At 42.8% G+C, this 68147-nt stretch overlaps 2 protein-coding genes and 1 long non-coding RNA gene across 3 annotated transcripts; 2 read left to right on the top strand and 1 right to left on the bottom strand.

Moving 5' to 3' along the window:
• Positions 1-38076: 38076 nt before the first annotated feature.
• Positions 38077-42915, top strand: LOC111841987 (uncharacterized). Its single transcript, XM_072708597.1, has 8 exons — positions 38077-38201; positions 41005-41102; positions 41284-41433; positions 41613-41731; positions 41866-42002; positions 42086-42179; positions 42309-42420; positions 42713-42915. The coding sequence occupies exons 2-8, from the start codon at positions 41006-41008 to the stop codon at positions 42913-42915; spliced, it is 912 nt and encodes a 303-aa protein (XP_072564698.1). The 5' UTR covers positions 38077-38201; position 41005.
• Positions 42916-43080: 165 nt separating this feature from the next.
• LOC140587200 (uncharacterized) lies at positions 43081-46651 on the top strand. Its single transcript, XR_011988946.1, has 3 exons — positions 43081-43245; positions 43801-43926; positions 44231-46651. It is a non-coding gene; the product is annotated as an uncharacterized lncRNA (long non-coding RNA).
• Positions 46652-48661: 2010 nt separating this feature from the next.
• LOC111840026 (L-2-hydroxyglutarate dehydrogenase, mitochondrial) lies at positions 48662-63287 on the bottom strand. The gene is made up of 10 exons (XM_072708596.1): positions 63006-63287; positions 61020-61135; positions 56034-56185; positions 55581-55712; positions 55330-55492; positions 55164-55198; positions 54894-55061; positions 54644-54801; positions 49723-49854; positions 48662-49580 (listed from the first exon to the last, which is right to left on the bottom strand). The coding sequence occupies exons 1-10, from the start codon at positions 63104-63106 to the stop codon at positions 49385-49387; spliced, it is 1353 nt and encodes a 450-aa protein (XP_072564697.1). The 5' UTR covers positions 63107-63287; the 3' UTR covers positions 48662-49384.
• Positions 63288-68147: the final 4860 nt, after the last annotated feature.

Genomic DNA, 68147 nt, shown 5'->3' with positions numbered 1-68147 from the left:
CAAATAAGCAGCAATTAAAGTGATTTTTTTGGATGTTGGATAAGTTACTAGTACTACTCTACTAGAACAAAAAGAAGTAAATTTCACTTAGACGAATTGTCTATGATCAAACAAAGCAATCTGCCAATAGGGTAAGCAAAATTAACCCAAACTAGATAATAGGCTAAACTTTCTTATCCGATGCTTTATTACAAACATTGAAAATTCAGCTATTCTAGATATTATTACTGAAAACAAGTTCACTCTTCCTTCAGTTAAGCTTAAGGGTATGTCTTGAAATGAATAAGATCTTTTGAAATGATTCTTAAAATTACAATAAAAGGTCAAATTAATGCCCAAGAATGAATATTAAACATTTCTACGAATTGAGCTCTGATTACACAATATAAAGTTTGGTGTAACAGCCAACTTTCAGAGTCCTTTTAATAATTCAAATGTCACTACCAGTATACAATAGAGAAAGAGAATCTGACACAGGCCAACCTTACATTACTCTTAAACACCAGTTGTACAAAATACAGTTACAGAAGAGCTACAAAATGAAGCTCACAAATATCACAATGTTAGTGTTCAATAATGTAAAACAAATTTTATTTTGAACATTTCAGAAAAACTGAAATGCTTTGTTAGGCAAATTAAACAACATATCCCTTTCAGATATGACATATACATACACAGACACACCTTAATCAGCTCATCAACTAATTGCCAGGTTTAGTATGTGTGTCTGAGCTGGGAAATCTGCAAACTGTGTCACAGACTAGCCCTCCAGGACTGGAATTGGGGAACCCTGCAGTGGGCTATGAGGTAGAGGTGTCCCTCAATAAACAAATCTTTTGCAAATGTTGACAGTGGTGTTTTTCCAATGAACACCAACCGGTACAACTAGACACGAAAGGACAAGTTGGTAAAGGAAAGCATCAGGATCTTCTGCAAGCTAGAAAAACAATTGAAGTTATTATTGCAGGCAGCATGACAGGTTGAACCGATGCCAGCTTGTAATTACTGTAAATAGCTTTGTGTAGTCATCGTCTATTGTGTTGTAAAATAATGTCACATATAGTGTTTAATGTTAAGTGTTGTAAATAGTGATGTGCGTGGACCCACTGTGTGTGGGGTGGGTATTTGGGGTGACCGCATGGTGTGCAGTATGAGTGAGTTGTCAGAATGAATGGTACGAGTGCAATAAACTCCACCTTGTGGTTGACTCATACTGCCTCCCACTTACCATTATGTTATCCAACATCATGGTCATTCCTGACATTACACTGGTTACAGAACTCAGGACAATTAACAAAGAGGGAGCTCCAGAGGGAAGAGGAAGAGCTCTGGAGAACCTACCAAAGGGGTGCAGCATGCCCGAGGGGACCTTCAGGAACCAAGCGCTTCGCCTTCTCGGTGTGACCCCATGGTGCTAGCACCCCCCACCTGTTCGAATGACGGCACCACGACCAGGAGCGGCACGGCATGGGGATGCAGCCAATCGCAATGAAGACCCCCCTGAAGCTGCCCCACTACCACGGAAAAGAGCCTTTGGAGCTCTAGCTGGCCCAGGTCCAACTGCTGATCCCCCAATGAAAAGGTGGCCCCCCTGTTCATGTCATTGGAAGGGGTAGTGCTGAAGGCCCTCCAAAGCCTCTCTCCAGGGAGGAGGATTACTGAGGTGCCCTGATTACCACACTGGAGTGGCAGTTCAACCAATGACACTATACAGGGAAGATGAGGGAGCACACTAGAGCAACGGCACACTGGCAAAAGTCTGGGGGCACTCACAGCTGAGCTGGAGGACTGCCCCCAGCAGGGCTACCCTCATTTTCCCTGGACAGGGCAGGATGAGTTGGCCCTTCACGCTTTCCTGTGGGTACTCTCCCTGGATCGACTGCGCCAGCATGTGCGCCTAGTGAAACCTGCTAGCAACAGCCATTGATTTACATCACCTGGAATGCAGTTTGGTACAACTTAAATGTGCTGTATAAATAAATGTACCTTTAATTTCCACCTATGACCATGAGTTTTTGTGTTTGAACTAATATTGAAGTAACTATTTGGTTGAACAGCATCCAGACATGTTAATTTCTTATATACCTGGATTATGTTCCCCCTTAGTCTCCTTTGCTCGAGGCTGAACAGATTTACCTATGCTAAACTCTCCTCATAAGACGTTCCTCTAAGACCAGGGGGGTATTCCATGAAGCAGGCTTAAGGGAAAGTCTGACTTATTTCGACAAGTCAGTCTTACTTAAGTGAGAGTTCCGTTCTATCAACGTGTCTTAAATGAATCCCCGCTGAATTACCATGGTAATTTAGGCCTGCGAACAAGCCTGGTCCGAAACAGGCTAACTGTCTGGCTTAGTTTAGCGTTGTCTCAAAAAACATCCGACGTGTGGGAACAGATTCCCAAAAGATCGTTCTGACTGACGAAATTCCGCAATCTTACTATTCATGTCATGTAATCTGTTGAATTATATGTCCTCATATGACATTATATTTTACATTATCTGATTGAATTTTTTTGTTAATCTGTAAGGTGTACCAAAATGACATGATTTTGTTTGAGTTAGCGGGAGAGTGAGTCTTGTATATACGTATATAAAAAAACGGAACCCTGTAGTCAGTGCAGTAAGCAAGACGAGAAAGCAGAGAATAAAAACCATCTTTTCGGATGTAATCCTCTGCGTGATACTTCCATAATATGGAGAACAGAGCTGAGATTGTTACATAATCAATATAATAAAGCCTATAAAATCACGTTTTAGCATGCCAATTAATTCCAAAATAATTACAGTAAAATCCCGTTATAGTGGACTCGCTTATAACGGAATATAGTCTATAATGGACGAGGTCCGCAACAGGTGTTCCGGGCAATTCGGTTTCCCTATGTTTCCCCTGTCTATCGGGAAATGATGTTTCCCCTAATATTAAAGCAAAGAGGTATAGGCCTATGTGAAATGTCTGAAAATCACTCAAGTACATTATTACATGTGAATACTGTATTGTTATTAGTACCGAGGCCCAGAGTTGCTGTATAGCCTACCTGTTTTAACAGGGGGGAACCAAATATCCTGGATGTCAGGAAATAATGTTTCTCCCAATATTTAGGCAAATATGTATGTGGGATGTCTGAAAATCACTCAGGTACATTATTACATGCGAATACAGTAGATCGTCACGCATAATATAGTCTTATAAGCAATACTATACCGTTTTCATCAAGAAATATCTCTAGGGCACTGTGTGTGTGCTCTAAGTAGGCGCTGTGTGTATGTGTGCTGTAACAGGGCACTGTGTCTGTGTGTGGGTGTGTGTGCTCTAAATGAAAGCTGTGTGTGTGTATGTGTGTACTTGTGTGTGCTGTAACAGGGCACTGTGTGTGTGCTCTAAGTAGGCGCTGTGTGTATGTGTGCTGTAACAGGGCACTGTGTCTGTGTGTGGGTGTGTGTGCTCTAAATGAACGCTGTGTGTGTGTGTATGTGTGTACTTGTATGTGCTGTAACGGCACTGTGTGTGTGCGTGTGTGCTCTAAATGAACGCTGTGTGTATGTGTGTACTTGTGTGTGCTGTAACAGGGCACTGTGTGTGTGCTCTAAGTAGGCGCTGTGTGTATGTGTGCTGTAACAGGGCACTGTGTCTGTGTGTGGGTGTGTGTGCTCTAAATGAACGCTGTGTACACGTGTGTATGTGTGTACTTGTATGTGCTGTAACAGGGCACTGTGTGTGTGCTCTAAGTAGGCGCTGTGTGTGTGTGCTGTAACAGGGCACTCTTTCTGTGCGCTATAACAGCACACAGTGTGTGTGGCTGTGTGAGGTCTAAATGGGCGCTGTGTGTGTGTGTGTATGTGTGCGCTGAAACTGGCCACTTTGTGTGAATGTGTGTGCGCTGTGACTGGGCACTGTGTGTGTGTGTGTGCTCTAAATGAACGCTGTGTGTATGTGTGTACTTGTGTGTGCTGTAACAGGGCACTGTGTCTGTGTGTGGGTGTGAATTATCCTTTTAAATTATTTTTCTATTTTCTTGCTGCCATCTCCTAAGTATTGCAATTACCAGAAAACATTATTTTAATGTTTTTTAATGGTAATACTAAATTTTGGCCACCAGACGGCAGCATAAAACGTGTGTGTGCTGTAACAGGGCACTGTGTGAGTGTGTGTGAGCTCTAACCGGGGGCTCTGTGTGTGTGTGTCTGTGTATGTGTGCTCTAAGTGGGCGCTGTGTGTTTGTGCCCTCGGCTAGAGCTCACGCACACACATACACACACAGTGCCCTGTTACAGCACACACACACAGTGCTCAGGTACAGCACGCGCACACACACACACAACCCCCGGTTAGAGCGCACACACACACGCACGCACACACACACACACACAGTGCCCTGTTACAGCACACACACATACACACAGTGCCCAGTTACAACACACACACACACAGTGCCCTGTTACAGAGCACACACACACACACAGTGCCCAGTTACAGCGCACACACACACATACATAGAGCACACACACAAACACACACACACAGTGCCCACGCAAACACACAGAGCCCCATTTAGCACACACATGCAGTGCCCAGTCACAGTGTGCACACACACACACAGTGCCCTGTTACAGTACACACAAACACACACACACACACACAGCCCACATACAGCACACATACAAACAGTGCCCAGTTACAGCGCACACACACATAGAGCACACACATAAACACACAGTGCCCTGTTACAGCGCACATACAGACACACAGAGCCCCCTTTAGCACACACATGCAGTGCCCAGTTACAGCACGCACACACACATACATAATCACACACACACACACACAGAGTGCCCTGTTACGGCGCACACACACACACACACAGTGCCTAAATAGAGCACACACACATACATACACACACACAGTGCCCAGTTTCAGCACAAACATTAACAGTTACCAGTTGCAGTACATGCACGTGCACACACACACACACACACACACAGAGCCCCCAGTTAGAGCTCACAGACACACAGCGTCCACTTAGAGTACACACACACAGACACAGTGCTCTGTTACAGCGCAAACATAGACACACACACAGCACCTAAATAGAGCACACACACATACACACACGCACGCAGTGCCCAGTCACAGCGCACACAGATACACACACACAGCGTCCATTTAGAGCACACACACCCACACATTCTGCGCTGTTACAGCCCTCAGACATAGACACAGTGCCTTGTTACAGCACACACACACACACAGTGCCCATTTAGAGTGCACACACACACACACACAGAGTGCCCACTTAGAGCACACACACATACACACACACACACACACAGTGCCCACTTAGAGCACATACACACACACACACAGTGTTCAGTTACAGCACACACAAGTACACACAACACACAGTGCCTTGTTACAGCGCACACACACACTCAGAGCCCCCAGCTAGAGCTCACGTACACACACACATACAATGCCCTGTTAAAAGAGATGAGGGATATTATTTGCCGACCCTTAACATTACTGTTTCAAAAATCCTTATCTGAAGGTGTGGTACCTTCTGATTGGAAGCATGCCAACATAACGCCCATTTTCAAAAAAGGGGATAGAAGTAATTTGTCAAACTATAGGACAATCAGTCTAACTTGTATAACTGGTAAAGTTATGGAGGCTATAATCAAAGAGAAAATGGTAGATTACCTGGACTCAAATAACATTTTGAGGGATAGCCTGCATGGATTTAGGAGAGGTAGATCCTGTTTAACAAATCTGTTGGAGTTTTTTGAGGAAGCTACTCAGGAAGTTGATGATAAGAAGGCCTATGATGTCATCTACTTAGATTTCCAAAAGGCTTTTGATGTTGTTCCCCACAAGAGGCTCTCACTTAAACTCAAAGCGACAGGTATTTTAGGAACTGTAGCGACCTGGATTGATAACTGGTTAACGGATAGGAAGCAGCGAGTAGTTATAAGAGGCTCAATGTCACAGTGGGCCTGCGTTCATAGTGGGGTACCGCAGGGTTCAATTTTAGGACCCCTTTTGTTCCTAATTTACATAAATGATATAGACACCAATATATACAGTAAACTGGTGAAATTTGCAGATGACACCAAAGTGGGTTGTGTAGCAGATACTGAACTAGCGGCTCAGCAGCTACAGCGGGATCTAAATTTAATTAGTGACTGGGCTGACACCTGGCAGATGAAATTTAACATAGACAAATGTAAGGTACTCCATGTAGGGAGCAGAAATATAAAGTACAGGTATTTTATGGGACCTACTGAAATAAAGGTAGCTGATTATGAGAAAGACCTTGGTGTGTATGTTGATGCTTCCATGTCTCATTCTCGCCAGTGCGGGGAAGCAATAAAAAAGGCCAATAGGATGTTGGGGTATATCTCCAGGTGTGTGGAGTTTAAGTCAAGGGAGGTAATGCTAAGATTATACAATTCCTTGGTGAGACCTCACCTAGAATATTGTGTACAGGTTTGGTCACCATATCTTAAAAAGGACATAGCGGCCTTAGAAAAGGTGCAGCGTAGGGCCACAAGAATGATTCCTGGTCTTAGAGGAATGTCATACGAGGAAAGGTTATTTGAGCTAAATCTGTTCAGCCTCAAGCAAAGGAGACTAAGGGGGGACATGATCCAGGTCTATAAGATTCTAACAGGTTTGGATGCTGTTCAACCGAATAGTTACTTCAGCATTAGTTCAAATACAAGAACTCGTGGCCATAGGTGGAAATTAGCGGGAGAACACTTCAAACTGGATTTAAGGAAGCACTTCTTTACACAGCGTGTAGTCAGAGTATGGAATAGTCTTCCTGATAACGTAGTGCAAGCTGAATCCTTGGGTTCCTTTAAATCAGAGCTAGATAAGATTTTAACAACTCTGAGCTATTAGGCCAAGCGAGCTCGATGGGAGCCGACACCTTATCGTGGTGGAGGGGTTTGCGTGTTCCAATGATCCCAGGAGCTAAGTTGCCTGGGGCTTTATGCCCCTGGTAGGGTCACCCAAGGCAAACAGGTCCTGGGTGAGGAACCAGACGAAGTGCGGCTCAAAAGACCCCTCATGAAGAAAAACATAATGGGTTCACGTTTTCCCTTGCCCGGACGCGGGTCACCGGGGCCCCCCCCTGGAGCCAGGCCTGGGGGTGGGGCTCGATGGCGAGCACCTGGTGGCCAGGCCTACACCCATGGGGCTTGGTCGGGCACAGCCCGAACAAGGCACGTGGGTCCCCCTTCCAATGGGCTCACCACCTGTAGGAGGGGCCATAGGGGTCGGGTGCAATGTGAGTTGGGCAGTGGCTGAAGGCGGGGACCTTGGCGATCCGATCCTCGGCTACAGAAGCTAGCTCTAGGGACATGGAATGTCACCTCTCTGGTGGGGAAGGAGCCTGAGCTGGTGCGCGAGGCTGTGAAGTTCCGACTAGATGTAGTCGGGCTCACCTCGACGCACGGCCTGGGCTCTGGAACCAGTCTCCTCGAAGGGGGCTGGACCCTCTTCCACTCTGGAGTTGCCCACGGGGAGAGGCGCCGAGCTGGGGTGGGCATACTTATTGCCCCCTGGCTGGGCGCCTGTACATTGGGGTTTACCGCGGTGGACGAGAGGGTAGCCTCCCTTCGCCTTCGGGTGGGGGGACGGGTCCTGACTGTTGTTTGCGCTTATGCGCCAAATGGCAGTTCAGAATACCCACCCTTTTTGGAGTCCTTGGAAGGGGTGTTGGAGAGCGCTCCTCCCGGGGACTCTCTCGTTCTGCTGGGGGACTTCAATGCTCACGTGGGCAATGACAGTGAGACCTGGAGGGGCGTGATTGGGAGGAACGGCCCCCCCGATCTGAACCCGAGTGGTGTTTTATTATTGGACTTCTGTGCCCGTCACGGATTGTCCATAATGAACACCATGTTCAAGCATAAGGGTGTCCATATGTGCACTTGGCACCGGGACACCCTAGGCCGCAGTTCGATGATGGACTTTGTGGTCGTGTCATCGGACTTGCGGCCGCATGTATTGGACACTCGGGTGAGGAGAGGGGTGGAGCTGTCAACCGATCACCACCTGGTGGTGGGTTGGCTCCGCTGGTGGGGGAGGAAGCCGGTCAGACCTGGCAGACCCAAGCGTATAGTGCGGGTCTGCTGGGAACGTCTGGCGGAATCCCCTGTCAGGGGGAGTTTCAACTCCTACCTCCGGCAGAACTTCGCCCATGTCCCGGGGGAGGCGGGGGACATTGAGTCCGAATGGGTCATGTTCCGCGCCTCCATTGTCGAGGCGGCTGACCGGAGCTGTGGCCGTAAGGTGGTCGGTGCTTGTCGCAGCGGCAATCCCCGAACCCGCTGGTGGACACCGGCGGTGAGGGATGCCGTCAAGCTGAAGAAGGAGTCCTATCGGGCCTTTTTGGCCTGTGGGACTCTGGAAGCAGCTGATGAGTACCGGCGGGCCAAGCGGAACGCGGCTTCGGCGGTTGCTGAGGCAAAAACTCGGGTATGGGAGGAGTTTGGCGAGGCCATGGAGAACGACTTCCGTACGGCTTCGAGGAGATTCTGGTCCACCATCCGGCGTCTCAGGGCGGGAAAGTGGTGCAGCATCAACACTATTTATGGTGGGGATGGTGCACTGCTGACCTCAGCTCGGGATGTTGTGGGTCGGTGGAAGGAATACTTCGAAGACCTCCTCAATCCCACCGACACGCCTTCCAATGAGGAAGCAGAGTCTGGGGACTTGGGGGTGGACTCGCCTATCTCTGGGGCAGAGGTCGCTGAGGTGGTTAAAAAGGTCCTCGGTGGCCGGGCCCCGGGGGTGGATGAGATCCGCCCGGAGTTCCTCAAGGCTCTGGATGTTGCGGGGCGGTCTTGGTTGACACGCATCTGCGGCATCGCGTGGACATCGGGGGCGGTGCCTCTGGATTGGCAGACCGGGGTGGTGGTCCCCCTCTTCAAGAAAGGGGACCGGAGGGTGTGTTCCAACTATAGGGGGATCACACTCCTCAGCCTCCCTGGTAAGGTCTATTCGGGGGTGCTGGAGAGGAGGGTACGTCGGATAGTCGAACCTCGGATTCAGGAGGAGCAGTGTGGTTTTCGGCCTGGCCGTGGAACAGTGGACCAGCTCTATACTCTCCGTAGAGTCCTTGAGGGTGCGTGGGAGTTTGCCCAACCAGTCTACATGTGCTTTGTGGACTTGGAGAAGGCATTCGACCGCGTCCCTCGGGGAGTCCTGTGGGGAGTTCTCCGAGAGTATGGGGTGCCGGGCTGCCTTATAAGGGCTGTTCAGTCCTTGTACAACCGGTGTCAGAGCTTGGTCCGCATTGCCGGCAGTAAGTCGGACTCGTTCCCGGTGAGGGTTGGACTCCGCCAGGGCTGCCCTTTATCACCGATTCTGTTCATAACTTTTATGGACAGAATTTCTAGGCGCAGCCGGGGCGTTGAGAGTGTCCGGTTTGGTGACCTCAGGATTGGGTCTCTGCTTTTTGCAGATGATGTGGTTCTGTTGGCTTCATCAGACCGCGACCTTCGGCTCTCACTGGAGCAGTTCGCAGCCGAGTGTGAAGCGGCTGGAATGAAAATCAGCACCTCCAAATCCGAGACCATGGTCCTCAGCCGGAAAAGGGTGGAGTGCTCTCTCCGGGTCAGGGAGGAGGTCCTTCCCCAAGTGGAGGAGTTTAAGTATTTCGGGGTCTTGTTCACGAGTGAGGGAAGGATGGAGCGGGAGATCGACAGGCGGATCGGTGCGGCGTCAGCAGTGATGCGGGCGCTGCATCGGTCTGTCGTGGTGAAGAAGGAGCTGAGCCAAAAGGCAAAGCTCTCGATTTACCAGTCGATCTACGTTCCTACCCTCACCTATGGTCACGAGCTTTGGGTAGTGACCGAAAGAACGAGATCGCGAGTGCAAGCGGCCGAAATGAGTTTTCTCCGCAGGGTGGCTGGGCTCTCCCTTAGAGATAGGGTGAGGAGCTCAGTCATTCGGGAGAGACTCAGAGTAGAGTCGCTGCTCCTCCGCATTGAGAGGAGCCAGATGAGGTGGCTCGGGCATCTGCTTAGGATGCCTCCTGGACGCCTCCCTGGTGAGGTGTTCCGGGCATGTCCCACTGGGAGGAGGCCCCGGGGAAGACCCAGGACACGCTGGAGGGACTATGTCTCTCGGCTTGCCTGGGAACGCCTCGGGATTCCCCCAGAGGAGCTGGAGGAAGTGGCTGGGGAGAGGGAAGTCTGGGTTTCCCTGCTGAGGCTACTGCCCCCGCGACCCGACCTCGGATAAGCGGAAGTTAATGGATGGATGGATGGAGCTCGATGGGCCGAATGGCATCCTCTCGTTTGTATACTTCTTATATTCTTATACAGCACACACACAAACAGTGCCCAGTTACAGCGCACGCACACATAAAGCACACATATAGACACACACACAGTGCCGAGTTACAGCCCACACATACACACACTGTGCCCCGTTACAGCGCGCACACACACAGTGCCCTGTTACAGCACACACAAGTACATAAACACACACAGCGCAAATTTAGAGCACACACACCCAAACAATCTGTGCTGTTACAGCCCACACAAATACACAGTGCCCAGTTACAGTGCACACACACACACAAACACACACAGTGCCCATTTAGAGCCCACACAGCCACACACACTGTGTGCTGTTATTGCGCACACACACAGACACAGAGCCCCCTTTAGCACACACATGCAGTGCCCAGTCACAGCGCACACACGTACACATACAGTGCCCAGTTACAGTGCACACACATACACTCACCTAAAGGATTATTAGGAACACCTGTTCAATTTCTCATTAATGCAATTATCTAATCCACCAATCACATGGCAGTTGCTTCAATGCATTTAGGGGTGTGGTCCTGGTCAAGACAATCTCCTGAACTCCAAACTGAATGTCAGAATGGGAAAGAAAGGTGATTTAAGCAATTTTGAGCGTGGCATGGTTGTTGGTGCCAGACGGGCCGGTCTGAGTATTTCACAATCTGCTCAGTTACTGGGATTTTCACGCACAACCATTTCTAGGGTTTACAAAGAATGGTGTGCAAAGGGAAAAACATCCAGTATGAGGCAGTCCTGTGGGCGAAAATGCCTTGTTGATGCTAGAGGTCAGAGGAGAATGGGCCGACTGATTCAAGCTGATAGAAGAGCAACTTTGACTGAAATAACCACTCGTTTCAACCGAGGTATACAGCAAAGCATTTGTGAAGCCATAACACGCACAACCTTGAGGCGGATGGGCTACAACAGCAGAAGACCCCACCAGGTACCACTCATCTCCACTACAAATAGGAAAAAGAGGCTACAATTTGCACGAGCTCACCAAAATTGGACAGTTGAAGACTGGAAAAATGTTGCCTGGTCTGATGAGTCTCGATTTCTGTTGAGACATTCAAATGGTAGAGTCAGAATTTGGCGTAAACAGAATGAGAACATGGATCCATCATGCCTTGTTACCACTGTGCAGGCTGGTGGTGGTGGTGTAATGGTGTGGGGGATGTTTTCTTGGCACACTTTAGGCCCCTTAGTGCCAATTGGGCATCGTTTAAATGCCACGGCCTACCTGAGCATTGTTTCTGACAATGTTTAAGCTTAAAGCTGCAGGAATTTTAGGAACTGTGGCAGCTTGGATCAAAAACTGGCTAACTGATAGGAAGCAGCGAGTAGTATTAGAGGCACTATGTCACAGTGGGCCTCCGTTTATAGTGGGGTACCGCAGGGTTCAATTTTAGGACCACTATTGTTCCTAATTTACATTAATGATATTGACACGAATACATACAGTAAACTGGTTAAAATTTGCAGACGACACTAAGGTGGGCGGGGTAGCAGATACTAATCTAGCAGCAGAGAGGCTTCAACGGGATCTGGATTTAATTAGCGAATGGGCTGATACTTGGCAGATGAAATTTAACACAGATAAATGTAAGGTAATCCATGCAGGGAGCAGAAATATACAGTACAGATATTTTATGGGTTCCACTGAAATAAAGGTAGCTGATTACGAGAAAGATCTCGGTATGTATGTTGATGCTTCCATGTCCCACTCTCGCCAATGTGGGGAAGCAATAAAAAAGGCGAACAGAATGTTGGGTTATATCTCTAGATGTGTGGAGTTTAAGTCATGGGAGGTGATGTTACACTTATATAATTCCTTGGTAAGACCCCACCTAGAATACTGTGTGCAGGTTGGTCACCACACCTCAAGAAGGACATTGCTGCCTTAGAAAAGGTGCAACGAAGAGCTACGAGAATGATTCCTGGTCTTAGAGGAATGTCTTACGAGGAGAGGTTAGCGGAACTGAATCTGTTCAGCCATGAGCAAAGGAGACTAAGGGGGGATATGATTCAGGTCTATAAGATTCTAACGGGTCTGGATGCTGTTCAGCCAAATGACTATTTCAATATTAGTCTAAATACTAGAACTCGTGGCCATAAGTGGAAATTAGCGGGAGAACATTTTAAAACAAATTTGAGGAAGCACTTCTTTACACAGCGTGTAGTCAGAGTATGGAATAGTCTTCCTGCTATTGTAGTGGAAGCTAAAACCATGGGTTCCTTTAAATCAGAGCTGGATAAGATTTTAACAACTCTGAGCTATTAGCTAAGTTCTCCCCAAACGAGCTTGATGGACCGAATGGCCTCCTCTCGTTTGTAAATTTCTTATGTTCTTATGTTCTTATGTCCATCCCTTTATGACCACCATGTACCCATCCTTTGATGGCTACTTCCAGCAGGATAATGCACCATGTCACAAAGCTCAAATCATTTCAAATTGGTTTCTTGAACATGACAATGAGTTCACTGTACTAAAATGGCCCCCATAGTCACCAGATCTCAACCCAATAGAGCATCTTTGGGATGTGGTGGAACGGGAGCTTCGTGCCCTGGATATGCATCCCACAAATCTCCATCAACTGCAAGATGCTATCCTATCAATATGGGGCAACATTTCTAAAGAATGCTTTCAGCACCTTGTTGAATCAATGCCACGTAGAATTAAGGCAGTTATGAAGGCGAAAGGGGGTCAAACACCGTATTAGTATGGTGTTCCTAATAATCCTTTAGGTGAGTGTATATAACAACTATAAATTTACATCTTTAAAATAAAATGATTGAAACCACACCTATTCACCTAGATTTCAAATGAAAATATAAATATATATAAAAACTAAAATTTAAAAATCAAAACAAACACTGATGCAAACACATACACAGTTATATTGTCACGCCCCGCTCCGTCCGCTCCTGATGTGTGCCACACCCACCTCGTTACCTCGTGTTCATCCCTGATTGTGATCACCTGTGTCCTGTTATTTCTGCCTAGTTTCATGTATATTAGTCCACGTCTTCCTTAGTTGTGTGTCCGTCATTGATGTTCGTTCGTTGCCATCTGCCCAGTGTTTCCGTTAATAAACCCACTTGTCAGAGGATTATCTCCTTCCTGCCTCGTCCTTCCCCCACGATTCTGACAGAATGACGGACCCGAATGAAAGACCGCTTCTTCGGACCGAGGAGCAACGTCTCGGTCTGCTTCAGGAAGCGCTTTTCTGGCTGAAACAGCCCGAGGTCCAAGAGGACCCAGTGGTACTGGACTTAGCCAGTCGGAGCGGCGACCTCCTGATGGAGATGTCCCCGCCCAAGAACATGCACCTCATGGCGGAGGTGCATGAAAACCTCTGGCTCCTGATACAGCGCGTGACCGACAGGAGGCAGCTGCTGGTCACGCCGCTCGCAGCCGACGTGAGGGAGCGGCCGCCCGTCCCTACGGAGACAACGCAGTCTCCCTACGCAACCGCGAGCCGGAGGAAAAAGAAAAAGAAGCCGAAAGAGAGACCGGAAGAAGCCCCAACAATTCGCCTGGGAGCTGCCTTTCTCTCCTCAGCTTCTTTCCCTGCCAGTCATCGGGGGGAGTCCCTGATCGCCCCGGACATCACCCCCGTCACAAAGTTGCCTTCGCAGGCAGCTTCCCCCTTCAGGGGAATTCATTTGGTGCTTAAGGGGGCCAGGGCAGTGCTGGACACTATCCCATGGGTACCGCAAGCCCTTAAAGGGACAGCGCACAGCCTGGAAGCACCGATCCTGGAAGCCCTGGCTGAGGTGCTTGACCTCCTGCCTGATGCTACCGTTCTGCCAGCGGCCCTCCTGCCTGATGCCGCCGCTCTGCCCGCGGCAACCCCTGCTGCAGCTGCCGTCGCCGCTCTGCCCGAGGTGCCTACTGAGGCGCACGCTGATGGCCATGTGTTGGCGGCGCCTGCCGAGGCGCCCCCTGCTGGCCGCACGCCTGAGGCGCCCCCTGCTGGCCACGTGATGGCGGCGCCCGCTGAAGCGCCCCCTGTTGGCCGCACGTCCGCTCTGCCCGCGGCCCTGCCTGAGGCCGCCGCTCTTGTCCTGCCCGCGGCCCTGCCTGAGGCCGCCGCTCTGCCCGTCCAGCCCTGCTCATTGGTCCAGCCTGCTCCGGACCCGCCTGTTCCCGTCCTGCCCGCAGCTCCAGCTGCACTGCCCACTGAGGCGCCCCCTGCTGGCCGCGTGATGGCGGTGCCCACCGGGGCGCCTCCTACTGGCCGCACGGCCGAGGCGCCCCCTCCTGATCTGCCTGTCTCGCCTGTCCTGCCGGCGCCTGATAGGCCTGTCTTGCCTGTCCTGCCGGCGTCTGGTCTGCCCGGCTCACCCGTCCAGCCTGGCTCGCCAGTCCTGTCCCCGGCTCCGGCTGCACCGCCTGCGGCCAAGCCCCCTGTTTTTCCCGAGTCTCTACCCTCGGGGACCTCCCTCGTGACTCCCTTGCCCTTGCCTCAGCGAGGCCAACACCCCCCTGGACCCCGCCTTTCTGTGTCCCGTAAGGGACGGGGACACAAGCGTCGGGCCCGGGTCCCGCCCGCCCTGCCCCCTGGGTCGCCCGTTCGGCCCCTGGCGGTGGCTCGGTGGCTGCCTGCGGGTCCTGCGGTGCCGGTTCGGCTCTCGCCTCCGGGTCCCCCTCCGGTGCCTCGTCGCCCACATGCAGTCCCTCCGTCGGTGCCTCGTTGGCCGCCTCCGGGCCCCCCTGCTCCGGCTGGGCGTCGGACGGCGCCTTCCCTGGCTCCGGCTGCGCCTTCTCCTGCTGCGGCTTCCCCCTCCTGCCTACCTGCGCCGTGGTTCCCTCCTGCTCCCTCCTCGTTTCCTTTGTTGGTCCCTCCGTCTGTCTCCTTGCCCCCTGTGTGGTCTCCTCCGGCTCCGACCTCCCGTCCGCCTGTGGCCCCTGCGGCTGCCTTCCCTCGCCCGCCTGGGTTCCCCCGGGCTCCCTTTTCTCCTCTGTCCGTTCCTGTCTGGTCTCCCCTCTCTGCTCCTCCGCCCTCTGTGTCTCCTCTGTTCCCTCCTCGTCCCTCTGTTCCTCCTCTGTTCACTCCTGGCCCCTTCGTGTCGCCTGTAGGTGTTCCCTCTGTGTCTCCCTTCTCTGTCTGCCTGTCTGCGTTTCCTGTTCTTTGTCAGGTCCTGTCTTTCTGTTGGTCCTTGTTCCTGTTCTGTGTCTCGGTCCTGTTTCTGGTGTCTCGTTAATGTATTTGCTCTTGTTTTCCAGGTCCTGTTCCCCGGTCTTGTCTCATCCGTCGCCTCCTCTCGGGCACGCTCGGTGTGCGCGCCTTTGGGGGGGGGTTCTGTCACGCCCCGCTCCGTCCGCTCCTGATGTGTGCCACACCTACCTCGTTACCTCGTTTTCATCCCTGATTGTGATCACCTGTGTCCTGTTATTTCTGCCTAGTTTCATGTATATTAGTCCACGTCTTCCTTAGTTGGGTGTCCGTCATTGATGTTCGTTCGTTGCCATCTGCCCAGTGTTTCCGTTAATAAACCCACTTGTCAGAGGATTATCTCCTTCCTGCCTGGAATATATGGCATTGAAGTACAAACATATTTTATTTTATTTTAGTTTGTAGCCATCTGGAAGTCTTTATAATGCTGTAACGAGGAATCATAGGAATGCTGGTATTACCAGACTTTCTCAGTCAACCATTTTTCAAATCTGCTAGCTATTTTTGTTATCATTTTGATCATAAAGGGTAGAAAAAATGTTCATATACAATCTTTGGTCCGACTGCTGACTTTGTTTCTTGGCCAATAAAAAATTGAAGTTCATTTGTGTCATTGAGCGTAGTCTCTGCAAATCTGAATTTGCAGTATAATTGCTTGTTAAGGAATGAATGACTTACCCTTGCGCCAAATGTTTAAGGTTTAGTGCAGTTTTTATTAACAGACCCCAAGAATCCCTTTTCTGTTTTTTGGTTGTGTGGTTATATTTGTTTATTTAAGATATTAACTTTTTTTGATGTTCCAGTTCCAATGTCTGAATATTCTTATGAATTAAAGGTTCAGATTATTTCAATTAGTTTTTATATAGCACATTATCACAATATTTCGCATTGTTTCAAAGCGCTTTACATTGTCCTTGCTGTCACGTGCTAGGAAAGATGGAGGCAAAGGCAGGCGTCGGGGAAAATGGAAGGGGTTTTATTTAAGAAAACGCTATACAAAAGAGCAAAGAAACCTGACCGCAAGGGGTCAAAACAAACTGTGAGGGACCAGCAAGCAGACTCAGGGGCACAGAATTAGTTACTAACCAAAACTTTACTGAAAATCAAAAAATCATCAAAATACAAAAAGCATATCCAACAAAGGAAAATCCAGGGCCCAATAAAATGAGGTCAACCAAACAGAATGAAACCAAAATTAAAGCAAAGCATAACCCAACCTACACTAAACATAACTGACCTAACAAATAACACACTGGGGAAACATATATACTGGGTGATCAATCCAGCAACACACACAAGGGGGGAACACTACCATAACATTTATACCTACATGCCACTAACTAAATAAACCCCATAACATATTGAGCCCATACAATTATACAAATAATTTTATAAAGAAAAACCTAAATCAAAAAATGTTAACAAAGAAATAAACAACTATGCCACAACCCAGCTCCTCATCCCCCTACTGTGGGCACCTGTTGGTACTGCCAATGGGGATTAAAAGGGAACCATGACCATCCAGGCCGTTTGTCCGTCGGACCAATAAAATGCATGCACCACTTCCCGTTTCACCCCAGGTAACTGCAACATGTTGTTGTGGCCATCTCAGGCCATCACAGGCTCCCCCCCTTCCAGACTCACGCTGAAACAGCGAGAGAGATAATCCGCCATGATGTTATCCTTACCAGGAACATGGCTCACTGTGAACCGAAAAGGCTGCATTGCCAAGTACCATCGTGTAATTCTGCTATTGGAGTCCTTCATCCGTTGCAGCCATTGGAGGGCTTTGTGATCTGTCTCCAAGCTGAACTCCCTACCCAACAGGTAGTACTTAAGAGAGTCCAACGCCCATTTCACAGCCAAGCATTCCTTCTCCACCGTTGCATACCGGACCTCCCTGGGGGACAGCTTACGGCTAATGAATGCCACTGGATGCCGATTATTCACGGGTCCCTGCAGAAGTACGGCCCCAATCCCCCTCTCTGAAGCATCCGTCTGTAGAATAAAGGGCTGATTAAAATCTGGACACTGCAACACAGGGTCCGTACCCAGAGCATGCTGGATGTCCCGGAAAGCAGCCGTTGCCCCCTTAGTCCATCTCAACTGGTTAGGGCATCGTGATCCCACCATATCTGTTAACAGAGCAGCCCTAGCAGAGAAGTTAGGGATAAACCGATGGTAAAATCCTGCCATGCCGATGAAAGACCTCAGCTGTTTCCTAGTCTGAGGTAGGGGGCAACTTTCAATGGCCTGGACCTTTTGGACTTGTGGCCTAACCATCCCCTTGCCAATAACAAAACCCAAGTACTCTACCTCAGGCTGGGCAAACACACACTTTGATGGATTCACGGTCAGGCCTGCCGAACTAAGACACCCCAGGACTGCCTTGAGATGCTCCAAATGTTCTTCCCAGGAGGCGCTGTAAACCACAATATCATCAAGGTAGGCTGAAGCAAAGTCTGGCACACCCAATAACACTTGGTCAATCAGTCTCTGAAATGTTGCCGGAGCCCCATGCAAACCAAATGGAAGAACTGTAAAATGATATAGTCCCCATGGCGTCCGAAATGCAGTCAACTCCCGTGCTGATCCTGTCAGTGGGATTTGCCAATACCCCTTACACAGATCAATAGTAGTTAGATATTTTGCTTTCCCCAATCGTTCAATCAGTTCATCAATCCGAGGGGTGGGATAAGAGTCAAACTTGGAAACAGAGTTGAGGTACCGAAAATCAATACAAAACCGTATCGCGCCGTCTTTCTTAGGTACCAGTACCACAGGGTGGCACCACTCACTCCTTGAGGGCTCTATGATTCCTAGGGATAGCATCAACTCCACCTCTTCCTTCAAAGATGACTGCAGCCTTTCGGGGATCCTGTAACTCATGCGTCTCACCGTGACATTGGATTTCAATACAATATCATGTTCAACCATTTTTGTACGACCAGGCGTCTGTGCAAACACCTCGGGTGTACATAAAGCTTCCACCTGAGACTGCTGGTCCTGAGACAAATGTCCCAATTCCAAATCCCCTATAATTGACTGTGGCAAGTATTGATCCTCAGTTTCTTCATCCTCCTCGACCTTCCTTATTAATAATACCTCTTTCTCCGACCTTGAGACCCATTCCTTGAGAAGGTTCACATGAATCACCTTGCTGGAGCGCTTCTGTCCTGGCATCAAGATTTTATAAGTGGCTGGCCCCATCTTCTTCTCCACTTCAAAAGGCCCTTGCCACTTTGCCAGCAGCTTACTCTCCTGACTTGGCAACATTACCAGCACCTTCTGACCAGGCTCAAAATTCCTTTGGCGAGCTGACTGGTCATACCACCTTTTCTGTGCCTTCTGAGCCTCTGCCATGTGCTCCTGGGCCAGCACTGTCATTTCCTCCAGCTTATCACGCATCTGTATTACATAGGAGACAATGTTGACCTGCTCTTCCTGCCCCTGGTGTCCCTCCCAAGCATCTTTGAGAAGAGTCAGGGGTCCTCTGACCTCCCTGCCATATAACAACTCAAAGGGGGAGAAACCTGTAGAGGCCTGTGGTACCTCTCTATATGCAAACAAAAGGTATGGCAACCATTGGTCCCAATCTGAGCCCTTATCATTCACAAACTTCCGTAACATTTGTTTTAACGTTTGGTTAAACCTTTCTGTCAAACCGTCTGTCTGAGGATGATATGGTGTCGTCCGCACACCCTTAATGCCCAGCAACCGATAAACTTGCTTAAGCAATGTAGACATAAAATTTGTACCCTGGTCTGTCAGAATCTCCAGAGGAAGTCCTACCCTTGAAAACAACTGCACTAAGCAAGATGCCACATGCTTAGCTTTAACAGACCTCAAAGGGAAGACTTCTGGATACTTGGTAGCATAGTCTGTGATCACTAACATAAACTGATTCCCTGACTTACTCCTTTCCAGAGGACCTACTATGTCCATTCCCAGCCGTGAAAAAGGAGTACTAATGATGGGAAGAGGCTGAAGAGGGGCTTTTAAGGGGCCCTTACTTGAGGTTTTCTGACACTGAGGACAGCTTCTACAAAATTGTGCTACCCCTACCCGCAAACCAGGCCAGTAAAAGTAGCGCTCAATGCGTGCGGTGGTTTTGTGTTTCCCCAGGTGGCCAGCCCAGGGAATGGAATGACCTAAAGAGAGCACAGTCTCCCGCACCCCTTGTGGAACCACCAACTGCTTAACTGACCCTCGTTGACGGTAGAGCACACCCTGCTGAATAAAGAAATTCTGTCCAGCTATCAAATCCCTCTCTGCCCCTTTCTCCCTAGCCTTCTGAAAACACCAAGTTAAACTCTGATCTTCCTCCTGCATTTTACCCACATTGCCAGGTAGCTTCAGACCTAAACACAGTTCAGGTTTGACCTCCCCTGTTGCTCTGGTGGCTGAATATTCCAACTTCTCTCGCCTCTTCTGCCTTCGTGACTTGCGAGACCTCCCAGGTACAGTCTCCAGGTCAGCATTATAAAATGGCAGAACACCAAGAGTTGAGGATGCCTCCTGAGACTGCTTTGCCTGTGATCGAGTCACTACATTACACATAGGGGTAGGTTGCAACAAATCAAAAAGCACTGGCAAATCACGACCTAATATTACCGCAAAGGGGAGATTTTCAGCAATTCCTACCTTTAAAAGATAGGTCTGCCCTTGTACCTTAACATATACATCAGATGTGGGAAGGTACCTTTCATCCCCATGTACACAGCGAACAGGGACCCTTTCTGTAATGCCCCCCACATAAGGTGCATATTGTTGATGAACAAGAGTCTGATCACTCCCCGAGTCGATAAGGGCTTGTAACTTCTTCCCATTTATTTCCACAGCTATCATCCTCATAACCTGTTCAGCTCTTGGCTTTAGCTGTGCCTCCTGCCTAGGAACAAAGCACATCTGAGTAATCTTAACAGTGTTCTTGGGACAGACGGGTTTGGTATGGCCTTCCTGGCCACAGAGGTAGCAAATAGGTGGCTTACCTAGGCCCCTTGAAACACTAGCTGGAGGAATTTCCTTTACAGAAGGCCTACCTACACCAAAATTCAGCCTCTGCTGATGTGAGGGGATTGCCTTACGAGTATCCCTTCCCATCCGCCAAGCATTTTGGGTCCATGGCTGGCCTTTTTTTCTGGCTGCCACAAATGCCTCGGCTAGCATCGCTGCCTCTGCTGCAGTCCCAGGATCACGCTCCTTCAGCCATACCTGTAGCTCAGGGCACAACATTCTCAAGTACTGTTCCAGGACAATGATTTCCCCAACTTCTTCCACCATTTTCCCTTTAGGCTGTATCCACTTCCCAAACAGTTCCTTCAATCTGACATACAATTCTCTAGGACTCTCATGTCCTTCCACCTCCAAAGAGCGGAATTTTTGCCGATAGGTTTCAGAATTAATGTCATATTTCTTCATTATAGCAGCCTTTACCTGATCGTAATCATTTGCTTGTTCCAAATCCATGTGCACGTAAGCACTCCTAGCTTTACCAGTTAACAATGGGACAAGATGAAAAGCCCAATCAGACCTGGGCCACCGACAGGCTCCTGCAATGCGCTCAAATGTAATGAGAAAGTGCTCAATGTCATCAGAGTCAGATAATTTCTGTAACTTGGGTTCTCTATACGTTCGTGACTGACCTGGCCCAGTATCCTGGATGTGGAGACCTTTCACTGGGGCTTCCACTTGAGATGGTAGATGCTGGACATTGGCTTCCACATCCTCCAAGGCTAGAGGGTCTGCATCTGCTCGGCATGGACCAGGAACAAGAGAGGTGCGGGCCTGAACCTCCAACTGCAAGAGGCTGAACTGATGTTGCAGAGCCTTAAACCTCTGCTCTTGCTGTGCCAGTTCTCTGCCACGCTGAGCCTCTAGTACTTCCTGCTTCCCCATGTATGCCCGGAGAATATTAGCTAGATCCACTATCGTTGGACTCCGTTCTTCCTCCTCTGGTCCCAGTACTCCACTCAATGGTTCCCCAGTTGTTCCATCTTCTTCTGTTGTCATCTCTGCTGCAAGTTCTTGCATGGCTACCCCCCGGCTTCCCTTTCCTCTTCCTCCACGGCTCATAGCTCTCATGGCATTCCCAACGAAAACATAAAAAAAATGCTAAATTGTGCCCCTAGCTGGTTTATCCCACTTCTGACACCACATGTGAGGGACCAGCAAGCAGACTCAGGGGCACAGAATTAGTTACTAACCAAAACTTTACTGAAAATCAAAAAATCATCAAAATACAAAAAGCATATCCAACAAAGGAAAATCCAGGGCCCAATAAAATGAGGTCAACCAAACAGAATGAAACCAAAATTAAAGCAAAGCATAACCCAACCTACACTAAACATAACTGACCTAACAAATAACACACTGGGGAAACATATATACTGGGTGATCAATCCAGCAACACACACAAGGGGGGAACACTACCATAACATTTATACCTACATGCCACTAACTAAATAAACCCCATAACATATTGAGCCCATACAATTATACAAATAATTTTATAAAGAAAAACCTAAATCAAAAAATGTTAACAAAGAAATAAACAACTATGCCACAACCCAGCTCCTCATCCCCCTACTGTGGGCACCTGTTGGTACTGCCAATGGGGATTAAAAGGGAACCATGACCATCCAGGCCGTTTGTCCGTCGGACCAATAAAATGCATGCACCACTTCCCGTTTCACCCCAGGTAACTGCAACATGTTGTTGTGGCCATCTCAGGCCATCACACAAACAAACAAACAAACAAACAAACAAATTTATTTTTGTATAGCGCATTATCACAACATTACATTGTCCCAAAGCGCTTTACAGCATCCCCACCCAAAGCCCACAGTGAGTAAGCCATAGGCGACAGTGGCAAGGAAAAACTCCCTAGAAGGAAGAAACCTTGGGAGGGACCAGACTCAAAGGGGGAACCCATCCTCCAGGGGCCGGCAGGGAGAGTCAAATACAGTTAAATCTGAAACACAAACGGGGAGCAGGGGGGAGATGACAAGCCGGTGCCACCGCTCCCTCCAATTGGCAGGCAGCCAGAAGGCAGGGAGCGGGTCATACAAGGAAGATGACACAGGCAGAACGGCGAGCTGGATGCACGGACGTCATTGGTAGTGGCGACGTCACATGTTGCAGGGTGTGCTGGACATCTTGATAGATTGAGGTCTCCAGGCAGCTCCCCCCAGGAAAAGTAGAGGAAATAAATGCAATTAGTCAAAGTAAGGGAGACTATAGGCAGTGCTAAAAGGTAGTTGAGTGTAGATATGGCTATGGCAGCATAAGTAGGAGGGAGAGGCAGGTGAGAATGCAGGCATGGGGAGTCCCTGAAATGTCAGCACTCTAATCCCACAAGCAATTGTGAAGCTAGAGTGACAACACTGTCAATTCAGTTTATCCAAAGCCAATGGCACCGATCCCCACCAAGCTCTACACCTCACACTATACCTGTAGGTTTAACTGGGAGTGAGAAGCTAGCTAGAGCTAGAACTAGTGTCCCTATAAGCTAAACTAAATAGGTGTGTTTTTAGTCTAGACTTGAATATTGAGAGTGAGCCAGAAACCCGCACATCCGGTGGAAGACCGTTCCACAGCTGAGGAGCTCTATAGGAGAAAGCTCTGCAGCCTGCTGTAGCTCTTTCTACCCTAGGTACTAACAGATATCCCGCACCTTGACATCGAAGCAAGCGTGGGGGATTGTATGTGGTCAGCAGATCACTAAGGTATTCTGGTGCAAGGCCATTCAGTGCTTTATAGGTTAACAGCAGTATTTTATAGTCAATCCGATACTTAACTGGTAACCAATGAAGGGAGGATAAGACTGGTGTGATGTGATCAAATTTTTTAATGTTTGTGAGAACTCTGGCTGCTGCATTTTGTACCAGCTGAAGTATATTTAAGGAACCAGATGGGCAACCAGAAAGGAGGGCATTACAGTAGTCTAATCTGGAAGTTACGAAGGCATGTATTAATTTTTCTGCATCACGAAGTGAGAGCATCTTACGAAGCTTGGCTATGTTTCGTAGATGATAAAACGCAGTTCTAGTAATACTTCTTATGTGAGCATCAAAACATAGATCTGAATCTACTAGAAGACCAAGATTTCTAACCACTATGTTAGGTTGTGTAGGAAGGCCACTAATGCTGAGGTGGTGAAACTTATTTCTTGCAGCCTTGGGACCAATCACCAGTACTTCTGTTTTTTCTGTGTTTAACATTAGGAAATTTTTTGCCATCCAGCACCGGATATCTAACAGACAATCTTCTAACCGAGATAGGAGTGATGTATCATCAGGGTTAACAGATATATATATAACTGTGTATCATCTGCATAACAATGAAACCCAACACCATGATTTCTAATAATGTTACCAAGAGGTAGCATGTATAGGGTAAACAGTAGTGGGCCCAGTACTGATCCTTGTGGGACACCGTATGTGACTTTGGTGGCCTTGGATGATTCGTTGTTCACATGTGCATACTGATAGCGATCAGTTAAATATGAGCGGAACCAAGAGAGTGCTGTCCCTGTAATACCAACCACACCTTCTAACTGGTCCAAGAGGATATTATGGTCCACAGTATCAAATGCTGCAGTAATAATATTAATAAAAACTGTAAAATAACAGTATTTATTTGTTGAACTTTTGGAATTGCCCTTTTAATTAAAGTGTTTGATCATAATAATATTAAGACAAGCTGTAAAATAACAGTATTTGTTGAACTTTTGGAATTGCCCTTTTAATTAAGGTATTTGATCACAATAATATTAATAAAAACTGTAAAATAACAGTATTTATTTGTTGAACTTTTGGAATTGCCCTTTTAATTAAGGTGTTTGATCATAATAATATTAAGAAAAACTGTAAAATAGTGTTTTTATGCAAAAGAATAAAGGACACTTTTTGTAAATTTAATGTTTTTGCACTTCATTTGAAATAAAACATTTTACTGTAATTTCTCAGTTTTTGTTTGGCAGCCACTGCTGTCAGTCATTTTACCGTTTTTTTACAAGATTTTTTTTTTTACAGTATAGGAATTGTCATGGACAGCTCCTAGTAAAGTGAAACATAAGAAGCTGTTTGAGAAACTTATGTAGAAAAGTAAACAACTTTAGTAAGATACAGTTACAAGAAAAAGTATGTGAACTCTTTGGAATTACCTGTTTTCCTGCAGTAATTGGTCATAAAATGTGATCTGATATTCAGTTAAGTTACAATATTGAACAGACATTATGTTCTAAATAATAACACAAATGACTGTATTGTTCTAGTACATATAAACAGTGTTGGGAAGATTACTTTGGAAATGTAACAATTACAAATTGTTACAAATTGTTACAATTACAAGTTACTAAAATGTCATAGTAGTGTAACTATTTCAATTACTATATGAAAGTAATGTAACTAATTACATTTCATTACTTTTCTAAATTATGAATGAATATTCTCAACCCCTAATGATGAATAAAATAGTGGAACCATGGTTTCCCTTGCCCGGACGCAGGTCACTGGGGCCCCCCCCTGGAGCCAGGCCTGGAGGTGGGGCTCGATGGCGAGCGCCTGGTGGCCAGGCCTGTACTCATGGAGCCTGGTCGGGCACAGCCCGAACAAGGCACGTGGGTCCCCCCTCCAATGGGCCATAGGGGTCGGGTGCGATGTGAGCTGGGTTGTGGCCAAATGCGGGGACCTTGGCGGTCCGATGCTCGGCTGCAGAAGCTAGCTCTTGGGATATGGAATGTCACCTCTCTGATGGGGAAGGAACCTGAGCTGGTGCGCGAGGTTGTGAAGTTCCGGCTAGATATAGTCGGGCTCACCTCAACGCATGGCTTGGGCTCTGGAACCAGTCTCCTTGTGGGGGGTTGGACCCTTTTCCACTCTGGAGTTGCCCACGGGGAAAGGCACCGAGCGGGGGTAGGCATACTTATTGCCCCCTGGCTGGGTGACTGTACATTGGGGCTTACCGCAGTGGACGAGAGGGTAGCCTCCTTTAGCCTTCGGGTAGGGGGATGGGTCCTGACTGTTGTTTGCGCTTATGCGCCAAGCGGCAGTTCAGAATACCCACCCTTTTTGTAGTCCTTGGAAAGGGGGTTTGAGAGCACTCCTCCTGGGGACTCTCTTGTTCTGCTGGGGGACTTCAATGCTCACGTGGGCAATGACAGTGAGACCTGGAGTGGCGTGATTGGGAGGAACGGCCCCCCCGAGTGGTGCTTTGTTGTTGGACTTCTGTGCTCGTCACGGATTGTCCATAATGAACACCATGTTCAGGCATAAGGGTGTCCATATGTGCACTTGGCATGAGGACACCCTAGGCCGCAGTTCGATGATCGACCATTGTGGAGGTAGCTGACCGGAGCTGTGGCCGTAAGGTGGTTGGTGCCTGTCGCGGCGGCAATCCCCGAACCCGCTCGTGGACACCAGTGGTGAGGGATGCCGTCAAGCTGAAGAAGGAGTCCTATCAGGTCTTTTTAGACTCTGGGACTCCAGAGGCAGCTGACAGGTACCGGCAGGCCAAGCAGGATGCGGCTTTGGCGGTCGTTGAGGCAAAAACTCGGGTTTGGGAGGAGTTTGGCGAGGCCATGGAAAACGACTTCCGGACAGCTTTGAGGCGATTCTGGTCCACTATCACAAAAAGGCCTATGATGTGATTTACTTAGATTTCCAGAAGGCCTTTGATGTTGTCCCCCACAAACGGCTCTTGCTAAAGCTTAAAGCTGCAGGGATTTTAGGAACTGTGGCAGTTTGGATCAAAAACTGGCTAACTGACAGGAAGCAGCGAGTAGTTATTAGAGGCACAATGTCACAGTGGGCCTCCGTTCATAGTGGGATACCGCAGGGTTCAATTTTAGGACCACTATTGTTCCTAATTTACATTAATGATATTGACACAAATACATACAGTAAATTGGTTAAATTTGCAGACGACACCAAGGTGGGCGGTGTAGCAGATACTGATCTAGCAGCAGAGAGGCTTCAAAGGGATCTGGATTTAATTAGCGAATGGGCTGATACTTGGCAGATGAAATTTAACACAGATAAATGTAAGGTAATCCATGCAGGGAGCAGAAATATAAAGTACAGATATTTTATGGGTTCCACTGAAATAAAGGTAGCTGATTACGAGAAAGATCTAGGTATGTATGTTGATGCTTCCATGTCCCACTCTCGCCAGTGTGGGGAAGCAATAAAAAAGGCCAATAGAATGTTGGGTTATATCTCTAGGTGTGTGGAGTTTAAGTCAAGGGAGGTGATATATAATTCCTTGGTAAGACCCCACCTAGAATACTGTGTGCAGGTTTGGTACCATACCTCAAGAAGGACATTTCTGCTTTAGAAAAGGTGCAACGAAGAGCTACGAGAATGATTCCTGGTCTTAGAGGAATGTCTTATGAGGAGAGGTTAGCGGAACTGAATCTGTTTAGCCTTGAGCAAAGGAGACTAAGGGGGGATATGATTCAGGTCTATAAGATTCTAACGGGTCTGGATGCTGTTCATCCAAATTACTATTTCAATATTAGTCTAAATACTAGAACTCGTGGCCATAAGTGGAAATTAGCGGGAGAACATTTTAAAACAAATTTGAGGAAGCACTTCTTTACACAGCGTGTAGTTAGAGTATGGAATAGTCTTCCTGCTAGTGTAGTGGAAGCTAAAACTATGGGTTCCTTTAAATCAGAGCTAGATAAGATTTTAACAACTCTGAGCTATTAGTTAAGTTCTCCCCAAACGAGCTTGATGGGCCGAATGGCCTCCTCTCGTTTGTAAATTTCTTATGTTCTTATGTTCTTATCCGGCGGCTCCGAGCAGGAAAGCGGTGCAACATCAACATTATGGTGGGGATGGAGTGCTGCTGACCTCAACTCGGGATGTTTTGGGTCGGTGGGGGGAGTACTTCGAAGACCTCCTCGATCCCACCGACACGCCTTTAAATGTGGAAGCAGAGTACAGGGACTTGGGTGTGGACTCCCCTATCTCTGGGGCGGAGGTCGCTGAGGTGGTTAAAAAGCTCCTCAGTGGCCGGTCCCCGGGGGTGGATGAGATCCTCCCGGAGTTCCTTAAGGCTCTGGATGCTGTGGGGCTGTCCTGCTTGACATGCATCTGCAGCATCGCGTGCACATCGGGGGCAGTGCCTCTGGACTGGCAGGCCGTGGTGGTGGTCCCCCTCTTTAAGAAGGGGGACCGGAGGGTGTGCTCCAACTATAGGGGGATCACACTCCTCAGCCTCCCTGGTAAGGTCTATTCGGGGGTTCTAGAGAGGAGGGTCCACCAGATTGTCAAACCTCGGATTCAGGAGGAGCAGTGTGGTTTTTGCCCTGGCTGTGGAACAGTGGACCAACTCTATACTCTCCGCAGGGTTTTGGAGGGTTCATGGGAGTTTGCCTAACCAGTCTACATGTGTTTTGTGTACTTGGAGAAGGCATTCGACCATGTCCCTCGGGGAGTCCGGTGGGGGGTGCTCCGGGAGTATGGGGTGCCGGGCTTCCTTTTAAGGGCTGTTCCGTCCCTGTGTGACCGATGCCAGAGCCTGGTCTGCATGGGCGGCAATAAGTCGGACTTGTTTCCAGTGAGGGTTGGACTCCGTCAGGGCTGCCCTTTGTCACCGATTCTATTTATAGTTTTTATGGACAGAATTTCTAGGTGCAGCCAGGGCGTTGAGGGTGTCCAGTTTGGTGACCTCAGGATTAGGTCTCTACTTTTTGCAGATCATGTGGTTCTGTTAGCCTCATTGGACCGTGACCTTCAGCTCTCACTGGGACAGTTTGCAGCCGAGTGTGAAGCGGCTGGGATGAGAATCAGCACCTCCAAATCCAAGACCATGGTCCTCAGCCAGAAAAGGGTAGAATGCTCTCTCCGGGTTGGGGATGGGGGTCCTCCCCCAAGTGGAGGAATTTAAGTATCTCGGGGTCTTGTTCACGAGTGAGGGGACCATGGGCCGGGAGATCGAAAGGCGGATCTGTGCGGTTTGTAAACCCGGTTGCCACACATAGTTGATACTTTCACTCAGCCACAAAGGCAAACGTAGTACCTGTTTGACCTTTGCTAGGAACCAGGCCTGGCTCACTCATCTTAAGAATGTAGACATTAAGGATGGTAACTGTGCCAGCTTTAGCGTTACAGGGGGATGAATACGAAATTGACAGTATCCACAGAAGTTGGGGGCTGCGACCTGATGGTGACCAGCCACCCTGCATGATATTGGTGAAGTTTCTATGTTACACAACTTGGCAGAAAGTACCAACAGCTGTGAAGATAAAGAGGGGGAATACAGTGGGAAGATTGAATTCTTTCTTTCTACAAGGACCTGGCCAAAGAATGTGCTGACCTGCAGAGTAGGGTTTCACCGATAACGAAAACTCTGTGGGAACACCAGTTGAAACACACGCATTTGCACCCAGCCAACCTAAGATCTATATGGTAGGAGAATAGATGGAGCTAGATGAGAGACTGAATGACACTTGCATAAAGGAGAGAGGAGTTTTATTTTGAAAGGTACAACCAGATGGCTGGTGGAAGAGGAAAGCTAGCCATCTAAAGGACTCACATAGACCGAAATGAGATTAAGCTAGAGAGGCTTGCTACACTGTTATGCTGGTTTTGCTAACAGTGCTTTTTGAATTATTGTTGCCCTTGGGTGTTGTTGGGAAGTGTTCTGTTTTGTGGCACTAGTTTGTTTTTCATTTTTATCTTTATGTTGGCAGGAATAGGGCAATGCCAGGCTTTGTTAAGTTAGGTACAGCCACGCAAGTATACATTTCACAGCAATAATGGGTAGTGGTTTCATTAACAGAACCATGGAACACACCAATTAAATGGAAGGTGGTCCTCACTTATCCTAAATATAATAACACAGATATTGCATTTATTCAGGAAATGCATTTCAGAAAGGAAGAGAAAGCTGTAAAAATAAAGTGTGACTAGGTCGGGAAGATCTTTCACAACTCAATATCTAGTATAATGGAATAATTAGGCTTAATAGATATTTTGAGGAAAGGTAATACACATTAAAGAGCAGATCTGCAACCAATAACATAAGAAGACTATTCCACCTAATACAGATGAATAAAACAAACCAAAATCAGCCATAACACTTGACACCCAAAAACTAGATAGGGTGGAATGGGCCTTTTATTTGCTGCACAGTCAAGGTTTGGGTTTGGTGATGATTTCTATAGATGGATAAAAGTGCAGTATTCATCCCCTAAGGCTGTAATTTTTACCAACTGGATAATATACCCAGATCAACTTACCTGGGCTGTTGCCTCAGTCCACTCTTGTTTACAATTTCCTTGACCCATTAACCATATTGCTCAGTGAGGAGCCAAGAATTAAACGAGTTACTGGAGGTGGCAGCAAACATAAATTATTATTTCTCTATGCTAATGCCATTTTGGTGTTGCATCGGGATCCAGCCAACTCTTTACCAGTGCTGTTGTTGTTATTAAAAGATATTCTACAGCAGCGGTTCCCAAACTAGGGTACGCGTACCCTCTGGGGTACGCAAGAGGCTGTAGGGGGTACGCGAGGGAGCGGGGGGAATCACGAATTCGAACAACGAGACAGTCAGTAATTCTCACAACAGCGGAGTCGGTGACCTCCAAAAAAGCCGTAAAACACAAAATACAGTCGTGTTTATGTCATATGTTTTTGTGCTTATTAAATTTAAGTGTTTCCAAAGATTAATCCCACAACAGTAATAAAATAAATGTCTTGCTTTAACATAAATACTAAAAGAATAGATCGCTTTAATCGCTATTACAGTTGGGTATGGGCACGCGGTCTTATTTAGAAAACATACAAAAAGAGACGCATATAATGTTTAATCATTCGTTAATTTGTATTTGTCCGGTCCAGGAGGTTAATTTTGGGGATCGTTAAAGTGATAGATCACCTAGCTATCTTGATTAAGCCTGATTCGGTTCGTTATATATATTATTAAAAAGTAAATATTAAGTAAGAATGAGAATATGAACAACCATGGGAATTATTTTTACAGTGAAAACAATTGGTATTAATTATATTGTATGTTCTTGAGTAATCGATAAAATCAGTATATGCAAGACATCAATCTGTAATAGTGGAAAATATGTCCAGTTGATATGTCCAGTATGATCTAGGTCTGTGTGGTCAGACACTGTGCAATAAACAGAATTTTTAGGAACATGGCAAATGTTCACATTGCAGCATGGAAGTAGGTTCACTGTCACAACGCTGACCGGGGAAGCAGAGGCGAGAAGACATAGGATCGGGGAAATGCGGGGTTTAATTAATGAGCAAAAGGAACACACACTAGCAGTAAAGCAGAATTACAATACAATGACAGGACTGAAAGTCCTGCGTATTTTTCTATTCTGAAATTCTGCCATGGCATGCACCAGTATGATGCTGGTGCAACTTTCCCAGGACCCTAGTCAAAAATATCTGCCACTCTGGTCGCGGAAAACAAGCGCTAACGGAAATATATGAAAAACACGGGAGCGGCAGAAGATTTTTTGAAATTTGACGGGAATGGGACGGTACGGGAATGACATCCCACGGGACTGAACGGGATGGGAATGGGTTTTGAAAATTTGGCGGTTAAATTGGATGGGAACGGAAACCCTCCAACGCGAATGGGATGGGAACCAAAAACCTTTTCCGTGCCCATCCCTACTGTGAAATTCTCCCACCGGATAGCAACAATCTGTTACTAAAATATATTAATAAATTCATTTGGTGGTGAGAAATAATCGACTGTTCAGTATTTATTTTTATGCATGCGGTATTGCAATCTATTTATAGACACTAATTAAGAGTCGTTGGTAGCAGGGGGTACGCGGCTGAGGCTGACATGTCTCAAGGGGTACGTGGCTGGAAAAAGTTTGGGAATCTACAGTATCTGGTTACTTTATTAAATGGCATAAATCAGAAGCTATGTCGGTGACTCAAACTTACTCCTCTAACTTACTATCTATCTGTAAATTTAAATGGTTTTTAAAATGTATGATATACTTTGGGATAGAACTGAACCCAGACATCAAAGAAATTATCCTTACTAATTTAGCAAATGTAAGCAAAATTACAATTAAAGCAAAATTATACAACTTGTATAATTGTAGCAGTTTACAGTTGACTTTCTGGGGGAAGCTGAACACAATTAAACATGATTATATCCCCAAAGATTAATTATTTAACAGGAATGATACCTATATGTATATGACACCTATATGTATCCCACAACAGTAGCGCCCCCCAACACGTTTCAGTCGATATCTCCTGTCCTGTTTGTCCGACAATCTAAATTCTTTTTTCTCCTGATGCAGACAGCCATGACCTATGGGACTATGAAAATGCGCCTACTTAGATTTTTGGCTAATTTGCATAATTTGCAAATCCTACTTTTTCCTTAACCTCCTAGCTTGTCCTACCAAATCAGACAAATGAGGTGTCAAACGAATCAGAACTAAGAGCTGATCAATAATTAGTTGAAAAATTCGGACATTTCTCTATCATACGGCCATTAGCCACGCCCAAACAATGCCCAAATTTGGCCAGTTTTGGTCTGACTGCTATAACTTGGCCGTGCCTTGGCCTACCTCGACCAAATTTGAAATCCCATCTAAACTAAAAACTGCCAATATTTCCTGACTGCCTTGGCCAATCCAACTGTGCAGATATGTACTAGGTCCCAGCCTGAGGTCAGTCACCTACAATGGCAGTCATAAGTCCTGAAACAGTGGCCGCCATCGATCAATCAAAATCAAGCAGCAATTTGACTGGTTTAATGATGACCAATCCAAATCAAATTTAGCTGGTACATTTGTCCTCTGACCCTCAGCCCTCGCTCTAAAGGACATCTCATTAGGCCATTTCTCATCTGCATTTCTGCCTATTTCTCCAGAACTGCCTAGCCTACACTTAAATTTTATGGCCAGTCCAATTCACTATGACCTGCTGAATCCAACTGCATATAGAACTTGGTTCTACATCTTTGCGTTTTTGCATGATTTATATTTGTCTTTAAACAGGCTTTTTCTTTAACCTCCTAGGATTTTCGCCCCACCTACATAAGTCTGGTGTCATTCAAATCAGGAGACAGTCCTTTTAAAGATTTAGAGAAAAAAAATTTAACTTTCGATAAGGTATGGCCAAAAGCCACACCATGACCCTACTGGTGCCATGTCCATTTCAATCAGACAGCTATATCTCAGGCATGCTTCAATCAATCATTACCAAATTTCTCTAACTAATGTAGGGCTCTACCACCGAGAGACCCTCCAAATTTTGTGTCGATCAGTCAAACGGGAGCGCTACGGCCACTGTTTACTGTATATATTATGAAGACCAACCTAGGCCAATTCAGCTCAAATGAGTTACAAGATGAGGTAGGAAGATGTCCAGCTATCTCACCCATCATACCAATAGCAGCGGGTGGCTCAGTGGGCTAAACGTGTGTGCTTGTCATCAGAGGGTCGCCGGTTCAAACCCAGCTTCGGTGGGTACTTGAGCTAGGCAGCCCAATGTGCACAGCATACTCTCCGTAAAGCAAGCTGAAGAGACGTAAAGGTGTTTTCCCCATGAAGGTCAATGAAGCTTCTATTATTATTAAACCAGCCATTCAGACTGGCTTAAGCACTTCTCCAGAGGGTTCAATTATAATTATTTTTCTTCCCTAAAACTGAATGCCCAGCCTAAACCGTAAGTCATAAGCTGACCAAATTTGGCAGTAAGATGCCTATTGCTACCCACTACTCAGCCCCTCCGACCCGTCCCAGTCAGTCAGAGGGGGGCGCCGTTGCGCCCCACAACACGTTTTGGTCGATATCTCCTGTACTACTTGTCCTACACTTAAATTTTATTGCCAGTCAAATTCACTATGTCGTGCCAAATCCAGTAACATATACAACTTGGTTCTCCATCTTTGCATTTTTGCATGATTTATATTGTCTGAAAACAGCTTTTTTCGTTAACCTCCTAGGATTTTCAGCAAACCTACATAAATCTTCAAATCAGGAGACAGTCCTTTTAAAGATTTTGAGAAAAAAATGAAACTTTTGGTAAGGTATGGCCACCAGCCACACGCTGACTGTACTGGTGCCACGTCCATTTCAATCCGAGAGCTACATCTCAGGCACGCTTCATCCAATCATTACCAAATTTCTAACTCTGATGAAAGGCTGTACCGCAGAGAGACCCTCCAAATTCCGTGTTGATCAGTCAAACCAGAGCGCTATAGCCACTGTCCATATATGTCTAAGACCCACCTAGTCTAATTCAGCTATAATGAGTTACCAGATCAGGTAGGAAGGTGTCTACCGATCTCACCCGTCTTTCCAACAGCAGCAGGTGGCTCAGTGTGCTAATCCTGTGTGTCTATAATCAGAGGGTCGCTGGTGCAAACCCAGCTTCAGTGGGTATTTCAGCTAGGTAGCCCGATGTGCACAGCGTACTCTCTGACGTCGACTGACCTGTTACGCCTGCACTAGAAGCATCTCCATTATAATTTCTGCCTACTACTTAGACCATCTCACTGAAACCCATCCTACATCTCGTATCCTCCACCTGTCCGATCATCTGAGGCTTTGGACCTGTTCATAACTGCCTGCAGTTTCTAGTTAGTTTTGTGATTGTTATATTCTTGTTAAAAACCTAATAAATTTAAATTATAAAAAGGTGAGAATGGCTCACTTGACATCATTCCACAGCATGTCTTTAGGGTTAAGGTCTGGGCTCTGACTGGACCAATGCAAAAGGCAGATTTTGTTTCTTGAAACCATTCGGTAGTAGATTTACTTCAATGTATAGGGTCATTGTCCTGTTGCATCACCCAACTTCTACTGAACTTCAACTGGCTTACAGCCACCCTGATATTATCCTGTAGGATACCTTGATAATCTTGAGAATTAATTTTCCCCTTGATGACGGCAAGCTGTCCAAGCCCTGAAGCAGCCAAGCAGCCCAAAATCATGAGTACTTCAATGTACTTCAATGTTTTCACCTTTGTATGTGGTGCCCTTTTTACTGCATATGTAGTGCTCTTAGTTCTCCTCAAACAATTCATTCTTAGTTTCATTAGTCCACAGAACATTTTCCCAGTAGCAGTGTGGCGTGAGAAGATGGTCTTTGGCAAACTTCAGGTATACAATAATATTATTTTTTGATGAGCAGTGGCTTCCTCCATGGTGCCATGGACACCATGCTTGTTCAGTGTTTTATGTATGTTAGACTCATGAACAAAGATGTTAACTGTTCCAATGATGCCTTCAAGCCTTTAGCTGTTACTGTAGGATTCTTCTATTTTTACCTCATTGAGCATTCTACATTGTGTCTTTAGAGTCTTCTTGGTTGGGTGCCCACTTCTAAGGAGAGTAAACTGTCTCCATTTATAGACAATCTATCAGTGGACTAATGCATATCTAGACTATTTGAGGTTATGCTGATCAACAATTCTTGATCACATGCCTTCTCAGATGTTTTTTGCAAGACATGGTTCACATCAGGAGATGATTCTTTTGAACTTCAAACTCAAAATCTTAAAGTGTTATTTATAAGTTGAGGTAGCTATAACTTGTGGGATTCAATAGAATTATAAAGAACATACAATGAATAGAGGAAAAGGAGAATATAGCTTAAAGCAGGGCATGATGAAATTGAGGGGTTAATTATACAATAATGCCAATACTAATTTACTAATGTCTAATAACACAGTGTTGAATATAATGCAGACACTGGACAGGGGAACTGATATGGGATGGGGCGATCTCACTTCATGAAGTTGGCAGAAATCAGGAATTGATAGCAAGATGACCTGCGCCAGAGAACAGGTCGAACTAATACTTTTTCTAATTCTTGTACAACATAGGAAAAAGGGGGGGAGACATGTACTCACTGGCTAACTAGAGCAAATGTCAAAATATGTTGTAGTTACGTAGATGGAAAAGTACAGAAAAGGGGGGCCACACCCCAAAAGGCCTATAAAGACCTAGAGCCGACACCTATGGTTTGAGCATCTTCCTGTACATGCTGAATGTATGTCAGATCGTTGCTCCCTGATTAATCAGAATAAACTGGTGACTTGCAACTACTCCTCGACTGTGCAGTGAATCTCTTCTCATCAACGGACCCGGCGGAGTTCAGACTCCAACACTCACACATCTTATCACATTTCATTGATTGTATTCCAGGTTTGCTAACTCCTGACTCCATTTAGCCTTGAAGTTGAAGTCATTCAATAAATCCAGCCTAGGGATTCACAGACTTTTTCCAAGCTACACTATGAATGTTTGAATGATGTGTTCAATACACAGAAGAACAATACAATAATATGTTATTAGTTAGAAGAGTAAATTGTACATTACTGTAATTTAGATGAACATCACATTTCATGACATAATGCAGGAAACCTCGTAATTCTAAAGGGTACACATACGTTTTCCTGCAACTGTATACCTTTTTGTCATGGTTCCGGGCGGCTCGGACACGAGGACGTGGCATAGTGCACAAAGAAAAAGGTGGACGACCCATTGGCGGCTCCAAGAACACAAAAACGGGGTTTATTAAACAAAACAGAAAACAACAAAACCAAAAAGACCACGAGGGGTGAAAAATTAAAGGGGATTAACAAAGACTAAACAACAAAAACCAAATACAAATCAGAGCATGTGAGCGGAGTGGAGCGGTGCAAATTTCCGCTCCTCGCTCACGATGTTGGCTCCGCCTGCTCTTCCGCTCTAATTCGCACTAAGCCGCTCCGCACAACACCGCTCCTCGCTCCACTAAAATTTCCTCCCGCTTCAGTCAAATTGCTCCACGCGCGCTCCAATTTAAAAGAGGGACAAATAATCTGCATTTCTAACTAATGTCACCTTAAACCGAAGCCTTATATCATAAAGAATTATGAGCAACAGCAACATTGCCACTCAGAAAACATTTATTTTTAAGCAACATATAGGCAACAACGGATAGGTTTGGCAATGGCATTCCACACAAAAATAGGCTTAAAAATAAAGGAGTCAGTGGGCTTAATAGCTTAAAGAATATACAGGCTAAGCAACTAAGTTTTAAATTCCTCAATTTTTTTCTGTTCATGCTGCTGCTGCGTCTCTCTATAAAATAAAATTTCACTGACAGCGTTACGTGAAATAAAAAAAATCCTATTAGACTTACTTTGAATGACTAAACGAATTTATTTGATTACCAATATTTACTTTATAGGCTTTTACACTTTAATTTACTTTATAGACTTGATATGCTACAACCATATAAAACTTATATGCTCTGGCTTCCGCCTGTTCGCGTAGCACACTCTCATGTTTCTGAGAAAAGTGATTCCAAAGTGAGTCTTTACTCACTGAAACAGTTTCACCACATTATTGTTCTTGCTCTACATTATTGTCATCTATATGTTTGATAAGAATAGTACACTTGTATGATTTATCAGTTTCCTTTGTGAAATACTTTGCGAATTCCATCACGGCCAATTTGTGTAACAGTCTTGATAATTGTACCGATGAATTCTAGATAAATTTGGGCACGCCTCAGAATCATAGTGTGAGCGGTATCGGAGCGAAATTGGAGCGAGACAGAGCGACTGCTCCAGTTTAATTAAAAAACCACTCCGCGCTCTGACCAAATTCCGCCCGCTCCGCTCCTCGCTCACGCTCCGCTCCACTACGCTCACATGCTCTGATACACATCTAACACTGAGAATATCTAACATCACAACCATCAAAAACACAAACAACGAACCACTAGAGAACAGAACAGAAGCAGGGACTTAAATACAGAAACCAAAACTGGGTAATAAGACTAACACAGGACAGGTGAGACTAATTAACAGAGACCAGGAAAACAGGGCACCAGTGAAACGAATAAACTCAAAGGAACAAAACAGGGAAACTACTAAGGAATTACCAACACTAAGGAATTACAAACAGGTAAAGACACAAGCAGGGGCACAAGGAACAAAACAAAAACCAACTACAAAATCAGACACAAGAACTAGAGAAACTCAAATGAAACACTAGGGATCAAAATACAAAAACAGAGAAGGTGGGATTCAAACATAGGACCGAAGGGTTCACAGACAACTGGATGCTCAATGTGTTGAGCTATGAGGCTAACAGAAAACAGGAGAAACACAAAGACTAAAATGAAGGACGGGATGACCAGCAACACCTGCTGGCCAAATGGGGAAGGGACACAGTAGGACCACAGGGGCTGACCCTCACACCTTTTAAGTTTTTTGGCTTACTAAAAAGAGCCCATCATTACTAAAAATTCCCATCACTCGTCTGCTGTCTGGGGTAGATTTTGGTGAAAGGAAACCAGTTTATTTTAATAATTTGGCTAGACAACAAAATATTTTCACAAGTGCAAAGCTTGGTTCTTGAATTTGCGCTTCCAGGAGATGCAGTCTACATGTGAGGTTTAAATTTTAGTTGAGATTTTGATATAGAAATTCTGCCGCAGTTACACAGGAAAAACTGCAGAGTCGTTTTTCCAGAGTTAAATTTTTTTTACTCAAAAATAGTTGTTTTTGCTCTATTTTGAGTCTACAGAGTAAAATGTGTCAGTAGAGTGAGAGCTAAATTACAGAGTAACTGTGACTCCTCCCCTAACTGTTCTCGATGCAAGGTTTCCTTGATCCGACTTTACCGTTAGTCACGACGACGACCGACATTTTCTGCTTTGGATTTGAAAGAGAACGTGCACTGGATAGTAAAGTAAGTATATTTTCAAAGTCTTAATATTCATTTTCATAATATTCACCTCTGTTTTGAGCACACGTTTTTTGCATATTACAGAGATCGCGTTCTCATGTTAACTTGAGAACTAATTAAATTAGGCCAGGTTAGAACTAAGTTAGGCTTAGTAATCTTTAAAGCAAATAGCTACCATATAAATTACAAACGTTAATTGACCTCAGTGAAACTAGCTAACATTAGCAGCCTTATAAATGCTTGTCCACAAAACTATTGTGACGAGCGGCTCGAGTTGTGCACCGCATGTACTTCACTCGGTATAGAGTTAAATAATTGGATTGCTGGAGGCCATTTTGATGTGCATTATCCCTGTTCGAACATACTGTAACTGTGGGGACGTAAGGTATTTTCAGCATTTACAGGGGCTAGTTCGGTGTTTTTTTTTCTGTCAGACTCTACAATGTCGATGTTTCAATTCAAAATTCAGTTTAAGAATCATTTTTGACCACCGCGGAGCAGCGTACGATAACTTGTTTCTCTACTAACTGTTCTCCTCCCAAAGTTTAGTTTATCCGCCACTGCTGTTAGTCAAGGCCATCTACCGCTGCTGCTTATATTATCCCAATTCGGACCATATTCGGGACGCAATTTATTTTCAGCAGTTACAGGGTCTAGTCGGTGATTTTTATATCTTTCTGAATCTAGAATGTTGGTGTTTCAATTCAGAGTTCAATTTTTACAGACATTCACATGAGAAACAGTTACCTCTGAAAATAGCTATTGAGCGCCCTGCCTTAAGATAACTATTGGACAGTTATTACATATTTAAAAACACATTAGTGAACAAAGATTATTCATGTTGTGTAGAGTACTCATTAGGCCTGTTGCGATAAACGATAAATCAGTTACTTGCACGATAATTAAAATGAGGTCTATCATTTTTCCTGCGCGATCATTTTCACTTGCATGCTTGTTTGTTTTCGTGTCTCTAACAAATGGGAATATCGGCTCTTTTTAGCAAACCGGCTCATTTGTCTCAGCTCACCAAGAAGAACCGGCTCTTTCGGCTCTTTATAAAAAAACCCGCCACTCTCTTCGTTTAACCTAAGGCTGATTAGCGTGACCTGATTTGAGCTTGTTAAAAATAAGACGCCGTCTCGTGGGCGGGGTTTTTCGGAAGACAACGTGTTCTGGTCAAAGTCGTTCTTAGTGTTTAGGCAGCTCAAAAACCCAGACAATTCTATAAACATTAATAAAACAGCTCTTTAACAGGAGCCGGCTCCCATCGTTCACTAAAAAGAGTCGGCTCAAAGAGCCGTCTTGTTCGCGAACGACACATCACTAGTAATGAGGCGTTAACTCTCGTGTCAGTGGGCTCTTTGCACGTCAGCTTCCGCGTTCATGGAAATACGGCTCGCTCATTTCCGGTCTGTATTAGATTTGCTAATATGTTAATTGGACAAATTCTCAATAGCTGAATAGCATCCTATCAAAGTGGCATGAACAGATAATCAGACAATTGATATGGTTTATATTTAATGCCGTTTACAGGACTTGCCCAAACTTATGATCAACGACATACAGTACATCGCTTTTGTAAATCCTTCTCCAAAGTACCAACGAGTAAATTAGAGAATTAGAAGCTTTAAGATGTTTGCCTTGTCTTACATCCACGGATACGGATACATTCGTTCAACTTTTGTGGCTGGCGTTAGCCGTAGCTTACGCTAATAGACGTTACTCCCGGACATTGATAGTGTATGCATGTTGCAATTAAGTAACTATGAACATCCCCAGTCATTCTAGCGGAGAATGTTTAACTTAGTATGTTCTATATGTGCTTAAGTACACATTGCGTTAATCTGTGTTTGCTATTCTTAGTGTCAAACGGGAACAGGAGAGGTATAGGCCTATATAGCTGCTTCAGATCCTTGAAGAAGCACGACAAACATCGTAGTGTAAAAGTATGACAGCACTGGTACTTTGTCAGAGTTCTAATTAAAGCTGTTTAATATTCAGATTTGTGTTATATAGACTCATCAAAGCTTATGATAAACCGCCATAAAACGAGCCACGGAGATGCTGCAGCGAACGCTTTCAGACAATGTTGTGAAAATACGCTGTATAAATAAAATTGAATATTTAGGTACAGTATTATACTGTATTATATAGCGTATTTTAATTATACACAGTCCAGTAATTTAATTTGTATAGCACTGTAATTTGAAAAGCGTTTGAAACGGTTGTACTATATTTTGCAATCAAAATTAGTGACGCTGTCCGTTTTATTACCTATTATTCATGTAAGAAATATACACGTGTCAGTTAGACTGAGACATGAAGAAGAAAAAATCGGTTATGATGATCATCCGATTATAATTATCAATTTCGCCCAGGCAGACGTGTTCAATATAAACGGTAAAGTAAAATGTGGCAATAAATTATATGAAACGTGAGTATAAATATGTTGGATTTGCCGAATTTCCCAGAGGTTTGCGTGGAAACTTAAAACTCAATTGTATTTTGAGGATGTGGTGCACTTAGGAAATTATTATTATTGTTTTTTGTTTTTTTTTTAGCTTCTGAAACACAAGTTTATCCTTTCTTGCGCTCAGTTACTCAAACCGGAAGCAAGTGAGCCGTATTTCACACTGGCGGATATGACGTCACTGCGATGTTATTGTTTATCGCAATAATTCCTGAGACAATTTATCGTCCAGCAAAATTTGTTATCGTGACAGGCCTAGTACTAATGAATGTTCTTTTCTTCATCTGACTGTGAGTGTTATCCTTATGTTTAACTTTGTCTTTTTGGTTCCTTCAGGATGCAAACCAACAATGTTGTCAGGGTGAAGTTCAAAGACAGCAAGAAATATATTTTTTCTTCAAAACCATTTACATTTCAGACGTTTTTGGAATGTGGTAAGAGATAAACCTTAACATTGTTAACATCATTAATACTTTTCCCTCTGAAAAATATTTTTAATAGTAATATATTAAGTGCATGATTGTATCTTATGGGGTCAAAACATAACTGTTGTAGTTCCTTTGGCATCCCTGGCCTTTTTCAATAAACCTTTGCCATTGGTTTATCTTCCTTCAGTTGCCAAGAAATTTGATCTTCATACAATGGATGTTAAAGTCTTTGATGACACAAAGACAGAAGTTGATGAGGAAGCATTCGAATATCTGATGACGCGACCAGATCTTGGTGTTCTAGAAATTTTCATCCCAGGTACAGCAAGCCTTAATGGTAAGTTGTTTAAAATGCTTATCAAGTTTTGTGTTTATTCTGAGCAATATTCACCAATTTACCTATTTGCATAGTAGATTTGCTAATATGTTTATTGGACTAATTCTTAATAGCTGAATAGCATCCTATCAAAGTGGCATGAACAGATAATCAGACAATTGATATGGTTTATATTTAAGATTCTTTAAGCTCAAGCTCATTAGGAGATACTGAGGGCACATCAGAATTTGGTGATGTAGCAATGTTGATTAGAAGTCCTCCTGAAAAAAATGAAGCTGAGGAACGTCGTCTTGCCCAAGTAAGGATCACCAATCTTGCCTCTGAATTACATCTATATAAAATGACTTAAAAATTAAAGATATTTGGAACTATATACACCTGTCAGTTGTTCATTTCTCAACTCTGCTCAATATTGCATCATTCCCCCTGCAGATGATCGAAGATATTCTAAAGAACAGCCCTGGAGGCGAAAGGGTCATAAACGAATATGCTCGCACTAAAAGTCTGTCAGATGCTCGAAGACGTGACATGGTGAAAATCTTGGTAGCACATTTGACAAATGAACATGGGTAGGTTGTTCATACAGTACTTTGTAAATTGATGTTAATGATGTCATGGGTTATAATTGGTTTTGGTTTGTGTGTGTGTGAAGAACAAGCCCGTCCCGGCGTATGAAGGAAGAATATGCAAAGGGAATCGTATCCCTATTCCCAAACTTGGCTGACCCCAGGAGCAAGCTTGGTTATGTAAGTAGCTGTTGCCTCTCAATCTTTTTGATATTGCAGAGTGAAGACTATCTACATTATAATTGATATGGCATTTATTGCTTTAATCGGGTGTATAACTACTGGGTCTGTGTATTGTCCTGGTCATAGGAGCATTATTACAATGCAACAGATGGAAGTGGATATTTGGCATGGAGAATAAAAACCCTGCAGAAAGAAGCATCTCAGGGACGGATGAAGCACCAACGGGAACCACAAACAGGTGCAAAGATGTTTACTCAATGCTTTTATTAGCTTTGGCTAATATTTATTAGGCTCTATTAACTTTTTTAATTTTACAAATGAATAAACTTGCTTATTTTACTCATCTTAATATTTGTGACTTGTCTTTGAAGTATTCTTTTGTTCTAAATTGGGTAAATTTATATGTCACTCTGGGATATATGTATGTCTTACATGTTATTTCCTGAATTTAGTTTTGGTTTGAATGCATTGTGCTTCGGAATAAAAAGGAACTACAAATGTGGTTTTCATATTGTCTTAAACACTTTCAGGTGGGCCAACTGCTGACAGACATCCATACAAAGAAGACAGCTGCTTGACTGATGACCGTCAGTGTCAGGAAGCAATTGCCCTGATGAAGCATACAGCTGATGAGGCAGTGGTGAAGGAAAAGATGAGGTTAACACTGGCCTATCGCCAGAAGCTGCTGCATGACCCTGAAGAGACAACTGATATTCTATCAATTTTCCCATGATTCCTGGATATACCAGGCTTGGTATGTTAGACTTAAATTCATTAATCATAAATCATACAAATATGAAATAAATTGCTGTTGTTGTTCTACAGTAACACAGACTCATTAGATAAACAATCAGTTCCTACTGTGGTTCCTACTTGAATTTTCTTTGGCAGGTTGATCAAGATTTTGGACTTCTATTTGGTGATGGGACTTCTGCAAAGTTGTTGGACAAGTGGTCTACCAGCATAAAACCAAAGGTTATTGCACAGAGCCGTGGCCTTATACAGACTTGTGAGCTCCAAGACCTCATCCAAAATGCTGAAGCCACTGTTGAAGTTGAAGAAGGTAACTATATTGTGGTATATCTTAAATTATTTAAGAGGAAGTTATGCATTCATGACAAGCATTCAGATCTACAGTGTTAATTGTGCTCAGAAATTTACCCATTAGACATGCATGATTCATATGCAACACAGACTTAAAATGACCTGTTTCTCTAACATTTCTACTCTGATCTTTTAACAAGTGCCTAGGATACAGGAGTTGCAGATTTAGAGTTTGAAATTTTCATTTAGGAGTCTGAAAAACAAAGGCATGGTTGCTATGTTGTAGATCAGGTTTAAGTGTATGACCTCAAAATGAGTTCAATATCTGTAGAGGTTTCACCTAAATTCATCCACTAAATTCATCATCTGTTGTCATTAAGACTAGGCCATGAATGTGCTCTTAATACTGAATCTGTGTGCAGTATAAACTAAAGTACTGGAGTGGTTAATGTATTTATACCGATCATCTTCCAAGTGAAGTTATGCCAAGTTAAAGTGAGTAGGAGGTTATGCTCAACCCCTTTTACCTAAAAACCAAAAACTGTTTTTTTTTTTTTGTTTTCTGTGTCTCTAGGTTGAGACAGTGACGTCTTCCAATCTGATGCTGGTTCACCTTTTGCCACCCTCAAGTCAAGGCCGCAAAAGACCGGGAAAGATCTCAGCAAGACAAGCATGTGATCGCCTTGTGAAATTCATCAAGGTGAAGCTACTGATTAAGTAGATCAAATGACACCATTTCATAATGTTCAGTCACTGTCTTACTTTGAACTTGCTTATTTCTCAGACTTGCTTAATTGTCTTAAAGATCACTTGTCCTCAAATTGTTGGTCTTGTGCTACTCTTTTCTATTTAGCACATACTTAATATGATCTTGGAAGCTCTTGGAAATACTGTACGTAATACAGAAACTTTGGTGGAAGACCTCACTGTATCTTTATTCATGCTGTATATTGAGTTTAACTGTTAACACAATAGTTCCAATGTGACTTTTCATTCTTTCACAGACTGGCACCAGTATCCAAGGGCACTTGGATAGCATTGGAGAGAGTCTGCAGCCGTATTTACTTGCTGTTGGGCCGAAGAGAAGTAGGGTCCATTCTTGGTTTATTGTATTTGACCAACATTCTCTACCCTGTAAGGCTTCTAATTCACTGGCCTGTGTTGATGAGCTTTTCAAAGCTCACTATGTTTTTGGCACCTCATACTGTCAGGAATTGATCAATGTGTATAGCTTTCTGCAAACAACTGTCTATGATATAGATGTTGAAACCACCAAAGTGAATCCCAGAGTGGCTGAGTTGAGAGCTAGAATGCTCAGATGATGATTTGTTTCATTTGTAGAAAGGGGCATGCTAATGCCAATACCCTTATAAAGCACTTTAAGTTATTTCATGGCCTTTGTCCAGGAAAAAATCTCAAGTTAAAATGTGCTCAAAGAGGTTGTTTACATGTTTACCATGGTTTTTCTGGATTACGAAAGCATCTCAACAAGTGTTGTGCAATTGACAGTTCACGCTTCAATTCTGGTGAAAGCTCATCCACCGCCAACTCCATTTCATTAGATGATGTAGGTGTTTTACCAAACGAAAATTCACCTTGTGAATCTGAGCTCCTAAAAAAAAATATAGCAAATAGTTGTGCAACAGTGGTAGCTGAACTTAAAGTTGCTGGTGTCGCAGAGACCACTATTAACTATGTTGTTGGTGCTCTAGAAGAAGTGATTGAAGACATTCATTGTGAAACTCAAGAATCTGTGAAAAGCAGCCTATCTTTAGAGGAGCCCATAAAAAGTACTGTTGAGTCTCAAATTGATCAGTGTTTTGAAAAAATGCAAAATCCTTTTGCAGCATTAAACACTGAGAGCAAGAGAATGAAGTACTTTTCAGAGAAATGGGGCAAAATAGATCCTGTTGAATATGTTCTTGGAACAAGATTTGCGACACGGCGTAACAGGACAACTGGAACTTTTGCCCAAACAATTGTTAAGGATAAATTTGTATATATACCAATTCTTGAGACATTACAGTCCATTTATAAGCACCCTAACATTACAGATATGATGGTAAGAGATTCACAACAAAGACCAGATTGTCTTTATGACATACAGGATGGAGAATTCTTTAAGAATCATGCACTCTTCTCAAAACAAAAACATGCATTTCAAATCCAGCTTTTTTTTGGTGAATTTGAATGTGCAAACCCTCTTGGATCAAAACGAGGAATACATAAGTTAGGAGCTATCTATTTTACCCTTAGAAATATTTCCCCTAAATACAACTCGAGTTTGCGAAATATACATTTAGTCGCTTTATTTCATGCACAAGATATCAAAACATATGGGTTTGATAAAATACTACAGCCGCTTGTCCGAGATGTCTCAACACTGGAAACCAATGGAATTCAGGTTCCTTTGTTTGATCATACAGTTTAAGGAACTATTGTCCAAGTTACTGGTGACAACCTTGGTATCCATTCCTTGTTTGGTTTTGTGGAATCATTTAATGCTAGGTACTGTTGCCGCTTTTGCTTGCTAGAGAAAGAAGACTTTCAGACAGTGTTCAATGAAGATAGTCCAAAGATGTCAGTGCGAACTAAAGAACTTCATGCTGAACACTGCCAGGCAATGCAGAGCAATCCCAGCCTACCTTATGTAATGGGAGTAAAAAAGTCTTGCCTTTTAAATTCGTTGCAATATTTCCACACCACTGCCAATTTTTCAGTTGATATTATGCACGACATATTAGAGGGGGTTGCTCAATACGAGATTAAATTACTTTTTCAGCACCTGATTGAAAATTACACCACATCAGCAGAAGTGAACAGAAGAATTCAGAGTTTTAATTATGGCTCCATGGAACAAAACAACAAACCTCCTAATATTGTGTTTTCTTCAGTTATATCCACTGGTATCACCATTTATTTAAAACATCTGATTGTAGAGCACCACAGATTGTTTAAGCATTTGTTTCCTGATAAGAACATGTTGCCAAAGCATCATTTTATGGTGCATTACTCCAGTTGTATGCAGAAAATTGGACCACTGATACACTGTTGGTGTGTGCGCTACGAAGCTAAGCATAACGCTTTTAAAAAGCAGCTGAAAAGCTTTAAAAACATAACGAAAACATTAGCAAAGAAACACCAGTGCCAAATGGCTTATATTTGGCAAACATTTGATCCAAATGACTTAAAATTAGGCCCCGGGAAAATGGTCCCTTTGAATGAAATGGAAGTTGGCGCTAAGGTGGCTGAGACACTTAATGTGCCTATGTGGACTAAGGTCCTAAATGTGAAATGGGTCAAGCACTGTGGAAATACTTATCGGTCAGGGTTGGCGGCTTGTGTTCAAGTTCAAAATGACATACCTGTATTTCATGTAATCCAGAATATTGTTATTAAAGATGAGCACGTCCTTTTAATGACAACTGCACTAAAAAACATTATGTTTAGATGAACATATCCATGCTTACAAAGTTGCACATACTATAGAAGCACCTTATGTTTTGGAGATTAAGGATATTTTGCACCACAAGTTGTTTGACATTCTGATGTCTTATGGTTGTGATTCAGATTTGGTTATTGTACCATATAGTTTCATGTAATTTTTCTTCATCTCCTCTGTGATATTATCACTATATTTTTTATTCCTTTTGTATTGTTTTCATTTTATTTTTTTTTACGATCACAACAACATGGCACATTCACGATCACAAGTGAATTAAGTGTAAGCGTAATGCTTAAAGAGGAGCTTGAAAAATAAAATTGTGAAATGAGTAAACAGTTTGTTGTTGATTTTCAGTCTGAGTTCTTCATTTTAAGGCTTTTTGAGGGTAAAATATGAATTCAGAGTGATTCAGAAGAATAACTCTGAATAGAGTTAGTTATTCTTTTTAGTTCACTCGTAATTGATGATAAACAACTCTGGAGGGGAGGTAAATTAAGGTAGAGCAAACTTGAATTTCCCCTGAACAGAGTTAAAAAGTAGAAGAGTCAATTTCTTGTAGCTCTAAACTGAGTAAAATAGGACGAGATTTGATTTGAAAATACACTAAATAGAGTCAAGTATCGCAGGAGAGAGTAAAATATTAACACTACATTGAGCATAATTAACTCTGGAAAAACAATTCTATCAAAAGAGTAACTTTTACTCTTTTCAGAGAGGGACCAAATGTTATCTGGCACAGAGTAAAATTTTCTTCAAATTGAGTAAATTTTACTCAGGCAAATTTACTGTGTATGAAATTGAAACATTGTGGTATTTAGCAGAAGTCCAGGAACCTCCTTTGTTTGACCTGAATATGCCCAGTATACATCATTTTCTTGATTAAGGAACTCAACTTTTTTTGTAAGACCTCTTCTATGGGTTACAACAGAAGCATCACTAGAGTTTAACAATAATAATGATGAAAAGACCTTTTAATAAAAAAAAATAAAAATGAGATGGATGGATGGATGGATGAATGAGAACACACATGTAAACTAATTATAGTACATTTATTTTGGGGGTGGGGGATAATGGAGATAAGAACATCCCTAACACCACCCTTGGGTCACATTTAGTGCAATTCAAAATTCAGCCCAATTCTAGTAATCGTTATATCTAGTTGTTGTATGCATCACATTGAATTCAGTCTAAACAGCAATCAGAATTAGAATCACAATTTATTGACCAATTATGTGGCACATAAAAGAATTTTGTTCCCACACAGCAATTGCTGTAAGTCACAATTTCACTGAAACACCCATCCAGCCAAACACGACTACTCCTGACAAACCTGTGAAAATACAGTCCCTAACCACAGAACACATAAACAAAGGAGACAAAACCTACCATTGTATTCAGAAACATATGATGGACAGGGGCTAGCATAGGCACTGCAGCTATACGCAACCCCATAAGCAACAGGGCATCATGCACTTTGTGTTGTGACATAACTTTGGTAATGATCATGTGAGTAGTATCTGTCATTTGTGCCCCATTAGCCTTTCTGATGGTTTGTACCAGTTGCGATAGCCGTCGTTCACATCCTACATTGATTGGTCCTGGCTGCCCAACATACCATCGGTGGTTCATAGTTTCTCTCTCCTTGGACCATTCTCCATAGGTACTCACCAAAGCTGACTGTAAGCACCTTACAGGCCTTACTGTTTCAAACACTGACATGTACCAATTTTATGATCTTCTCATAAGGGTGGTCATAATGCTTTGGCTCATCGGTATACATACATACAAACATGCATACCTATAGTGAAGAAACAACACCAGAAGAGGAAAGCCATTATGTGGTGCATGACTGTATATACAAAATGTACAATAAGCTATATTGGCTGTAACAACCTGGTAATAACCAAGTATCAGAGAATGGCAAACTGGAATTCAAAGTCAACAGTTAAGCACAGTTCAAAACTTATAAGGACAGAACAAGAGACTGATGGATTGTAAAGAGCTTTGAAGCCTGCAGGGATCATCTTCCTGTGGCATTTTATTATAGTGTGGAGGAACAGTAAAGTTTATTTTTCAGAGCTTTGACTACCCTTGAAACATGAAAATGTATTATGGTCATTTACTGTACATAACACACACCATAACCTACATAATAAACAATTCTCATTAGGAAGTCATTTTTACATATTGTGGTAATGCAATTAACATTCTAGCATCTCAAATGAAACAGTACATTACATAAAGTATTTCATACAATTACACAAACCAGTTAGGTTGAATAGTATTCAATTACGTTTTATGTAAAAACGAAAATATTATAAAGCCCAAATACACATTAACTGGAGAACAGTATATAATCTTATGAAAACTTTGATAAACTGTAAACGATTGCTAAACAATTCCTAACCCATTGTTCCAGAGATACTAAATTAATATAAATGAATTGAGTATCAACTTCTTAAGCCCACTGAACCCACAATGTTGCAAAAGGTGTGAAGATCCACTCAAAAAAAATATACATATATTCTGAAGACATTCTGAAGTGTACAGCCATCGATCTCAAAATCATTTAGAACTACATATACTTTACATTTATCCAATTATTTCACATTTAATCATTTACATAATTTGATTCCCACTTAGGAATCGCCAGAAGTTGTTCATTTGACAGTCCTCTCATTACAAAATAAGCGAGTACTGGAAACCTGAAATACTATAGAGTGAATCGTCTCTCAACCTCATCAGCAATCATCTCAGCGATTGCCAGAGAAGAAGTGGCAGCAGGTGAGGGTGCATTCCGCACATGAAGAACTCTGCTTCCCACTTCACCCAGGCCTGCATCAAACACAAAGTCATCCACTAGGTTGCCATTGCGGTCCAGAGCCTGAGCTCTCACACCTGCAGGACCCCTAAAAGCCACAACAGTATCTTTAGATGCAGAATAATAGGTTAATCATGGAATCTCTTGCTATTAGAACATCGTGTAGGCTGAAACCCAGTTAGCAGGAAAAATAGTAAAGTAAATAACATTTCCAAAATTCTATTTATTACCTGAGTACATCACTGGGAGAAAGTTCAGGAATGAACTTCTGTAAGATTTTGACTTGTGCATTGATAAACATTCCCTTGTACATCTCCCCCAGTCCGTACATGATATTCTTCATCACAAGCTTCTGAAGACCTCTGTTTTAGATTGGTGAATTTAAAAAAGAAAAAAGCAGTTCTTACTTTAAAATGCATAATAAGTTGAATGATAGAAATTGTTAATAATTAATAAATTACAAAACTATTTCATTACACTCTAAGCAAACTTGCAAACCATTCCTGTGAATGGTTTCTCCATTCAGGCATTTAACAAAATTACAGATTTGTATCTTTCTCTATTATGATGAAAGGATTGACTTTGTATTGAGGTTAGCTAGTATCTTGAAGACAAGCTCCAATAAGAGAAGTAGCAAATCTCTTACTTTCCCTAAATTTCTAACATATAAATAGATCACATACTACAACTAATCTTTAGTTACTTCCATTTTTGCCTGTATATACAGTATTTCAGCTTTTTACAAAAAGGGAAAAATTACAATTATCTGTTGAAATTTTCATGTAAATGAAATCATTTTAACAGAACCTATATATTTCAGCATTCCAACAAATTTTAATGACAGAGAAATATTTGACAGATAATGTCAAAAAGCTGCCACAGATGTACATCAGTCTTTCAAACAGCTGTTCCCTATTTTGAGTTTATTCCAGCCTTAGGGTGGGGTCTTAGGGCACTTCCCCTCTACACTAGGTTATGAACCTGCGCGAAGTTGCCCCACCATATGTTTCAGATTTCAACCAGACTGGTCTCAATCGTATATGCCGCGTTTGTGCAGTTGTTGTGCCAAAAAGTGACTGTCTGCCAGAAACGGATTACGATCCGCGGGAGCGCGTACAGCCTGTTCAGGACGCATCGCAATTTCTGTGCGACTAAGGCGGGTAATTTCGATATCAAATTGTCTTAAAGTGCAAAAAGTATACAGTACATACAGTATATCCCCGAGCTAATAGCGAAGGTATGTCTTTGTCAGATTTAAGGGTTTGGTGAATTTTTAAATAAATAATTGCAATAAAAGTCAAAGGAAGCCATTGTCATGTAAAACGCTTTAAAGCAGTCCTCGGCCGTAACTGCGTTGTAAAACTGTAACCTTATGTCATGAAGCCATGGAAGTTCAAATGCGACACATTAATGTAGACATATGTTTATAAATGTTCCTACATCTAAATGAGTTTCACTGCACAACCGATGTGGATTAGCCTACTTATTAAATAAATACAATTCTTCATCTTACAGTCATATTAGAGGGTCAGTGGGTTTTTCCTGCATGCTCTGTGCTGCAGTATCAACTATCCAGTCCTTTTTACCACTTTAAACGCCTCTATAGGACCAGTAGTTCACCCATTGCCAAAAAGTGATTAGTCAATACCTTTTTACTGAATGACTCTTTCTGTCTGACTAATTTTCTACAATTTTCTGGGTTATATTTACATGATTAGATTTCTTAATAAGTTTAGGAGTGTTCTTATCTTCGATAAATGTGGTTGGACATAGGGTTTTCTTAATCCTTCCCCAAAAATCATAGATGCAAAAAAATACAAATCAAAACAGAATTTAGTAAGTGGTTGAAACATCTTTTACCTGTTGCAGAAAAAGTATGTCTTTTTTTGTTACCTTAACGCAACAAAGCTTTAATGAGTGTCAAGTAACCCACAAGGGTTGTCCTTATTAGAGCATTTTAACTGTGCCTTTAATAACTACACAAATAGTCAAAATCTTTTAAAAGTGATTTTATATCAGAATCTTCCTCAGAAATTGTTTGTTTGCAAAGTATGTTTGGAATACAAGAAATTTGTGTTGGTCAGACATTAGTAATATTAGTTTCAACCACTATCGTTATCAGCTAGTGAGCCACACACAATAATTCCAACTTTACCCTGGTGTCTTGTAAATATAGTAGTTCTTTTTGCATGTATATCGTTTTTTTTTTATATATATTTTGGTCTTGCAAGCATCTGTTTTTATTTTAGCACTAAGTATTGAAAAATAACTTTATTGAAAGTAATATACTTAAGTTCTGTTTTGATTTGTATTTTTTTGCATCTGTGTTTTTTGGGGAGAGATTAAGAAAACCCTATGTCCAAAAACATTTATCAAAGATAAGAACACTCCTAAACTTAAGAAATCTAATCCTGTAAATATAACCCAGAAGAGTGCAAAACAATTAAAATCAGGCAGAAAGAGCCATTCAGTAAAAAGGTTTTGACTTCAATCACTTTTTGGCAATGGGTGAACTGCATTGTACTGGTTATACTGGTCCTATAGAGGTGTTTAAATTGGTAAAAAGGACTGGATATCTCAGAAACTAAAGCAGCACAAAGGACAGTTTTAACGGCACAAACCAGCACAAACGCAGTACATAGGATTGCGATCGGTTTGGTGGAAATCAGACACAAATGGGGGGCCTTCACGCTGGTGTCACGTGACCATGTAAACAAACATTTATATCTCAGAAACTAAAGCAGCACAAACAAAAATTTTAATGGCACAATCCGGCACAAACGCGACAAATATGATTGAGACCAGTTTGGTTGAAATCTGAAACATATGGGGGGCCAACTTCACGCGGGTAAGTCACCAACACGTCTCGTGTTAGTTTTCCACTAATGACATCATCACAACACGTGAAGGGGGAGTTTTGTACTGAATTCAAAAATGGGTATAGGGCTAGGTGATGGGCCATATTAATATCGACATCAGATGTTATACACATGCAGTTCTCAAATGGCAAGGACCGCAATAGCTAGGTTGAAATCAGTCTTTTACATACCATCACAATGTTGAGGAATGTTAAAGCAAAATTTCAGATATCTGATTTTTTTAGTCGTGCAGCCCTAGTATATTATAGAAAATACTATTAAGTTCTTGTCATGGCAGCCACATCTCATTGAATCTGTTTTTCTGACCAGACTGCAATTCAAGCTTGAGTCTCTTCGTTTGTCCAAATATCCATTATATATATATAAAAATAATAATAATTGTTGTATTCTCAGTTCATAAGTATACTTTTTCAAGATAGCGGTTGTATTTTGTGCTTGCAAGGCAGATTAATTTCATTACCAATCAAAGTACCAAATGAGTACCCCAGCTGATCTTGTACTTCGGTAATGGTACTGGACAATCAATGGAAAGAGCGGTACCAATTTTCTTAGTACCAAAAGTTTGGTACATGGTGCAGTGGAAAACAGCCCTTAGATGCAAGGTCACAGAGTGTTCTGTTACAAACCTGTGTTTTATCTGACATGAGCCAACAGTTTCTTACATTTTACATATTGAAAAGTATATTTTCAATATTCCTTTTAATTATCAATATTTTACATATTAATTGTGAGCAGGGCTGTGGAGTCGGAGTCGAGGAGTCGGAGTCGGAGACAATTTTGGGTACCTGGAGTCGGAGTCGGCAAAAAGTTAACCGACTCCGACTCCTACTAAATTTAAATGGGAATTAAAAAAGTAAGTTGAAATGTCCCAATTCACAAACAGTCATAATGAACTACTTTTCTGCTGTAAGAATAAAGCCCAATGCATGCAGTGCATAATGTTACCACAAAACGAACATGTCAAGTAACCATGAAGCATGCTTTTCATTGACTGTATGCGTCACTATATGGGATGTAATGCACAGGTAAGGTGCGGCACCGCTTTCCATTGTGTCGTGTTCCACTGTTACAGGGAACTGTGAACCTAGCCTAAAGCCCCCCATACATTTACAGATGCACTGCCGATTTTTCGGCCGTTCAACGAGTCATCACGCGTCAAACGCCTGAAAAATCATCTGGTGTGTTCTCAGCTCCGTCGGCTCCCCTTCGCTATGCGCTAGTGAAGGGGGCCGAAGGAGCCGAGAACACAGATCTCCCTACCTGTCTCCAGCAGAGGCTCGTTCTGCTAATCAGCTGGCCGGTGAGTGACACAATGCACTAAACTTCCGGCTGGCTGACAGAGGAGACAGCCACTGCAGCAGACAGAGGCATCACATTACATTGGATGGGGGCGGTGGTCGAGATTTTCGGCAAGCTGGATCTGCCCGTCCATGTGGACATTCCCAATCAATTGCCGCGATTGTACACGCACATCGGTCGGTGGCAAAATCTTTGTTTTCATTGTGTTTGTCTTTAATCTGGCATTATAGTAGAGTGTTGGCTTCCTAGCCAGTAGTTCTGTGGTGAAATGACATGTATGTTGCCTTCCTTTCTTTCAATGGATGTAGAAAATACATTAGCATAGAATATACATACAGAGGAGTCGGAGTCGGGGAGTCGGAAGATTTAGAAACTGAGGAGTCGGAGTCGGAGCATTTATCTACCGACTCCACAGCCCTGATTGTGAGTAACTTGGTTTGCGAGTGTTTTGCAAGACTAGCAAAATTTTTTAATAAATTTTAACTTGATAAACGAGCGATGTCTTGCAATACGAGTATTACGTATACTAGCTCTGTCTGCCGAGCATCACGTAATCACAACTGAGCCGATGGTTCTCTCTCTCTCTCTCACACTGCGGGATTGTGGGTAATCGATTCCAGTGAGCCAACAGATAGCAGTGATTCTGTTAGTTATAATGAAAGTCGTCCTACAAAATAACCATCCTCTTCTTCTCTCTCTCTCATCTCCCTCACAACATCCACGATTCTTTTCAAAGGTAAAGTACAGGTTAATTTGTTTTATGTATTTTTACTTTATTTTGTATTAATCATTTTTATATGAATATGTTTGGGTTGTGGAACGAATCATCTGAGTTTCCATTATCTCTAATGGGAAAATTCACTTTGATATACGAGTGCTTTGGATTACGAGCATGTTTCCAAAATGAATTATGCTTGCAATCCGAGTTTTTACTGTATGTGTGAGGATGTCTAAATAACATAAATGTGAGTACCTGTAAGACAGAGCATCTACTGAATCCCAGAGGTCAAAGTCAAAGGGCCTATAGCCCTCACGTTTGAAGGCTAAAAGAGCATTGGGTCCAAGCCACACACTGCCATCCATTCGAGGGGTGAAATGAACCCCAAGAAAGGGGAAACGAGGATCAGGTACCTGAAAAATTCATGAGGACATATCACACACATACTTCCCCAAATGACCATTTTTAGAAAAGATTTCAATCTAATGGCGGTCAGGTCACTGACAGGGTAAATGTTGCCTCTGACAAGGTAATGTTTCTCTGGCTTCAGGACCAGATAGTCCCCTCTGAATGGGACGATGCGAGGCTCAGGACTGCAGCCAGAGATTTCAGACAGACGATCAGAGTAAAGACCCCCGCAGGTCAATACATAACGACACTGTACTTCATCCCCCTAGGACAACCCAGAAAGTCATTATAAATCACAATACAGTGTTAAAACTTGATTCCAAACTCAGAGTCCTTTGAAATAAATGTAAGAGGAACCAAGACTTACCTTTAAACTTTTAACTGATATAGGAAATTTAATACCTAAAAATAAAAGTGAAAATAATATTTAGTTCACAAGAACAAACATCCAAGTTCAGAACTTAAGTGAGGAACAAGGACCAATGCTAGATTTTTTATTGCAAAAGCCAGAAGAGATTAGTCACATCTTTTACCACTGGTATCGCCAGCTGGGCTCTCAGGCACAGATGAAATTGCAGCAGCCTCAAATTCTGTAATTACAGTACCACCTGCTGCTTGGAAATCTCTTCCATAGGTAAGAGACACCAGATGCCAATCCACAATGCCAGTGTAGGGTGAATCAATAGCCATTAGCCCCTAAGAAAAAAACTAGTTACATCAGTCCCACATACCAAATTTAGATTTTTATGAAAAGCTTCAAACAAATTTTGAGGCTCTCTCTCACCCTGCAGTAGGGTTCTCGTTCCCTAATTCCTTTAGCATCAATTATGCAGAGGTCTCGCACATTGTTGCTTTGGCCACGCTCATAGAGGGCCTTTAGTCTTGGAATCTCTTCCCTCTCTACTGCTACAATCAGCTGGAAACATAAGTTCATGAAACCCAATTATCATAAAAAATAAATCCACACACTAAATTCTACCAGTCTTATCCATCCACAGGTACATAAAAACAGACAACCCAATGGACTATGACAGAAAATGTTTAGTTGCGTGGGCATTCAGCTTCACTACCATTTACCACAATTAAAAAACATTCCAATTGATGTAACAAATTGATGTAATTATCAACAAAACTTCAGTCAATGGCTAATGTCAATAAAAGTGTAGCTTATCAGTGTAGGATACAATTGGCTTATTTTGTTTCAAATGTGTCTTTTTGAACAAGAGTTGCACCTCACCTTGCCACACCTTTTATAGGGGATGCCATTCTTTTCACAGTATTCATAAGTAAGTGTGGCACCCCGCACACACAGTTTGGCCTTCAGGGAACCAGGGGTGTAGTAAATACCACTATGGATTACTCCACTGTTGTGTCCACTCTGATGTAGAGCTAGTGAAAAGGAAAAATGCTTATCATAGTACAGGCAATTTTCTTATGGTTCAAATACCAAATTATAAAAGAGATGATGCAAAGCCAAACAAGTTCACATTATTTTGGTCCCCAGTTGAGGTTTTCCTTAAATCCTCAGGAAATGTTTCTAGAAACCCTGATATGACAACTTATTTCATGTAACCTTTCTATGAGATGATGCCAGTTTTGGTTTTGTGTTTTCTCCCAATCAGGCCAGGTCAGGTTGGGGAGCATGAACTGATACAGCATGGTGCCATGTCCATCACACAGCGAAACGACTCAGGATTACAGTTGGCAATCTATCTATCTGCCACAGCCAGGTGTTATAAGGGCGTCCCCTTGGCCTAGTCGAATCGCTCGGGTCCCCAGCAATGCCTGCAAGCTGGATCACCCTTAGAGAAATGCACCACATGGTTGCAGTACCGTATCTGAAACACTTTTCCAATGTAAGTAATGTGTCTCATTCGGGACTTCCTGACCCTCATTCAACACAAAGTCAAACCAGTGCTATCCATGGATTCTATGAAGAGACAAAGTACCAAAGAACTCCAGTATTCATCTCAGGTCACTTGATAGCGTCCATGTCTCGCAGTCATACAGCAAGAACGAGAGCACCAGGACTCTAAAGACCCGGACCTTCATCCTCTTACAAAGATATCAGGAGTACCACACATTCCATTCCAGCGACCTCATGACCCTGCATGCTCTCCCAATCCATCTACTAACTTCTTAGGAAGAACCACCAGAGATATGTATGTCACTGCCAAGGTAAGTGAACCACTAAAAATACACACTGCTGATGGCTGTGTCATTAAAGGCCTGGATCATACTTTTGATTCAGGTTACTTGCAAACCCAGGCACTCAGATTCCTCACTCAGTCTCTCAAGAACCCCATGAAGAGCCTCCATTGACTCTTCAAAGAACACAGCATCGTCAGCAAAGTCAAGGTCAGTAAATCTTTTCACACCAACAGATTCCAGAAAGTTGCAGAACCCTATCACCCTGCCCAACACCCAGTCCATGTAAGAATTGAACAGAGTAGGAGCAACACTCCTGCAAAACTGCAGAATCCAATGGGAAGAACACAGAGGTTCTGCCACCACTCTGCACAGCACTCACAGAACTGGTATACAGGCTAGCCATGACATCCAGCAATTTCTGGGGAATCCCACACAGTCTAAGGATGTCCCACAGGGCAGCTCATTCAATGGAGTCTAACACTTTTCCAAAAGGCTGCAAAGAAACTGCTGAATTTCATGTTCGTGACCAACGAGAACTCTGAGCCAGGATGTGGTCAATGGTTGACTTTTTAGGCATAAAACCAGACTGCTTCAGACACTACTCCAATCAAGGACATTGCCAGCCAGTAAGAGTGTTGTTGTCCACCTACAGTTGCTGGAATCCAGGTGATCACCCTTCCCTTACCCGATAGACAAATCCTGTTTTCCAGTCAGTTGGGACGATGCCCGTCTCCCAAATAAGAGCAGACTGCTTGCAACGCCTGGAGGGCAGGCTTACCACCAGACTGGAGAAGTTCACCCTGGACATCATAGATCCTTGCAGCCTTCCCTACCCCCATCTGGTTCATTATCCATGCAATCTCAGTCAGATTAGGTGGTTTACAGCTAATCGGAGGATCAGTCCCAAGAACTGTGAACCCAGAAATGTCCAATGTCCTAGTCGGAGGATCAGCCTTAAACCTCTGCTCAAAGTGGCCCAGCAGGTCACAACTGTAGAGTCATCCAGAAGACCATTCCATCACCTATCCAGACTAACACAACTCTCTGAGGAACAGACTTGGTGTCTGTGGAACAGATCTAATTGTGCAGATTTGGATGGTGTCTCACTTGCTCACAGATTCCTCCAATTGTCTCCGTAGCTGCCCTCAGTGCCCTTGCAGCAGTCCTTCTGAGTTTGCAGTACAGACCGGAATCACAATCAAGCCGTGAGCTGAAACTCCTCTCAACATTATCTAGGGTGCTCTGCAAGAAGAAACACTCCTTCTGAAAACAGAGGCAGCACCAACACAACCCTCAGCAACCTTCAGGGTCTTATCACGGAAGGGCTCCCATATTACATTAGGATCAGAAATTGCACCCAAGTTTGCAAATTCCTCACACAAACTGCATGCAAACAGTTATGTAGGAGCCTCCAGCATCTGTGTGATCTTTTTTGCTGCATCACCACTACTGGAGTATCAAGTCCAATAATGGAGCTCAAGACACTGGAACCAGGATCCAGCGACCTGCAGACACTGACCTTTTTCAAAGTCAATGAACTTGGAGCCACTTTCACCACAGTCACCAGACCTGTGGGGACCAACACGCTGCTCACACCCAGCCGTTAGTGCCAGTGGTTGCTTTATAGTCACTCTTGAGCAGTGGAGAGTCACCTTGTGGACACTAGAGGTCGACCGATATATCGGGCTGATATTTGGCATTTTTTAATGTATCGGCATTGGCCGATATCCGAGGGTAGTACGCCGATTTAGAGACAGGCAGGTCTGCGGACAGTCCAGTGTTATTGTTGCTGTGGAACACGTGGCCCATGATGCCTTGTGCAGCCAGAAGTTTTGGAAGAGTCCTGGGAGAAAACGATAAGGCTTAAATTGTGATCTTTCAAAGACCTATTTATTTAACTGGTTTGCTATGAAATATGCTTTAAAAGAAAACGCGAGCGCTTTTGAAAGAGAACGCGAATTACCCTGTTGGGAACTGGCGTAATGATAATCACGGACGTTTTTTTAATTGTTAAAAATAATTTTAATTGTTAAAATTTTAATTATTACCATATCAGCTCGATGTTATCAATTCTGTTTTTGAGTTTCACTCTGTGTGTAGGGCAGAGCAGGCAGCTCTCTCAAACACTGCAGCATATGTGAGTTACTCTGCCCCGATCACAGACAGCACCGTCCTCGGAGACACAGAGCTGCTAAGAACAATGCATGGCAGAGAAACTGTCTGTCCGAAAGCGTGGTTACCATTCACTTGAATCTAGGGGCTTACGTTGTCCTTGCATACAAGACTGTAATACATCAAAGATATTTTATTTTCCGCGATCGCTAGATTCTGATTGTGAGTTTGGCTTGTAAACTATCCGTCTGCTAACATAACATGTTACTGAAAGGTTTTGGGCCTTGTACACTACTCATCATACCATGATGCACTTAGTTACTAGTGTTTTTTTTTCTTTCAAAATGTATTAGAGTGTAATTGTTTTAATGAGCATGGAATACCGGAATTGTGGAATGAATTGAAGAGGGCACTATAATAAAAATGCTAACCTTGCATTTTTTCTTCTGTTTTCGTAATTGCTGTCTGATGGCTGAACAAAAATCTAATCCTGTATGGCAGCATTTCACCAAGCCAAGTTTAAGTTATTGTTTACAAATTGTATTGTGTTTTTGTTAAGTTTATATTTAAATTTACAGTCAGTATTCAATAAATGCTAAGTTGAGAAATTTTGTGTATCGTTTGTTATTAGTGTGATATTTTACCATGCAAATAGAGGGAAAAATGTCCAATTATCGGCCAAAAAAATAATAAATAAATAAATAAATCGGCAGCATATATCGGCCATCGGCTAACCCTGACTCCTAAATATTGCTATCAGCATCGGCTATTGAAAAACCCATATCGGTCGACCTCTAGTGGACACCCATCACCCAATGAGCAATGATGCAAGTAAAATGTCTCCCTCACTGGGATATCACTGACCACAGTCAGATCATATACAGAAACAGAAGACACACCCAGAGAGTGCCTTATATGAGGATCATAATACACTCATTGAAAGGAGTAACTTCAGACACCATAGGGAGAAGTCACAGCAACAGCTACTCCGTGAGCATGACAGCCATCAGAGAGACCAGACCAATAATAGGTGTACCCACCAACAGAGATCTAGCCACTCCCCAGTCTGCATACCTCAGAGAGTGCTGCCACTAAAATGCAGAGTTTACAAAACTCTCCCGATAGCAGTAGAAGATGGCCAACACACCAAATAGACAACCCGAATGCCTACCTGGATGGACTGCCTCAATACTGGACCCGAGTGTTGACGTGCAGCGGGTGAGTCCTTAGCACCACACCAATTCTGATCCCCAACTGGCCTGTCTGTATTGGCTCTCCACCGGTTTTGACTGAGGGGTCCCCTTGTCCCTTCAGAGTGTGTACCAACGGGAGTGCCAATCCCGCCACCAAACCCCCCAAATTTTCCCTTTCCCTTTGGAGGACCGCTTGCAGGGCTGGATGCAGTTTAACGTCATACCCAATGCTTACACTAAAACAGCCATGTTTCCTTTTGATCCTCTTCACTGGTATTGTTAAATCCCAGGCAGTCTGTCATCTTGCAAGCCTTACATTGTTGTAAACTAAAACAAATTTTTTGCTCATAGAAAGTAATTGCAAATAAGTGCACCTAGCTGCAAATTTTTCCTGGGGATCAATAAATCTGGGCTTCATTAATGGGGTATTTGAATATTACCAAAATACTATTTCAGATACAGTGCTCACAGCAGATGGACACAAGATTTGCTAGGCAAGTTTTATCATTCATGAAAATTCTGCTTCTTGAATTACTAACTGGGGAGCTTTGGGGTACGGATAACATAAAACACTTTTTGACAATGTAACGTTGTAGAAATGTGCTATTTAAGTAAAATTAAATTTTATATTACTGCACTGTGTTTTCATTTACTTTAAAAACAGGCATTTCTGTGTATTGGCAAACTGCTGACTTGTATACATTGATTTTTGATACTCTTATGCCAATTAATTCCTTTCTGTAATGCCCAAAGGTACCCTGTCATACCAAGTTCTTTTTCTTTTTCCAGCAGTACAAAGCTTAGTGTAGGATGTCTAAGGATAAGCTCCCTTGCTGCTGCCAGGCCAACAATTCCACCACCTATGATTGCCATATCGTACAAACTGCAACACAAACACACTGTCATTAGGGCTACTGTGCTCACAAGACCCAAACAGCAACATTGTCTAATTGAGAATAATTTGCTTTAGGGTGAACGACATTTGTCCATTTTTTAATCATTTAATAAATACAGATCATGCATAACATTATTGTATTAATTAAACCTCTTTAATATGAATATATTTTCAATACAATCAAATAATATACAGCGTCCACAGTTTTTCATCTCAAAGTACAAAAATGTTAGTCAGGTGGTGCAAAGCAAATGTGAAGAAAATTAATAATTAATATTAATAATATTTAAGTAGAGATGCACTGATTGAAATTTTGTAGGCCGATTCTGATTTTTTTTGCAAGCATGACATGCCGATGCAGATTCTGATTTTCTTTAAGAACCATAATTGACAGCATATAGAAACAAAAATCTTCAATGTTAATTTTTATTTTCATAACAAAACAAAACTGTTAAACTTTAAAATTTCCCCCAACATCGTATGTTATGCACATACAATTCTTACTCAGTCTCAAATAAACTAGATTAAGATCAGAGTATTTCATACCTTCATACTGTACTATAGTGCAGGGGGTTAAAGATTCACCAAAACATTTTTATTTCGTCAAATGGAAACAACCTTAGCTAGCTTAACAATTTTGATTATTTCTCCTTTTCAAGATCATTTAGTTTGTTTAATAATCAGTTTAATCTAATTCACAATCATAAGCATCTAATCCCTCAAATTTATTTACTTGACTATTAAGCAGAATTTCCTGATCAGCGTCATAAACGAATTGGTTGACTTCTACTACAAAATCGACTAATAACATTAATAGGCCATTCCCTTTTTAATTCAACAAATTTCCAAAAATGTTTTTGCATCACCATTTTGATTTGAGTAAATTTATCATGTGAATTACATTCATTTTCACAGCTCATAAATGTTTGTTTTTTTTACATTGAGATACAGCAACTTTTTTAAACCCAAATGACATGGTTCAGCTATAGCTTGATATAAAACTCAGTAGCTATGTTTTCATGGTCAAACTCAACTGCATAAATCTAAGTTTCTTTGTTCAAAGCAAACTCTTGCAAACTGCATGTTTTACTACTTTTGGTTATTAAAGTGAAGGGCTTGGTGCATCAAATAGTTTGTTTGATATAAGGAAGTAGAAATGTATTTTGAATACTTATCTACGAAACACTGTCCTGCTACAAAGTCCCCTTCATGAGACAAGCACTCCAAAAGTGTCCAAACTTTTTAAATAGTATTTTTGTCTTAAAAACACATGCTGGGGGAGGGGTAATTTCTTCATTAAAATTGTGAAGAATGTACTCTTTACCTGCTTTCAAACAATAAAAAACATATTGTTATTCAAAAGGGTGTATAAGTTGTAAGGCTCTAAGAAAAAAAAAACAAATCACACCACTAATCTCTTTTGATCCACTAATTTAATAAAAAATAACCTGAAATGTAGCCTGAAGAGTGTAAAACGTTTTGGAAAACTTTGGACATCTCCTTTATCTTGCAAGATGTAGTCCAGGCATACCACTAAAATAACTCTTTATGAGCTTTCAATCAAAAATGGTGATGCAAAGGCCATTTTTCAATTAAGCTGGAATAACCCTAATAAGTAATTGCAATAAACCTGTTTATGGGACGACTTTAATGGAGAACATATGATCATATAAACGCCATAACACTTCTTGACGAAATCCCACAACTTACTTTTAACACAAATCATTTTTTTACAGAATCGATTTATGACACAGGCAAAATAATTCCTCATCACAACCGCAACCACTAGTATATGTGCCCAAGTTTATACAACGTACCGTAGAACATAGTTTTACAATTAAAACCCAACTTGCCTTACCTGTGCTGATACCTCACGCGAATGCATTTCGAGAACTTACTAGTGGTTTTCATGAAAATCAATGAACAGTTTGAAAAGGTATTTATTAGAGTAGGGATCATTATCGTTGTAAAAAATGGTCTTTTAATCGTTCGTGAACGACTCGGAATGTACGGCCTCCTATTTGCTAAATTACTACCTAGTAGCCAACATGACACTCAATGACAACGCAAACTTAGAAGGCAAATGACAAACAAAAACACTAAAGGCTGCTCCTCCTCGTTTTGCAGTGCGCACGCGCAGACGTGCGAGCTATCTTCGCGCATGTGCACACCATACTAAATTTTACTATGCTTCCTGATTAGCCTGTTGACTGTTGTCACTACGTACTTCCGTACACCCTGTCACTGGATCCGTAGCTTCCGGATCCGGTTCATGCATGGTGTCACTACCGAAAATGTTACACCTACCGAAAATGTAACTTCATAAATTGCTACACAGGTGTTACCCGACAAATTTTTATTTGCAGAAGTTGAAGAAGGATATTCAGACAAATTGTTCTTTTTGTAATGTCCATGTTGAAACAGTTTTACATCTGTTCTGGAACTGCCCTTTTGTCACTATGTTTTGGAAAGACTTATCTCAGTTTGTATGCCGATGTATATGTGAAAATTTTTCTCTCTCATTTAAGGATGTGTTGTTTGGATTTTACAATATCTGTCATTCTAAACAGGAAGAATACTATCTTATAAATCTTCTTATTATCCTAGCAAAATTTCATATACATAAGAGCAAGTATTGCAACAGAACACCTATGTTTATTATCTTTGAAAACGAATTTCAACAATACCTCCAAACTATTTCTTATTGTAATAATTCCAAAGCTATAAAGACCATCAATATCTGCACTAAATTTAATTTATTGTAATTTAAGCCCCTACATCATTATTATTTTTTATTTATTTTGTTTCTTTGCTGTTTCCTTTTACTTCTGAAAGTTATTATTACTGTTATTATTGTGTGCTGATCTATTCTGCTGTATCACATGTTTGAAGTTCATAATAAAGCATTAAAAAAAGAAAAAAGAAAATGTAACTTCCGACTACGACAAGGAGATGGGATGCAGCGAGCAGGCGGCTTTTGAGGAAGAGTTTCCTTTATTGCCTGTGACCCCAAGCAAGCCACCGGTCGCTAAAAAGCCTATACCATTGCCCAGGTTCATCATGATAATGCTTCAATATCTGATGATGCAGTTCGTACCTTGGCCAACCTTATTAATTCTCGGAGTGACGCGATTGAGAAAATGGTGGAATCTGTCCGTGACCAGATAAAAGACATAAATGACAAGATCATTTGCATTGAAAAAAGAGTAGAGAGGAGTGAGGGAACTCTGGTACAGTGTATGAATCGTGTGTCTGTCTTGGAGAGTTATTGTCGGCGGTGGAATCTGAGGCTTCATGGCATCTCAGAAGTTGAAAAGGAGGATGTTCGTGCGCAGGCGGTTGGTATATGTCAAGAGGTTTTACACTCTGAGAAGGACAGGATATCGGACGCTGTAGATGTTGCTTATCGTGTGGGGGAACCGCACCGAGACAATCCAAAACCTCGCGCCATCTTCCTCAGGTTCATCTCCCGGCAGCACAGGGATGCAGTTTGGAAAGCTGCTAAAAATAGCGTTTTCCTTAAGAAAAAAGGGCTGCGTTTTACCGAGGACTTGTCAAAAGAAGACCAAGAAAGCAGGTATAGACTGTGGCCTATGATTAAGAATGCACGTGAGATGGGGAAATCGGCATACTTTGTGGGAGGTAGAGGCTTCATAAATGGTACTGAAATCCATCCACGGCAAGAAGTTACTGCAAGTGGTCGATGAGGTCACGGGTTTGATCTTCACTCGTATCGATGGTTCACTGGACGTTCTGTATGTATTTTGGGAAGCATACAATTTTTGCCTTTTGTCGTTTAGTTTTTATGTAGCATTGATAGTGTCTAATGGTTAAAGTGAAAATGTTTAAAGGTAATGAATGTTTAATGGACCAAAATGTTTAATGGACCAACTTTTTAGAATTTGGCTTAGTTTTTGTTACAAATATTTTATGGTGCTGATCTCGGTGCTATTTCTGAGTTTGTTTATCTCAAAGTAATTATAAGACAGTTGTTACTTGTTCATTTTTCACTGTTTGTGTCAATCTGTCTACTTTTTCTTTTGTATCATTTAACGCTAGGGGGTTGCGTAATAACGTTAAAAGTAAAGCTTTATTCCTTTTTGCCAAGCAGTTTAGATCAGATTTTGTCTTTTTACAAGAATCTCATTCTGTCCTAAATGATGTCAGTTTTTGGAGGACTCAGTGGGGTAACTCCATATGGCTGTCTCATGGCACTGAACGCTCAGCTGGGGTGTCTACCTTAAAGTACAGGTTTAATGGAGATGTCTTACTCACAGAATGTGATTCAGATGGACACTTTATTTGCCAGGTAATTAAACATGGTGATTTTATTTTCATAGTGTGCAATGTTTATGGTTATAATACACACATGGAAAATAGGTATCTTATTTTATCTTTAGAAAATATATTGTTACGCTGGATAAATAAATTTCCAAATGCCACCTTACTGTTAGGAGGGGATTCTAATGATATTCTGGATGTCAATTTGGATAAATGGCCTCCTGGTCAGCATAACAGAACTAATTCTAATCTTAAGGTCTTTATGGATAAATTCAATCTCGTAGATATTTGGAGAGTAAAACATCCTAGTGATAGATTGTTTACTTGGAGCAACAAAACAGGCTCTAGACAGTCAAGGATAGATTTTTGGTTGGTCTCTGAAAGTTTTAACAAAGATGCTGTTGTTGCAGATATATGTCCTACGCCTCTAACAGATCATAAAGTTATACACATTAAGATGAACCTTTCTACTTCTAAAATTGGTTCTTTTCACGTAGGGTATTGGAAACTTAATAGCTCTTTAATATGTAATGATGAAGTTAAAGAAAAGGTTAAAGATCTGATCTCATACTTTTGGTCCAAAGCTGAAGAAGAACAACTGTTTAGCACTAATTGGGAACTCTTAAAATTTGAAGTTGGCAAATTCCTTAGAAAATTTGGCAGGCAGAAGGCCATTTCTAATAGGGCTGAGGAGGCAGGGATAGTAACAAGGATAACTTGTTTATCTCATAAAAACCCTGCTACTTTGTTAGAAGAGGAAAAGTCAGAGTTAGCTTATCTGCAAATCAAATTAGATGAGTTATACAGCCATAAAGCAAAAGGTGCATTTGTCAGATCTAGAGCAAAATGGCTTGAAGAAGGGGAACAAAATTCACACAATTTTTTAAATCTAGAAAAACACCATGCCAATAATAATAGTACAGTGCCTGACAAAAGTCTTGTCGCTTAACCAAGTTGTAGGAACAACAAATAATAACTTGACCTGTAGTTAATCAGTTGGAATCAGAAATGGCTTATGAGAAAAGGCAAAGCTCTCTAGATTATGCTTATTATACCAAAATAAAGTTTTGCATCATTCATTGAGTTTTGTCATGTAATTAGGACAGAAAGGTCAACTTTTGCCTGGACAAAAGTCTTGTCATATGCAAAAATAATGTAGAAATTATACATATACTTCATTTAGAATACACAAACATGCTACAATAACATCAGAACATAAAGTCATGGTGCCTTGGAAAAAAAAAATTAATAATGTGTATGACTCCCATGAGCTTGGAGGACCACATCCATACGTCTTGGCAATGACTGAAATAACTTGTTGATGAAGTCATCAGGAATGGCAAAGAAAGCAATTTTGCAGGACTCCCAGGGTTCGTCTAGATTCTTTGGTTTCGTTTCCAAGCCTCCTCCTTCATCTTACCCCAGACATGCTCAATAATGTTCATGTCTGGTGACTGGGCAGGCCAATCCTGGAGCACCTTGATCCTCTTCAGTTTCAGGAACTTCAATGTGGAGGCTGAAGTATGAGAAGGAGCGCCATCCTTCTGCAGAATTTGCCCCCTCTTATGGTTTGGAATGTAATGGGCAGCAAGAATATCTTGATACTTCAGGCTGTTGATGTTGCCATCCACTCTGCAGATCTCTCGAACACCCCCATGGATGTAACCCCAAACCATGATTTTTCCTCCACCAAACTTGACTGTTTTCTGGGTGAATTTTGAGTTCATGCGGTATTTTGAGGTCTCCTGTAGTATTTGCGGCATTTGGTATGTAGTTCAATGGATGATTCGTCAGAAAAATCAACCTTCTGCCACTTTGCCTCTGTCCATCCTTGCTGCAAGCTGTGGGCCTTGGCAAATTCAACATGCTTTTTTTGTTGTGTTCTTGTTAATGCTGGTTTCTGAGCACTAATTTGACCATGGAGACCACTGCGTGCGAGAATTCGAGAATCTGTTCTTGTAGACACAGCGGTTTCTGGTGACCAGTTCTGATGTAGCTCTGCTGCAGTTGAAAAAGGGTTGGCCCTGGACTTTCGAAGCAACAAACGGTCCTCTCAAAGAGTTGTCTTACGGGGTCTGCCTGACCTGGGCTTGTCATGAACATCACCAGTTTCTTTATATCTTTTTTTTAATCCTCTCCACTTGATGTTTGGATACATTAACGATGTCTGCCACCTCAGCAGCAGACTTGGTCTGTGGTTGAATCTTTGGCATGTTTTCAGAAGCCAGGCTGCACTTCCAAGTGAAGGTCTGGTGTGCTGGGGTTCTTTTTATACACACCTGGGATTATGTTAATTACAATATTTGTCAAAGGTGAACCTCTAATTTGTGATTGGTTGAATAATTAAAAGACATGACAAGACTTTTGTCCTTGCAAAAACAGGTGTTTTGGACTTTAACAAGCTGTGAACATCAGGACACTTTTTGACTGTTTCATTTTGCACCCAGTTATTAATATGAAAGCCCTTGGCATTAAATTGATCCATTCATTGTAGCAATTGATTGATTAGAAATAAAGTTATATGCCTTTTTAAGTTACTATGTCCTTATGTGACAAGACTTTTGTCAATGACTGTATTAATAGATTGAATATTAATGGGGTTGTTGTCGAGGATTTTAAAATAATATCAGGTTATTGTACTAATTTTTATCAAAATTTGTATAGCTCTAAGTTGTGTCAAACTTCAGTTAATTCGTTTTTGGACTCTCTGATGGTTAAT

Source organism: Paramormyrops kingsleyae, unplaced genomic scaffold (genome assembly GCF_048594095.1).
Source record: "Paramormyrops kingsleyae isolate MSU_618 unplaced genomic scaffold, PKINGS_0.4 ups154, whole genome shotgun sequence".
NCBI lineage: Eukaryota > Metazoa > Chordata > Actinopteri > Osteoglossiformes > Mormyridae > Paramormyrops > Paramormyrops kingsleyae.
The sequence above is the reverse complement of the archived record's forward strand: the minus strand, read 5'-3'. Positions and strand labels throughout refer to the sequence as shown.

What these genes read in the sequence shown, in the direction of transcription:
- LOC111840026 (XM_072708596.1), bottom strand. Translation starts at nt 63,106, where the DNA reads ATGATCCCTACTCTAATAAATACCTTTTCAAACTGTTCATTGATTTTC. An exon ending in CGCGTGAGGTATCAGCACAG is followed by an intron (nt 61,136 to 63,005) that starts GTAAGGCAAGTT and finishes TTTGTGTTGCAG; the next exon opens with TTTGTACGATATGGCAATCA. An exon ending in GTAGATGCTCTGTCTTACAG is followed by an intron (nt 49,855 to 54,643) that starts GTACTCACATTT and finishes AATCTAAAACAG; the next exon opens with AGGTCTTCAGAAGCTTGTGA.
- LOC111841987 (XM_072708597.1), top strand. Translation starts at nt 41,006, where the DNA reads ATGCAAACCAACAATGTTGTCAGGGTGAAGTTCAAAGACAGCAAGAAA. An exon ending in AGGTACAGCAAGCCTTAATG is followed by an intron (nt 41,434 to 41,612) that starts GTAAGTTGTTTA and finishes TTTATATTTAAG; the next exon opens with ATTCTTTAAGCTCAAGCTCA. An exon ending in CCAGGAGCAAGCTTGGTTAT is followed by an intron (nt 42,180 to 42,308) that starts GTAAGTAGCTGT and finishes TCCTGGTCATAG; the next exon opens with GAGCATTATTACAATGCAAC.